Source organism: Aegilops tauschii, chromosome 7, assembly GCF_002575655.3.
Source record: "Aegilops tauschii subsp. strangulata cultivar AL8/78 chromosome 7, Aet v6.0, whole genome shotgun sequence".
NCBI lineage: Eukaryota > Viridiplantae > Streptophyta > Magnoliopsida > Poales > Poaceae > Aegilops > Aegilops tauschii.
Genome location: NC_053041.3, coordinates 198,769,520 through 198,841,608, shown reverse-complemented (window position 1 = coordinate 198,841,608; position 72,089 = coordinate 198,769,520). Strand labels below are relative to the sequence as shown.

Here is a 72,089-nt window from a genome sequence, read left to right as displayed (position 1 = left end):
TTTAACTGTGCTACCTGGTCTTTATTCCCGGAGCACCACTTTCGACGATGAGCTAAGCTTACGTCGATTTTCCTCGTCATATCATTTCGCCTTGAACAGCAAGCTTGATTTCGAGTTTGTGTCGTACCCCTGGTTCGAATAACTTTTCGCTTCATCATTCCTTTGACTTGATGTCATCGCCGATCGATTACCTCTTCATAAATTCTCGCTACAAATGTGACGTGAACATCATCAACATTCTGAGCTCTTCCAAGATATCTATCGAATTCTGGATGAGAAATACCATCCTTGCCCTCGATGATTTGTTTTATCATCGACCATTTTATTGCCTTCCATTCAACACAAATTTGTTCGTGTTTTGTGTTGTACCTTGATTTCCTTGCTATCTAGCTTATGATATGTCCTACCTTGGAGTATTACCATCTTTTATGTCAAGAATGCCGTAAGAATTTCACCACCTCGTATGACATCTTGGTATAGTGATACTTCTCCCCATCACCATTCTTTCTTGATCCCCGTGTTGTTTCTAAAAGGAATACCGACAAATGGTCTGTGATGTGTAAATTATAAACTTCTAGCAACCCAATTGCTTTGAAGTTATTGGTCTATAGTTTCATTCTACGTCTATGGCTTAATAAATCATCATTCGAACATTGATTGTGCTACCTAGCCCATATTTCGGGTGCACATTTCAACCAATGTTTAACTGTGTATATTTTCCTCGAGCATACATCATTAAGTCATTCGATCTAGCTAATGTTATCTCCTTGTTCACATAGTGGTGGAAATCCATCTTTTGGAAATCTCAATGGATTGTCGCTGAGTCAATCAGTCACCTCCTCACCTCTCCTTGATGTAATGATGAACCCTTGTTCGGAACTCGCTTCCATAGTTCATCTCCCGAGAATCTTCGATGTCGTTTCGACAATTTGTGTTGCACCTTTCTTCTCAGGCATCCTGAGTCTGAGTTATCCTGACACCAATCAAATCTGAATCTCGGTCAGATATGATGGTTGGAACATATTTCCAAGAGTTATAACATTGGCCTATTTATGACCCGGTAAGGTGATGACATGCCAAACACACCTGGCCGGAGGACCTATTGTTATAAGCTTTCCTTTCAGCAAGGTTATCTATTCTTCCATGAGGAAATTGTAAGACTTATTCTATAAGTTGTTCCTGATGGATCCTTTTTGTTTCAAAATTCTGATCTTCACCTGTTGACCATGTCAATGCTATCTCAAAGCATGTCTATGGTACTCCGAATTTTAATAAGAACATTTGAAGCACAATGCTAAACTTTCTTTATCAATTATCCTAACACCGTTGTCTGGGTAATGTCATGAAATTTCCCTCCCCTACCTAAAGAGTTTTCTACATTATATCCTGTCCTGGATATCATGTTCTGCTTACCCTTGGGAACAATATACCCTTGAAATATGTGTTTAAACACATTTTCCTTTCCATTGTTCTGTTTAACCTGATAATGATATTTTCCTTTCCATTCTTTTGTTTAACCCTTTTTGAGTTCTATATGATCTAAGCAGTAATATTCTCCTACTTATGTAAACACCTCGGTGTACAATTCTGTCAGCAAGACCCTGTTACTATTGTTGATGACATCCCGGTAGCCACCGATGGACGAGAACTTTGCCTAATGGTCCGCCTCGTTTCAACGAGCAGGAAAATGGTTCTCTACGTCCCTCGCCCTTGGTACCAACGTGTTGCCGACATAACTGACAGGGTATTCTCTGACATGCCTTGCTATCATGACCGTGCAAGATGTCACTGCTCCTATAAAAAAACCACATGGTGGGCCCATAACCCACAGTTCCACAGGATCGAAACCTGACTCTTCTATACAACCCTGTTTCTAATGGTTATTCCTCACACTTGGCTCCGTATTTAATTCGCGGGCCACCTTCCTAGTGATCTATTTTGGTATCAGACACAATACTTATTCCCGTTGCTCAGAACCCTTCAGGCATCGAACGATTGCTTGCCCGCTCGAAACTTCCCCATGATACCTCCTTACTTTGCTCTCGATATTGTCTTAAATTTCCATTCGAGAGTTACTTTCCGCCACCTTCCCCGATGTTATCAACCAGATAGTCAACCATTCAGAGGTCTGTTATTCTGAAGTTACCCCTTGTCCTTCGTAAGTACGATGGAGTCCTGAAGAAAGGATGCCAGCTTCATCATGATGACCTGAAGCAAGGAAATAAAGACATCAACGTAATGGATCAACCACTTCGAGAAGAGCAACCAAGATCGAGAACGCTCGTTAGAATTTCGTGACAAAATCCCTTTCCTGTCACTTCCCCTCTTAAATCTCGGGACGAGATTTCTTGTAGTAGAGGAGAATTGTGACGCCCGGATAATCATGCTACAGTAATCCTACGCTAATCGTGCCATGTCACTTCGATTACTGTTGCTAATCTCGCGTTAGTTCGAAACCGATTCTAATTCAAATCCAAAATCAAGAAAACAATAAAAGTTTTCAAATATTAAAATTAAAATGTTCAGAGTGAACCAAATATAACATAGATAATTACAGTGAAGAAACCACACCTTTATAAAAATGTTTAAATAATATGAGATGAATAAAACAGCACCAAAAACAATTATTTAAATACCTTTTGTAATTAATAAAATGTCAAACTAATTTATTGAGGACTCGACTTGTTGAGTATGGACTAAGTTGAAGTGCTAATTTATATACAAAGTATATATTTTACTAAAACTAAAATAAAAGGATACAAAACTATACAAGAAAAAGTAAAATAAATAAAAGTAAAAAAAGAGGAAGAGAAAAGCCCCTCCCCTCCCCTGGGCCACTTGGCCCAGTTGGCCTGCTGGCCCAGCAGCCCACCTCCATCCCTCCTGCTACCTCGCTACAGTGAGGGCAGGGGGCGTGGAGGCCATCCGTCGGCCGACCGACGCCGTGGAGGCCATCTGCCGGCTCCCCCTCACCTACAAGACCACGATGCCCCTCCCCCTCGAACCCTAGGATGCCCCTGCCTCTTCCCCTTTCCTCCTCGCGCCGCGCCTCGCTCTCCCTCGACGCGCCCGCTCGCCCGAAACCTCCGACGCCATGGCCGACCCCGTCCACGCGACCACCGTCGTCCCCGCGTGCTTGGAGCTTGACCAGGAGCTCCGTTCGCCTCCGCTGCATCGTCCACGAGCACCGTCCCGAGTTAGGACGCCTCCAAGCCTCGCCATCGTCTTCTTCTTCCCGTCTGCACCGCCACGGTCCTCGCCTCGATTCGTCGCCTCCCGAGCTCCCTCGGCCTCCCCGACCATGTCCCCGGCTCCATGGTGAGCTCCTCCCCTGTATCCCCCTTATCCCCCCTCGATTTAGTCGCCGTATGCCACTGTCCCTGCCGCGCCCGAAGTTTGCTGTGCGTGTGCGCTCGTCGTGCTCCGCCGTCGTCGCCCCCAACCGCCCCGCCTCCATCACTGAGCCGCCGCGGCCGCCTCTGCTTCGCCTCCGCCGCTCCGCGACCGGCTCCCCCGGGGCTCGGCCTCTGCCCCGCGGTGCCGCGCCCCGCACCTGGCTGTGCCCGCAGCCGCCTGGATCGCCGCCATCCTGCGCCCCGCCGGGGACCACCCTCGCCCCGCGGCCATCCCCTGTGCCCGGGCGGGCCTCGCCCCGTCACTGCCCGCATGCGCCACCGCGGCGCCTCCCGCCTTCGGCCGCCGCAGGCCCCGCCCCGCCGCACCTTGCTCGCCGGCGGCGCGCCTTGGCCGCGGCCACGCCTTGGGCGTGTGCTCGCGAGCCCTGGCGGGTTCATCCCGCCCCGCCACCCGTTACGCCCGCTCCGCCGGGCCCCTGTACCACTGACCAGTGGGTCCTCCCCCCTTGTGTCAATGACAGATGGGGCCCACGCCCTTGGAACGCAAAAAAATGATGATTTAAAAATAATAATAAAATATAATAATAATAAAAATAATAAATTAATTATTAAATATTAATAAATATATAAATAAAAATAAATAGTAAAAATAAATAAATAAATAAATAAGATAATTAATTAACTAATTTAATCATGTTAATATTAATTAATTAAAGTTAATTAATCCTAATGAATTAATCTATTTAACCTGTTAGTTTAATTAAACAGAATTAGTTTAATTAAACCCTAATTAACCTAACAGAGTATGACACGTGGGTCCCACTGTACCCACGCGACAGTTTGACCCAGTCAACCCCTGTTGACTGCTGACGTCAGCATGACATCATGCTGATGTCACAAATCCATTTTCGAATTAAGTTAAATAATTAATTAAATTCCAGAAATTAATAAAATCTTTAGAAAATCATATCTTTTAATCCGTAACTCGGATTAAAATATTTTCAACATGAAAGTGGCTCAGAACGACGAGACGAATCCGGATACGCAGTCCGTTCGTCCACCACACCTCCCTAACCTATCGAACTCACAACTTTCCCCCTCCGGTCCGTCTGTCCGAAAACGCAAAACATCGGGATTACCTTTCCGGATGTTCCCCCCTTCGCCGGTACCACCTACTGTCGCGTTAGGACACACCTAGCACTGCTCATTGTCTTGTCACGCATCGTCATGTTTATGTTTGCATTGTATTTACTGTTTCTTCCCCCTCTTCTCTCCGGTAGACTACGAGACCGACACTGCTGCTGCCCAGTTCGACTACGGAGTTGACGACCCCTCCTACTTGCCAGAGCAACTAGGCAAGCCCCCCCTTGATCACCAGATATCGCCTATTCTTCTCTATACTGCTTGCATTAGAGTAGTGTAGCATGTTACTGCTTTCCGTTAATCCTATCCTGATGCATAGCCTGTCATTGTTGCTACAGTTGTTACCCTTACCTGCTATCCTACTGCTTAGTATAGGATGCTAGTGTTCCATCAGTGGCCCTACACTCTTGTCCGTCTGCCATGCTATACTACTGGGCCGTGATCACTTTGGGAGGTGATCACGGGTATATACTATATACATTATATACATGACACATGTGGTGACTAAAGTCGGGTCGGCTCGAGGAGTACCCGCAAGTGATTCTGAAGAGGGGGCTGAAAGGACAGGTGGCTCCACCCCGGTAGAGGTGGGCCTGGGTTCCTGACGGCCCCCGACTATTACTTTGTGGCGGAGCGACAGGGCAGGTTGAGGCCGCCTAGGTGAGAGGTGGGCCTGGCCCTGGTCGGCGTCCGCGGTTACTTTGACATAACACGCTTAACGAGTTCTTGGTATTTGATCTAAGTCTGGCCATTTGGTCTATACGCACTAACCATCTACGCGGGAGTAGTTATGGGTATCCCGGCGTCGTGGTATCAGCCGAAGCCTTCGTGACGTCAGCGACTGAGTGCCGCGCGCCGGATTGGACTGGAACGCCACTAGGCTAGGTCTGCTTCCGGCCGCGTACGCAACGTGCAGGTGTGCATAGGGCGATGGGCCCAGACCCCTGCGCGCATAGGGTTAGACCGGCGTGCTGACCTCTCTGTTGTGCTTAGGTGGGGTTGCGACGTGTTGATCTTCCGAGGCCGGGCATGACCCAGAAAAGTGTGTCCGGCCAAATGGGATCGAGCGTGTTGGGTTATGTGGTGCACCCCTGCAGGGAAGTTTATCTATTCGAATAGCCGTGTCCCTCGGTAAAAGGACGACCTGGAGTTGTACCTTGACCTTATGACAACTAGAACTGGATACTTAATAAAACACACCCTTCCAAGTGCCAGATATAACCCGGTGATCGCTCTCTAATAGGGCGACGAGGAGGGGATCGCCGGGTAGGATTATGCTATACGATGCTACTTGGAGGACTTCAATCTACTCTCTTCTACATGCTGCAAGATGGAGGCTGCCAGAAGCGTAGTCTTCGACGGGATTAGCTATCCCCCTCTTATTCTGGCATTCTGTAGTTCAGTCCACTGATATGGCCCTTTACACATATACCCATGCATATGTAGTGTAGCTCCTTGCTTGCGAGTACTTTGGATGAGTACTCACGGTTGCTTTTCTCCCTCTTTTCCCCTTTCTATACCTGATTGTCGCAACCAGATGCTGGAGTCCAGGAGCTAGAGATCCCGAGGATGTTTCTACATGGAGTTCGGCTTCGAGGAGTAGTTAGGAGGTCCCAGCCAGGAGGCCTTGCCTCTTCGATCGTTGCTACTTTTGTGCTAGCCTTCTTAAGGCAAACTTGTTTAACTTATGTCTGTACTCAGATATTGTTGCTTCCGCTGACTCGTCTGTGATCGAGCACTTGTATTCGAGCCCTCGAGGCCCCTGGCTTGTATTATGATGCTTGTATGACTTATTTATGTTTTAGAGTTGTGTTGTGATATCTTCCCGTGAGTCCCTGATCTTGATCGTACACATTTGCGTGCATGATTAGTGTACGGTCAAATCGGGGGCGTCACAAGCGAGAACAAGAAACATCACACACGGTCGAAACATAATAACTGTGTGTTATCAAACAGAAAAAAGCTGCAGGCGGGTAGATATTTTTGGGAGGGAAGCCTCGTGGAGCCCAATGTACTGTGCGGATGTGCGTGACAGGGGCACCGGCATGGCACACGGTTAGTGTGAGTGAACTGTGTCTGTTGAGTCATTTGACTTGTCTAATGTTCATAAATTTGGTGAAAAATGACGCGGGAGAGGGCCAGAACATGAACACACTTGCATGTGGACCAAATATATGTATGAGAAGGGTGGTTTGATGTTCAAATACCAAATGCAACTTCGATGTGGCACCTATCTCGCAAAGCGCATGGTATTTGTTGCCCCCCTCGTGTCGGCAGGAAGGGAATCCTAAGCTCTGAATGCATGCCCCCACGGAGGTTCACCTAGCAAAGTGCGAAGTAGCAGCCCCCCCCCCCCACACACACACCCACTTTCAGTCGGCGGGCCAGAAAGGCATCTCACCAAGATGGATCGTAAAACGGACCAAGAATAATCCACCTTGGTCGTACAACCTCTCTCTTGTTGTTGGTCAAAGTAATGGTCGTCCGTGCGACCCCGAAGATGGGCTAGCTCACCAATAATCACGCAAGTAGCTAGCCCCCGAAGACAACCACTAACTCCGAGTGGCCCAAACATATGTATGGAGAGGTGTGTTTGAATACACAATGGAACAACTTTGATGTGGCACCGTGCTTTCGAACCAGAAATCCCCACACTGAGTGAGGGTTAGTTGATGATGCATATGTATGTCACACCACACTTCAAGCCGATGATGGGGATTCATGCATTCATGCGTGCATAGTATGCGCTCAAACTTAATTAGGTCTGAATCTCACTATGACCTATACTATGATAACATGAACCAAAAGAAGAATCCGCCATGGTAACCTATCTTGTTGTCGGTCAAGGTGATCATGGATGTCCACGCGGGCCCACGAATATATAGGCTTGTCGCCGATAACCACGCGACGGAGTGTACCGTTCGAAGACAACCACTACATGCATATGTATGGAGGTGATGCGTGCATGCATGTTGGAATACCATTTCACAACATTGATGTGGCGCGTGTGTCAAAAATCATACAGTCCCCACATAGAGCGAGATCGGTTCATGACGTGTCATGGTACAAGCGACTTCGACTCGATGGGAGGGATTCATGCGTACACATGCATGTGTGTGCTCAAACTATATCATGTCATCCCAGAGCATGACCTATATATATATACATACACCGTATTACAAAAAAAATCCCCTCCTAAGTCAAATTAACCTCTCTCATTGTCAGGCAAAGTAGTGATGGACCAAGCGGGCCCGCAGATGGAAAGCATCGATATCGTTGATAACCGCTTAAGTGGGTGCGAGAGGATAACCACCATCGCTTTGCATGTGGGCCAAACATATGTTTAATACCCAAAATGCACAACTTTGATGTGGCACATGCCTCGAAAACCATAAAGTCCCCACACAAAGAGAGGTTCATGAAGAGTAGTACATATGATGGTCCCCTTCCCCCTCTTCGACGCATACTATATGCTCCTACTGTAATACAACCCAAAAAGAATCCTCCTTGATGGTGAAATTAATTAACCTCTTCCGATGTAGGTCAAAGTGATGCATGCATCGACGATGGCCTCGTGGGCCCACAGATGGAAGCGTCACACGTGAGTGTCCTAGGATAACCACCGCCTGCATGCATGTGGCCCAAAGAGGTGTTGTATGATGTTTGAATAGCCAATTTCACAACTTTGATGTGGCACGTGCCTCGAAAACCGAAAAGTCCCGACACTGAGTGAGGTGTACTTGTTCACGGACGCGTACGTATAGTATATATGCTAGTCCCCTCCCACCTCTTTGACATGTACTATATACTCCCACCATAACACAAACCAAAAAGATTCTACCTTGCTGGTCAAATTAACCTCTCTGCCGGCTGTTCGTCAAAGTGATGGACGACGACCTCACGGGCCCAAAGAAAGCGTCACACGGGAGTATCGAGTGTCATGTAGGACAACCATCGACTGCATGTGGCCAAAACATGTATGTATGAAAGGGTTGTGTAATGTTTTAAATAACGAATTCACAACTCTAATGTGGCACCTGCCTCACAAAATGGCCAACCCACACGATGGCTCACGACTCGTAGTGTACTGCCAGATACCCGCCACCCCCCAGACGCGCGCGCGCGCACACACACACACAACGCAAATCCACCGCAACTACGATGCATGTTAAATTATCCCGCGGTGAACATATGTTACCAAAGGAGGGACGTTTTAATTTTGAAAAAAGAACAAAGATCATTAAGATGTTTTAGTACATTGATTGATTTTCTAGGGGTATAATGTACAAAAAACAAATTTGAGCTACATGCACACATGACAGTGCACCTAAATGGATTGCAAAAACACATGTGTCTCACTTGGTGCATGTTTACTCCCCGTGCACGAAATTTCAAACATTGAGAATCTTGATTTTTAAATTCTAGTACATCCAAAACTTACTTGAAATTCATGAAACTTATCGTGTTGTCATATGGACACCAATACAAAGTTTGCATTGTACTTTTTTGTCAAATTTGAGACCAGTTTTGATGTAATCTTTATCTTCTTACAAACGGGAGATTATTAATAATTGGGAACCAATATCCCAAATGGATTATTTATTCGAACCGTGAGCGTTAGACCAACACTTGATACGCGTCATGCTTCAGTTAAGCAATAAAGCGGCAACATTAATCATCCAAATAGAAAAACAATATACGTGCGCCACACTTTTTTTACTATTTGTATAGGTGATGTTTGACGATGTGGACAACGAGGATGAAGATGGCGAGAGAAGGTACAAGAGGCAAATCCCGAGGGAGCTTTATGCGGGAATGCATAATAGGCGTATTAGGACCTGGGACGGCGGCTATCGATGCCCATTTTGCAACCACAAGCTTCATCACGCGTATGAAAGTGTTCTGGCGCATGCAAGAGGACGAGCCGATGACTCCTTCAAGAAGAAGTATTCTTGCAGGGTGGCGCACGGCGCGCATGCCGAGTACCTGGAGAAGCTCCGTGATCATGCCGGCGGATGAGATGAGATGTGGGATCGAACTATGTACGCTTGAGTATGCTTAATGACGGTTGAACTATGTACTTATGGTTGAACTATGCTTATGTACGCTCATTATCTATGTCTGGGTATGTTTAATCTATGTTTACTTATGTCTAAATGTGGGATATGGATGCAATCAGTTCGGTTGATGGAATCTACCTTCGTCCTAGTTTATTGGTCCCCTTTGTAATTTCTGTTAAATTTTGACCAAAGATTTAACTGACAAAATGTTAGTGCAGGTCAGCAAAAATTATATCGTTGTATGCGTATTTGAACATAGTGTTCAATGATATAATTTTTGGTGACATGCATAAACATTTGTTAGTTAAAAATTTGGTCAAAATTTGGTACAAATTACAAAGGGTATCAATAAACCAGGACGGAGGTAGTACGTCAATCACAGACGGTTCCCAAAATTGGAACCATGTGCAATGACTTTCATTTTGCCTGTTACGTCAATCACACACGGTTTTCTCTAGCAAACCGTTGCCTCCGAAATTCTTTGTAGGACAGAAAACCCTCACCACCCAATTCAAAAAAGAAAAAAGAAAACCCTCACCATCCCCACGTAAAAAAAACCCTCACCCCGCCCGCCACCCCCTCCGGTCCCCATTCACACCTGCACAAGTTCCTCCGCGTCTATGCATGGCACCGCCTATCGCGGCGGCAACCACTTAGCTCGCCGCGTGCCGCCGCCGCCAGGCTGCCGGCAAACCTCACCGCATTTCGCCACTTCCGCTTGCTGCCGCCTATCGCCATCGACTTCGATGCTGCTCGCGGTCGACCCAGCTCCGCCCGGTTGGGGAATGCGCCGTACTGAGGTTTTTTCTCATGGACAACAAGGTAACTAATTTAATTAGATATTATCTCATCTCTTATCGCAGTTCATCTGCCTCCTTTAATCACCTGGCCGAAATCGCCATGAATTCATTTTTATTCGAGCAGATTTGAGGGTTTTCTTTCATTCATAGAGTGTATAGTGTGCGGACACATCAGGACTTTGCAGCCTCCGCCAGACATCCATGGAGTTCCATCTCACTGTACCAGATGACTTGAGGATGCGCGCGGTATGTTCAATCTCACCCTAAATCGGTTGGCATGGCCTACTTTCCTGAACATATACTAAATATTGTTAAATTTGGATAAAAGGTTCCACATGCACCATATATGTCAAAGGGGATTTTTTTCCTCTTCATTCTATATTAGGAAAATTAATGATGTATTATTCTTTCGATTACTCTCATATTTCCATGACATCATGTTTACCCTATCTGTTTAATTATAGATTTTTGTCCTTCGATTTCAACTGCTGTATAGTTCTTTCAATTTGGGCCCATATTTGCATGTTACCATATTTTCTTTAACAATCCTACCATTTTCTGCAGCGCGTCCCTTGCTATGCAACAGAATCTGGAGGGCACAATCTTTCCCTTTACATAAATCAAGACTGCAGGGATGTCATACTGAACACAAAGCATGGATTTACAATCGTTGCTACTGTAAGACTTGATGAACATGGTGACTCCTATTTTGGCACTGACCTTTGGAAAGAAATTTCTAAGTTTTATGTATTGAAAGCTGGCACTAAAATGGCACTGCACATAAAAGAGCCTGGTCATGAGATATATGCTAACTTCCCCGACGATATCATCCATCCAGACTTTGTTCGCAGTAAGTTTTCTTTTCAAGTATCTGCATGTTGACTTACCCAGCAATATCAAATGAATTGTGTAGTATTTAAGCAACCAATTGTTATTCCATTTTCTTACTCTATTCCTACCTACTAACTTCTAGTTACCAATACACTTTTCTATTGCCATGTTTTAGCTAAATATTCCCTGTACTCCCACTTCTATCATAAAGCGCTGCTGACAAGGAGACTCCGGAGGTGGAGAACGGGGCTGCCAACAAGCGGTGGCAGGGCGAGCAAGAACGCACGACTCTAGTAGACCTAGACTTCATCAGCAGCCTCCCCGATGATATGTTGACAGTCATCATCTCCCTCCTCCCAATCAAATATGGGGCACGAACAACCGTCCTTTCCCGGCGGTGGCGCCCCCTATGGAACTCTACCCCTCTTGACCTCATCGACACCCACAAGCTCTGCCATGGCTATCACAAAATCTTGGATGCGTTCTCCAAGATCCTCGGCAGTCACCCTGGCGCAACCAGAGGCCTTAGAATGGGCAAGTTCTGTCGTGGATTTGTCACGGCAGATGTCCTAGTGTGAGGACTTAGTCGTGAGGCCAACACATCTATGTGATAGCTTGAGAGGGGTTAATTGGAATCGAGAGACGCAACACAAGACAAGGGTTTAGACAGCTTCGGGCCCCGGGAAACATCATCCGGTAACAACCCTACATGTTGTTTGTGGCTAGGTCTCATTATGCTCATGATGGAGTCGCCGCATAAGCCGGCTCTCCTAGTTGTGTCTAGCCTTAGAAATTATTTTCTTACTTGTCCCTCTTGGGGTGCCCTGCCCCTCCTTATATAAGTTGAAGGGGCGGGTTACATATAGAGTCCAACTCGGATTGGGACTTAAACTATTCTGACTTCTCATCACGGGCTTCTCTTCATGGGCTTCTTAACGCCTCGGGCTTATTAACCCCAGGCGATTCTGTTACAATCTGACTTACCATCTGGCTTAACATCTGCCGGCTTACCATCCGACTTAACATCTGCCGGCTTACCATCTGGCTTAACATCTGCCGGCTTACCATCTGGCTTAACATCTGCCGGCTTAACATCTGCCAGCTTACCATCTGACTTAACATCTGCCGGCTTAACTGCTAGCTTAACATCTGCTGGGTCACCAATGAAACACCAAGTCCCAGCCGGGTCATATCTCCGGCCGGGTCGTACCGCGGGATATATCCCCGACAAGTTCCGTTCCAACGGCAAGGACCGAGCCAAGCTTGACGACTGGTTCTGATCCCCCGCCCTAGATCAGCTCGAGGAGCTCACTTTTGATGATGGGCATATGCGCTCACTTCCAACATCCGCTCTCCGCCTCGCGCCCACGCTGCACATCACCAAGTTCAGGAACTGCCATCCCCCCTTAATGACGTGCCCGCTCTTATTCTACCACGACTGAAGCACCTCGAGCTCATCGCCGTCTGCCTCCCAAATGGTGACATGGAGCGCCTGCTCCGTGGCTGTACTATAGTTAAGTACCTTCGTCTTCAGGCGATCAATGGGTTGAGTAGCTTCCACATCACCTCCATGACTCTCTGGACTATTTATGTGTGTTGCTGGTGCAGTAAGAAGACATCACAAGATGTGTACCATGGTATGGTCATTGAGGAAACACCTTCACTTCAGAGATTACTTGTAGTTGATCAAGAAGGTCCAACAAGAATCATTGTCATTTCTGCGCCGAAATTGATAGTGGTGGGCTACTCGTCTGACAAATACTCTGAACTTGTTATTGGATCCACACCCGTTCAGGTACAATAGCCGTGTTCTACCTCTCCTTCTAGAAATTAACATTATTTCTAATTTTTAAGATGTATGTTCATCTGTCATCCAGAAAATAATTCTGACAAGCTTAACCCCAAAACTACGCACAGTGAAGGTCTTGGCACTAGAATCTATCGGCCCCAACCTGGAGCAAGTTGTCAGTTTCCTGAGATGCTTTCCGTGCCTAGAGAAGCTATGTATCGAGGTGATGTTCCTTTACTGTTAAATGTTAACCATAAGGGAGTTCAATTTGACACCTTTTTCCAAGTTTACAATGACAATGTACTATGATTTTTGAAGGATTTTTTGGAGGATTTCAGTACATACATGTTTCCCCCCATATTGGTTGCTTGATCCATATGGTTACAATCCATAAGCGTTTCTCCTTTGGATTCGTCTGTACTAGTTTTCTTAGGAAACTTTTCATCCACTCCAACCTCTTGCGAAGAAGGCTACATTTTTCTAGATTGTAATCAAATGCCCATGTTAATAATGTCGGATCAAAGATGGCATGTTAGTGCATTTTACAAATCCTGCAAACCAAATAGGCTTGTAGTAGTGTTGAAAACTGCATGTAGGCACTAACACGTTTTCTTCTTTTGCAGATAAGATTAGGCCCGGTGGTGGATAATGTGATATAATATAACAATCGCGTAAAATGCCTAGATCCGCATCTCTCAGAAATTAATTTGAACTCCTACCGAGGGACCTTACCGGAGATTATATTCGCCAGGTTCTTTGTCGTCAGAGCAAGGGTGCTGAAGGTAATTGTAGCGACCAGACCTCAAACAGTCTGATCTCTGTGCATCAGTGTCATCCCTGGATCGGTAATGCTGACACGCACAGTACTTGAGGATTTATAACAGAGTAGCAATCACACACTTATTACATCGAATGTCTCAAAAGAGAACTTATTGCAATAAATATGGCTTAAGGCCATCTAATATGATAACAGCAGAAGGCTTGGAAGATAAAGTCCATCAACTCCAACGGCATCACTGAGTGAAAGACAACGACCTATGGCTCCTTACTCGTCGTCTGAAAAGTCTGCAACATGATACGTTGCAGCCCGAAAATGGGTCAGCACATGGAATATGCTGGCAAGGCAACACAAAAGAGTAATGAACAGAATAATGCTATCACTACATGCATATATGGCTAGTGGAGGCTGTATGGTTAATATGTTTTGCGAAAATCCAATTTTTCCCTACAACAAAGGAATAAATTTTATTTGACTACCATGGTGGTTGTTAAACATTGAGAAGGTTCACCCAACTCAATCCCAATTAAGCATCATAATTAAACCCAATCAAATTATATTAAGAGTGATGAGATCCACATGATAATCCAAGAACCAGATACTCAAGATGTCCATAACCGGGGACACGGCTAACCATGATTAGTTTGTACACTCTGCAGAGGTTTGCACACTTTTCCCCACAAGACTCGATCTCCTCCGTTGGATTTCTCGCACTACATAATGTTTGAGAAACGGATGACCGAGACACAGTCTTTCCGAAGAGGTCCCCTTAACCGATAGATAGGCCGGTACACCTACAATCCCCTACATCTGCTAGCCCATCATGGAAAGGTTTCCCACAACTTACTCAACTATGCCAGAGCCCATAATGGCATGTGGCTGCACATAGAAGTTTCTAACATGAATAATCTTATGATCCCTTTGAGCCTGGGTGGCAGTCCATAGGAGAATCACACGGTACCCCGGGATTTCCAAAAATACAGGCTACACTGGGTTCCCCAGGTGCCTCAATCCACCCAGATGTGTATTAAAGTTGCCACCTTAAGTTAACCATTAATTAACAATACTCACATCTGTCATGAATACACTCAAACCCAAACCACCTCTACGAGCATAGCATAGCAATATAAGCAACGTAGAAGTAACTCCCATAGGTTTGATAATAAACAGGTGAATAGGTACTACCTCATCTACTTCCCAAAACCCACATATTAATCAGATCCTAATCATGCAATTGTTTTAGGATTGATCTAATGCAATAAAAATAGGTAGTAAAGAGGTATGATCAAAGTGTTACTTTCCTTGCTGATGATCCGTGAAACCTAGAGACTCGTAGTAGCACGCTTCGCACTCTGGGTACTCTATCGCAAACAAACAAGCATACAATAAGCAATCAAGCAAAGATGCACGGATAAAACTCAAATAAGAAGATCTAACCAGAAAGTTCAACTTAAGAACTCCGGTTTGCAAAAAGAATCAAATCAAACGAAGCAACAAAACTCAAACTGCGAAAGAAACAAGCTTCGATTACTAATCTGGACTAAAGTCAAATTTTACAGTGGCAAAAACTTTTTTAAGTTGATTAAACAGAAAGAGGGCTTCGAGACGAAACTCTAGGCGCTTGAATCGCCTGATTCCGATAAACGAGCGAAAAGATAAACTAAAACGAAAATTGGATCAGAAATCGCGATCGAAAATATTCGCGAAAAATCTGAGAAAAAGAAAAACTGACGAACAGGCTAACGAACGAACGTTCGCTATCTGCGGCTAAACGGTGAAAATCGTTCGTTAAAACAAACGAATGAATGGGCGTTCGCTAAATAACTAAACCAGGAAAAAAATAAAACCGATCTATAAAAAAAATAAACCGTGGGTTCTTAAAAAAACGTACGGTTTTCTGAAGAAAACCGGCGACGGCGGTTGCTACCTCCGGCGAGGCTCCGGCGAGGCGGCGGCGGGTCCGACGGGGCTCCGGCGATGCGGCGGCGGAGGTGATGGTCGGTGGCAAGGCGGCGAGGGGCGGCGGCGTCGGGAGGCGGCGTCGGCGGCGAAGTCCGCGTCGGCGGCGGCGGCGGATTTGGCGGCGGCGGCGGCTTAGGGTTAGGGTTAGGCGCGGGTCAGCTCGGGTGGGCTGGGGGTCGCGGGCGGCGGCTTATAAGAGGGGGCCGGCTGGGGAGTCCTGGCCGGTTACGGCCCGGAGTTGGTTCGTTTTTTTTAATAATTCCGCACAGAAAAATGAAGAAAAGAAATATTAAATGGACTCCAAATATCCTGAAATAAATTTTCCCTGTCCTCTAAAAATCTACCGGACAAGGTGAACATTTATTTGGGACTCTAATGCAATTATGAAAAACGCATATTTTTCCTAATTCAAATAAAATAGCGATAAAACTCCGAATAAAAATTCTTATTTGATTTTAATATTAAATCTCCAATATTTATTTATTTTGAGGAAGTCATTTTATCCTCTCTCTTTTATTTTTATAAAATAAATATTCAAAGAGAAAATAATTAAAATCAAACGATCCTCTTTTCAAAATTCGACTAAACTCAAATATGAAAATAACGAAATCCCCAACTCTCTCCGTGGGTCCTTGAGTTGCGTAGAATTTCTAGGATCAAGCCAAAATGCAATAAAATATGATATGCAATGATGATCTAATGCATAACATTCCAAATTGAAAATTTGGGATGTTACAAACCTACCCCTCTTAAGATGAATCTCGCCCTCGAGATTCGGGTTGGCTAGAAAATAGGTGAGGGTGATCCTTCCGTAGGTCTTCCTCTCGTTCCCAGGTGGCTTCATCTTCGGTATGGTGGCTCCACTGGACCTTGCAAAACTTGATAACTTTACTGCGTGTAACTCGGCTGGTAAACTCGAGAATCTTGACTGTTTCTCCTCGTAGGTCAAATCGGTATCCAACTGAATCGCTTCTAGTGGCACTGTATCTCTCAGAGGGATATCAGCCATCTCTGCGTGGCACTTCTTTAACTGAGAAACGTGGAATACATTGTGAACTCCTGACAATCCTTCGGGCAATTCCAACTTGTAAGCAACTTCTCCCATACGTTCCAAAACTTTGTATGGTCCCACAAAACGTGGTGCTAACTTTCCCTTAACTCCAAAACGCTTCACTCCTCGGAGTGGTGATACACGAAGATACACTCTGTCTCCAACTTCGTAAACTATCTCCTTGCATTTAGAATCCGCATAGCTCTTCTGCCGGGACTGGGCTACCTTGAGTCTATCACGAATCAGCTTAACCTTCTCTTCAGACTCTTTAATCAAATCTGGTCCAAACGACTGTCGGTCTCCAACTTCATCCCACAACAAAAGTGTCCTGCACCTCCTTCCGTACAATGCTTCAAAAGGGACCATCTTCAAACTGGCTTGATAGCTGTTGTTGTAAGAGAACTCTGCGTAAGGCAAATTGTCATCCCAACTAGATCCGTAATCTAGCGCACAAGCTCTCAACATGTCCTCCAAAATCTGATTGACTCGCTCAGTCTGTCCATCTGTCTGCGGGTGAAAAGCTGTACTGAACTCTAGCCTGGTTCCCAAAGTTTCATGCAACTGATTCCAAAAGTTTGAGGTAAACTGGGTTCCTCTGTCTGATACAATGGTCCTCGGAACTCCATGCAAACATATGATCCTGGTCATGTATATCTTTGCCAACTTACCACTGGTGTAAGTGGTCTTCACTGGGATGAAATGAGCTACTTTCGTCAAACGATCGACTACAACCGATATCGAGTCATAGCCTGAACGAGTCCTAGGCAATCCCGTGATAAAATCCATGCCTAGCTTGTCCCACTTCCATTCGGGTATCGGCAATGGTTGTAGCAATCCTGCTGGCTTCTGATGCTCTGCCTTCACTCTCTGACATACATCACAAACTGCTACATACTCCACAATATCCTTCTTCATTCCGGTCCACCAGAAACTATCCTTCAAATCCAGGTACATTTTAGTATTTCCTGGGTGAATCGAATATGGCGAATCATGGGCCTCCTGCAAAATCAGCTTCCTGATCTCCTGATCATTTGGCACATAAACGCGGTCCTCAAACCATAAGGTATCATGCTCATCCTCACGAAATCCTTTAGCCTTTCCTTTGCTCATCCTTTCCTTTATCTCGGCAATCTCCTTGTCCGTATTCTGAGCTTCTCTGATCTTATCCATCAAAGTAGACTGAATCTCTAATGTTGCTACACACCACAACAAACATATCCAAAAACTCCATAAACACCTTGTTCATCATGTTCATAAAATAGGCAGGTGCATTAGTCAGGCCAAATGACATAATGGTATACTCACATAGCCCGTACCTCGTGGTAAAAGCTGTCTTAGGTATATCCTGCTCTCGAATCTTCAGCTGGTGATACCCTGATCGCAGATCAATCTTGGAAAACACTTTAGCTCCTTGCAGCTGATCAAACAAATCATTGATCATCGGCAGTGGGTACATGTTTTTGATCGTCACCTCATTCAATCCTCGATAATCAACAACCATCCTTAATGATCCATCCTTCTTCTCCACTAGAAGCACTGGTGATCCCCAAGGTGACGAACTTGGGCGAATATAACCTTTATCCAGTAACTCCTTAATCTGCTTCTTAATTTCCTCCAAATCCTTTGCGGGCATTATGTACGGTCTCTTAGATATTGGCCCTGTGCCTGGCAAAAGCTCAATCAAAAACTCAATATCTCTATCCGGTGGCATGCCTGGCAACTCTTCTGGAAATACATCCGGGAAATCCTTCACCACTGGTACTTCCTCCTGTACAACTCCTGATAAAAAATTTACTTGAGTCCTATTCAGCACATGCCGAGATATGTACTTGATCCTTCTTCCTTCTGGGGTGGTGAGCATAATCGACTTACTGGCGCAATCGATGTTTCCTCCATACATCGATAGCCAATCCATACCCAGAATCACATCCAAACCTTGCGACTCCAAAATTATCAGATCTGAGGGGAAAACATGCCTACCTATGGTCAATGGCATCTGAAAACATCCTTGGCTTGCCATATACTCTGCTCCTGGCGAGCTCACTAACATAGGTGTACTAAGAACTTTGGTGGGCAGTTTATACTTATCCACAAATCCCCTTGATATGTATGAATGCGATGCACCAGTATAAAAAAGAACGACTGCAGTAAATGACTTAACCAAAAACTTACCTATTACTGCATCTGGCTGGGCTTCAACCTCCTCCATGTTAACGTGGTTCACTTGTTCCCTATTAAAAGGGTTGGGCTTCTTCCCAGAGCTTCCATTGCCGTTTCCATTCTTAGATTTAGGACATTCATTGGCGTAATGTCCAGTCTTCTGGCACTTGTAGCAAAGTAACGTGGCTTAGATCTTTCTTGGCGGGCGTTGCTGGGTTGGAACGGTTCTGTCCGTTGCTTCTTCCATTACCATTCCCGTTCTTGGAGCCACTATGGTTGTGCGAACTTCCTCCAGTGTGATTGTGACCTCCATGGTTATGCTGAAGGGGTCCTCCCGAGTTCGGGGTAAAACGGGGTCTCTGCTGAGCTCCAGAATTATACTTCCCTTGTCCATACTTCCTCTTGCGGTTGTCAATCTGCTGCTGCTTCCCTTCAATCATGAGAGCTCTATCTACCAACTCCTGGTAGTTATTGAAATTTGCCACCATCAACTGCATGCTCAGCTCATCATTCAGTCCTTCCAGAAACTTCTCCTGCTTAGCTGCATCTGTAGCGACGTCATTTGGGGCATAACGTGCTAGCTTACTAAAGTTATCCACATACTAGCCAACTGTGCGTCCTCCTTGGCGTAAGTTGCGGAACTCGTGCTTCTTCATGGCCATAGCTCCTGTTGATACATGGGCAGTGTGAAAAGCCTGCTGGAACTGGTCCCATGTAACAGTGTCGATGGGGTAAGTGGCTGTGAAATTCTCCCACCATGATGCTGCGGGTCCATCAAGCTGATGTGCGGCAAAACGCACTCTCTCCGCATCTGTGCATCTTGCAGTGGTCAACTCCCTTTCAATCTTGCGGAGCCAATCATCTGCAACTATCGGCCCGGTGCTACTGGAGAACACCGGCGGATTCAGCCTTAGAAAATGGGCTAAGTGATCAACAGGTGGTGGTGGTGGGTTGTTGTTGTTGTTGTTCCCCTGATTCTGATTCTGGACTAGTATCTGCATCAATGCATTCTGCTGCTGGATCAACTGAGTGAGCTCCGGTGGGAAAGCAAATCCATTGTCGCGTCTCGGAGGCATCTGCTGGGTTTAGAAAAGATGAGAAAACAAAGTAGAATGGGGTAGGGGGAAAACACTACCCATATGCACATGAGACAAACACAATCATATCACTCAACCAATCAAGCAAGGGCATACAATCGGTCTAGAACTATCGTTACAAAAGTGCTCAGACTTTACTATATACATGGTGGAATACTACTACTGATATGGTGGTCAACTAGAAAAATCGATCGGTCGAAGACCCCATGATATCTGCTCCAGCTTCATCAACAAAGTCATCATCGCTATCGTCGGGGTCCGAGTCGGTGTCGTCGATGATGATGTAGTTCTCCGGGCAAGTGGAATCGTCGTCTTCTCCTCCTGGCGCGGGATCTCCCATGAATACTCCGATCTTCTTTATCAGGTCGTCATTCTTCTCCAATAGTTTTGCGATTTCCTCCTCATATCCATCGCGTGTAGACTTGAGTTCTTCCTCCAGCTCCGTGATCCTTGTCATCGCCTTCTTCAAATCTGTCATGCCTGCGCACATCTGGTTCTCCTGGCGTCGAATGTGCTGGTTTAACTCCTGGATGAAAGCTGCAATGGATCTATCCGTCCTGGTGCTGATCATCTCCCATTGCTCATCTTGGCACCCACAAATCTGGTAGATAGTATCCTTGAGATCCTTGTGGTAAACTTCTCCAATGCGTCCCATGGTGATGTGGGCTGCCATACTCTTTCCTAGACTCCAGGTTGGTGCATCAAAGGAAAACTCCATGGGCTCAGTGACTGGCGTAAATGTCCTTCCTGGGACTTGAACTTGAATCATCCAGCGCTCCTCTTCTAGTAAAGTGGCGTTGTAAGTCCCGGTGAAGCTTGGTATTCCGATGTTCAGGTACCTAGTGACTTCCTTCAAGTGGCGTCCAAAAGGTGTGTCTTCATCCGGTTGTGCAAACTTGTTCCTTGCGTCCGCCATCCTAAAGATTAGAAAATGGAGAGGAGTCAGAAATGAGAAGAGAGTAGTGATCTAGGGCTTTAGCTCAGTGGTCGTGTCCTACAGACAGCGTGTGCTCTGATACCATCTTGTAGCGACCAAACCTCAAACAGTCTGATCTTTGTGCATCAGTGTCATCCCTGGATCGGTAATGCTGAGACGCACAGTACTTGAGGATTTATAATAGAGTAGCAATCACACACTTATTACATCGAATGTCTCAAAAGAGAACTTATTACAATAAATATGGCTTAAGGCCATCTAATACGATAACAGCGGAAGGCTTGGAAGATAAAGTGAGTCCATCAACTCCAACGACATCACTGAGTGAAGGACAACGACCTATGGCTCCTTACTGTCGTCTGAAAAGTCTGCAACATGATACGTTGCAGCTCGAAAATGGATCAGGACATGGAATATGCTGGCAAGGCAACACAAAAGAGTAATGAACAGAATAATGCTATCACTACATGCATATATGGCTGGTGGAGGCTGTATGGTTAATATGTTTTGCGGAAAGCCAATTTTTCCCTACAACAAAGGAATAAATTTTATTTAACTATCATGGTGGTTGTTAAACATTGAGAAGGTTCACCCAACTCAATCCCAATTAAGCATCATAATTAAACCCAATCAAACTATATTAAGAGTGATGAGATCCACATGATAATCCAAGAACCAGATACTCAAGATGTCCATAACCGGGGACACGGCTAACCATGATTAGTTTGTACACTCTGCAGAGGTTTGCGCACTTTTTCCCACAAGACTCGATCTCCTCCGTTGGATTTCTCGCACTACATAATGTTTGAGAAACGGATGACCGAGACACAGTCTTTCCGAAGAGGTCCCCTTAACCGATAGATAGGCCGGTACACCTACAATCCCCTACATCTGCTAGCCCATCATGGAAAGGTTTCCCACAACTTACTCAACTATGCCAGAGCCCATAATGGCATGTGGCTGCACACGGAAGTTTCTAGCATGAATAATCTTATGATCCCTTTGAGCCTGGGTGGAAGTCCATAGGAGAATCACACGGTACCCCGGGATTTCCAAAAATACATGCAACACTGGGTTCCCCAGGTGCCTCAATCCACCCAGATGTGTATTAAAGTTGCCACCTTAAGATAACCATTAATTAACAATACTCACATCTGTCATGAATACACTCAAACCCAAACCATGTCTACGAGCATAGCATAGCAATATAAGCAACATAGAAGTAACTCCCATAGGTTTGATAATAAACAGGTGAATAGGTACTACCTCATCTACTTTCCAAAACCCACATATTAATTAGATCCTAATCATGCAATTGTTTGAGGATTGATCTAATGCAATAAAACTGGGTAGTAAAGAGGTATGATCAAAGTGTTACTTGCCTTGCTGATGATCCGTGAAACCTAGAGACTCGTAGTAGCACGCTTCGCACTCCGGGTACTCTATCGCAAACAAACAAGCATACAATAAGCAACTAGCAAAGATGCACGGGTAAAACTCAAATAAGAAGATCTAACCAGAAAGTTCAACTTAAGAACTCCGGTTTGCAAAAAGAATCAAATCAAACGAAGCATCAAAACTCAAACTGCGAAAGAAACAAGCTTCGATTACTAATCTGGACTAAAGTCAAATTTTACAGTAGCAAAAACTTGTATAAGTTGATTAAACAGAAAGAGGGCTTCAAGACGAAACTCTACGCGCTTGAATCGCCTGATTCTGATAAACGAGCGAAATGAGAAACTAAAACGAAAAATCGGATCAGAAATCGCGATCGAAAATAATCGCAAAAAATCCAAGAAAAAGAAAAACTGACGAACAGGCTAACGAACGAACGTTCGCTGTCTGCGGCTAAACGGTGAAAATCGTTCGTTAAAACGAACGAACCAACGGGCGTTCGCTAAATAACTAAACCGGGAAAAAAATAAAACTGATCTATAAAAAAATGAACCGCGGGTTCTTAAAAAAACCGTACGGCGAGGCGGCAGCGGGTCCGCCGGGGTGGCGGGGCGACGGCGGGGCTCTGGCGATGTGGCGGCGTCGGCGGCGAAGTCTGCGGCGGCGGCGGCGTCGGCGCAGCGGCGACGGCGGATCCGGCGGCGATGGCTGCTTAGGGTTAGGGTTAGGCGCGGGTGGGCTCGGGTGGGCTGGGGGTCGCGGGCGGCCGCTTATAAGAGGGGAACGGCTGGGGAGTCCTGGCCGATTACGGCCCGGAGTCGGTTCGGTTTTTTTAAATGATTCCGCGCAGAAAACCCAAGAAAAGAAATACTAAACGGACTCCAAAAATCCTGAAATAAATTTTCCCCGTCCTCTAAAAATCTACCGGACAAGGTGAACATTTATTTGGGACTCTAGTGCAATTTTGAAAAACGCATATTTTTCCTAATTCAAATAAAATAGCGATAAACCTCTGAATAAAAATTCTTATTTGATTTTAATATTAAATCTCCAATATTTATTTATTTTGAGGAAGTCATTTTATCCTCTCTCTTTTATTTTTATAAAAGAAATATTTGAAGAGAAAATAATTAAAATCAAACGATCCTCTTTTCAAAATTCGAGTAAACTCAAATATGAAAATAATGAAATTCGAGTTGCGTAGAATTTCTAGGATCAAGCCAAAATGCAATAAAATATGATATGCAATGATGATCTAATGCATAACATTCCAAATTAAAAATTTGGGATGTTACAGTTATGAGGTTTTCCCTACATTTATTTCGCAAAAATGAATGGTTTGTTGATCAGCGCCGGCTGGTGCGGCATAATGGAATAGGCTCCGAAAATGCTAAATTTCATTTTGAAACTTCAGATGACAGAGTAATCAGAAGTTATCGTGTCAACCCCATACATGACTTCTCAGTGGCTGACCCCCTTTGCAAAAAATTATGAGGTTCCGAAACCAGACTTACAAGTGGTAATATTAGTTTGAACCTCTCTGATATCCATGTTCAGCGGATCAACGCGGGCGTTTGCAGCTGATGAGCTGAATGTCATTTCTAATATCAGTTTGAACCTTGTAATCTTCGAATTTGAGCCATATAACTTTGGAATTTGAACCTTGTAATATTTCCAGCTTTTGTGGTACAATCGTTGAAATGGCATCGTATGAGACTCGTATATTGGTAGCACTATTTTGGCCTTAATATGCAATGGACTTAAATTTTATTAACCATTCTCGAATCTCTTTACCTTGTCGATCTCATAGCACACAATCTGTATATCTAACTCGACTGCGACCTTCGACATTATTGCACATAGTTGGTTTCTTCAACCGTGTGCCCTGTAGAGCGCAGAATTAATTATCGCACTCAAGTGTCCATCATCTCCCTTCTATGTAACTTTAACCTCATCACCCACGGGTATACTTATGACTGAAGTCATTCCACACACTTCATTTTTACAAACCTTTTTGCCAATAAACGCCCATGATTTATCCCTCTTCTAGCCGACGCGTGGCCAAACTAGCCGGGCGGAAGCTTGCGCGGTAAACTGTGCGGTAGCGCGGGAACAGGCTCATCGACGATACATTTGGCACCTTTTTGAGCCCACGCGTGGTCAAACGAAACGCGTGCGGTGCGGTGTTGTCAAGCATGCACTGGAATCCTCCGCTATGAACGCGGTGAAAAAACGTGACGATTACAGGCCAGTCGACCCCCATTTATTACAGTGGCCATTTAACCCTTGTGTCTCTTCAACCTTTCGATCACGCCCCACCATTGCAAGATGCACACCCACCACAACAAATTCTTAGAGGGTGTCCTACGCGGCTCCAATGGTGCTCTGAGCGGCTGCCGATGACGAGCAGTAGTTCACCATGCATGCCGTGGTGGATACCCGTAGAAGGTTCACGGAGCTCTCGGTCGTGTACACCAACAACCCGGTTTGGGTGGAGCACTCCATCCACATCATGGAGCTGTTGCTTGCCGAGGAGAAGTACAAGGTGGTCGGGTTCGACCTCGAGTACACCCGCGCTCGTGCCGGGTCTCGTCCCAAGGTCGCCGTCACCCAGATGTGCATGCGCAACCACGTCCTCGTCTACCACTACTGCCTGGCCACAAGGCCTTGCGAGCATTTCGCCAGGTTTGTCAACAGCCCCCACTACATGTTCGCTACGGTGGACATCACCAAATAAAGGTGCTCAAGAATTCGGGAATCACTTGCCAGAATCTTGTCGACATCCAGGACCAATACAAGATCTGGGGCAGCAACGAGCATGAGAAGGACTCAATGTTCACCTCGCTGAGGCCATCATCGACCCCTACTATAGAGACATGAAGGATTCCTGCAACAAGGACATGCGTGCCTGGCACTCGGCCTGGATGGAGAAACTCGACAAAGCTCACGTCGTGTACGCGAGCAAGGAGGCGTACACGAGCTACAACATGTACATGCGGATCGTTGACATGAGGAAGTGCCTCCTTCCCCAAAACGGCCAGGGATCCAGCCGAAAGCAGAGCAATGGCAAGCGTCGTTGCAATAATAAGTAGATGATTAGATCCTCGTTTCTCCTAGTTTACTATGCATGTAATTGCTTACCTTTGGTGTGTGGAAATGTTATGTGTGTAGTCACTTGTGTAATTGTATGCTTAATTTGGTTTTGCAATGCTGTCCTTTTAAGTATATATGTTGATGCTCTGTAAACAAAGCAAATCACATCGCACACGGACTAAACAATCGAACCCGTCGGTGATGATTTCATCAATCACTGACAATTGTATACCAGCAATCGTTTGCTCACAACACACACGGCTTGTTAACAGGAACCATCTTTGTTGTTATCGGTCTTCCCGCACATTTCCGATTACAGACCTGTTTGCCGCATATCACACACATCTTGTTAAGTTGAACCGTTTCTGTTCTCTTGGCTCAACGCAAATAGTTCATCCGAGTTAACTGTATGCCGTATATCGCACACACCTTCATCTGGCTTCCCGTTTCTGTTGTTCCGCCTCATCACAAGCAGTTTATCCGAGTGAACTGTATGCCGTATATCGCACATGCCTCCATCTGGCTGCCCGTTTCTTTTGTTCTGCCTCATCGCAAAGAGTTCATTGAACTGAATCGTATGCCTCTCAGCGCACACACAACTAAAATATGAACCGTGTTTGATGTATCCTTCATCGCAAACGTTTTGCATCTTTTTGACGGCTATTTTACATCACCGTTTGCGATTAATGCATCGCACACAGTTTCTTCAAAGGGTCTCTGATCGTAGTGTCGCATTAGCAGCATCCTGCAGTAGTGCCTCTTCGATAATATATGGTCCTTCCCATTTGGAGAGAAGTTTTCCTGTAAAGAATCTAAAACGAGAGTTGTATAAAAGAACATATTCACCCACTTTGAATTCCCGCTTTTGGATTCTTCTGTCATGCCATCTTTTAACTTTTTCTTTAAACAATTTGGCATTTTCATAAGCTTGGGTTCTCCATTCATCTAGTGAGCTAATATCAAATAACCTTTTTTCACCGGCAAGTTTGAAGTCATAGTTGAGTTCTTTAATTGCCCAATATGAATTATGTTCTAACTCAAGACGCAAATGACAAGCTTTTCGATAAACCATTTTATAAGGAGACATACCCATAGGATTTTTATAAGCTGTTATGTATGCCCAAAGTGCATCACCTAACTCCTTAGGCCAATTCTTTTGGGACATATTGATAGTCTTTTGTAATATTAATCTTATTTCTCTATTGATAAGTTCAACTTGACCACTAGATTGAGGATGATAGGGTGATGCAATTCTATGGTTAACATCATACTTAGCAATCATTTTGCGAAAAGCACCATGAATAAAGTGTGAACCACCATCAGTCATTAAATATCTAAGGACTCCAAACCTTGGGAAAATGACTTCCTTAAGCATTTTAATAGAGGTGTTGTGATCAGTACTACTAGTTGGAATAGCTTCTACCCACTTAGTAACATAATCAACAGCAACCAAAACATGTGTATACCTATTAGAGGAAGGAAAAGGTCCCATATAATCAAAACCGAAAACATCAAATGGTTCAACACCAAGTGAATAATTCATAGACATTTCTTGACGCTTACCGATGTTACCAATTCTTTCGCATTCATCACAAACAAGACAAACTTACGGGCATCCTTGAAGAGAGTAGGTCAATAAAAACCAGATTGCAATACCTTGTGAGCAGTTACATCTCCTGCATGATGCCCTCCATAAGCTTCGGAATGACATTTCCATTGGATTTGTTCCTGTTCATGCTCAGGTACACAACGTCTAATAATACCATCTACTCCTTCTTTATAAAGATGTGGGTCATCCCAAAAGTAATGTCTTAAATCATAGAAGAATTTTTTATTTTGTTGGTATGTGAAAGTAGGTGGTATATATTTAGCAACAATGTAATTAGCATAGTCAGCATACCAAGGAGTGTTATGAGAAACATTTATTGCAGCTAGTTGTTCATCAGGAAAACTATCATCAATAGGTAGTGGGTCACCAAGAACATTTTCTAACCTAGACAAGTTATCGACTACGGGGTTCTCAGCTCCTTTTCTATCAGTGATATGTAAATAAAATTCTTGTAGCAAGAGAACCCACCTAATGAGTCTAGGTTTAGGATCTTTCTTTTCCATAAGATATTTTATAGCAGCATGATCAGTGTGAATAATTACTTTGGACCAACACCATCAGCACTGGCCCACCTGCTTATGTGGAATTAAGAATCCGCTGGTAGTGCTAACTCCCTATGCGTCAAATTATTATTATAACTATGTTGGCAAATGTTAAAACCAATGTTGGGCCTTGCTGGAAGAGTTTTATTCAAAGACGAATTATTAAGGGGCCCCCATAAACCCCAAATGTTAGGAGCCCTGATCAAGGAACATAACACCGATATCACGGAAACTAGGACGGAAAGAGTGGAGAAATACACCAAGCAAAAGGCCGAGGCTTCCACCCTTTACCAAGTGTATAGATGCATTAATTAAATAAGTAAAATATGGTGATATCCAATGACATCCATGTCCCACATGGAACAAATTGCACCTGCAACTAGCAACACTATAAGAGGGGCTGGGCAAAGCGGTAACATGGCCAATCAATGATTTGCTAGGACACTGGAGGTTAGAGGCTTATCATGGCAATTGGGAGGCTGACAAACAAGTGGTACATAGCGAGACCAAACGATAGCATCAAGACAACTAGCAAAGCAAAGCTAGTAATGATATCCAAGGTAATGATCATCTTGCCTGGAATCCCGCTAGAAGGAGATCGAATCCATGAAGTAGTCAAACAAGCGTAGTCGAATGAATCCTCGCCACTCCGAAACGTTATCGAAACTAGCCAGAGAAACAAACCAGAAAGAACAAATGACACAGTAAAGAAACATCTCATGACAGTGGCATGATGCACAATCAAGTATGATGCATGTCCGGTTTAATGAGTCATGGCATGGCAAGAGTGCAGCAAACAGTACTACACATTAAATGAAGCTCAATATGCAGTGAGTTGCATATTGATGAAACTCCACGTTCGATTATTTAGTTCCATCTCGTTTATGTACTCGACAAGTTTAAATGTTGTTAATCATGGCAAGAGGGAAACGAAAACCCATTTGGTCTGAGAAAGGTCAACAGAGACAAAAGGAGAAGCGCAACTGCGAGCGGTTATGAGTTGTAGAAAAACGCCTAGATAAATCCAGTACGACCGCAACAGACTGCCGATGCAATGGAGATGATCCCATGATGAATGCAACAAACAATTATCACAACTAGTAACAATTATTACGTGAAAGAAACTAGAGAAGTGGTCTCGGGCTGTCATAGTGTGTCCCCATCGTCGGTTGTGACACCCCAACAATGAGTTGAGATCTCGATCCAACCTAGATGGTTGGTTGAATCAGCGAGAGGTTGTTTCGGCGTCGAGGATGCGCCAATGTTACCCTGATCGTCAGTGATGAGCGCCATGACACCACCTCGACTACCTAGAGGGGCATGTATGGGCCACCAATGATGGAGTCAAATCGAGCATATCTCATGTAGGGGGTCCCGAATAGGTAGCCTAGGAGCAATGGTAACATGGACACATGATTTACCCAGGTTCCGGCTCGCTCTAAGAGATAATACCCTAAGTCCTACTTTGACTGTATTGATTTTGAGGGAGTACAAGTTACAAGTTAATCTACCACAAGATCGTGTGTGTATGGGGTGTCCTCTACGGTCCCTACCCCTCGACTTATATAGGTATTGGGGTTGTCTAGGGTTTACACATAGGTCGGTTACATCTAGGGTAATCATGGGTAGACAACCTTTAAGTCTTGGAGTAGGCGTCAGGTCTTCCGAAACATCCCATCTTGGCATTGTGGGCTTCGACAACGCGACCCACCAATAAATCATCATGGGGATCATCGGTCCGGCCTCCTGGCCGAGAGATAACGCGGCAAGCATCCCCTTGTCCAGGACACCATCATGTGTGGCTCATTACTTAGCAAGATGTGCCTTCAGATATCGATCAAATCCTATTTGCTCTTTCCTATGGACGAACCATGATGTTCCTTGCTTATGGTGTCGATCTAAGTTGGCTTTGGAAGTCATTAACCTCTCCTTTGGGAGGCTTCAGTCTGTATTATGTGAGAAATGTTAGTTATAAATAAACACCCTCCTTTGGAGGGCTCAAGTTTGCCAAAAAAATAGTGACGATGTGGGAGTATCTGTCTGATGCATGTTGAGTATGGTTTTGCTGATGTTGTTAGGCTGATGCACCTATTTGTGTCATGACCATGAGTGCATTCAACACACGTGTCTACCTTTCTAAAACTTATGTTCTATTGTTCTCGCTTCCTTACTTCGTCTCCACCCAAATCTGTTCTTCTAGGATTGTGATTATGGTCTAGAGGGGAGGGGCTGCATAAAGAATTATAAGACTAACCTTTCAGGCTTTCTACTTATAGTTGCCTAGAGAAACCTAAAGTTGAAAGTCTACAAACAATAATAGAGAGCATGGAAGCAAAATTTTCAAGAAAAGAAGTAGATAGGGAAAAGGAATTACCATCTGAAACTAAATTACTCGTTGAGATCAAGACAAGACAAGTCGTCTTTAAGAGTGTCCCATCCTCTCTCACCTGGCGTGCTAAGGAAAATAAGAAAAAAGGTATAACATTTTCTCACACGCGAGTGTGCGAGTTCGATCTTTGAGTTGTTCATTTCGAGTTACGTCACAAATACGGTGTCTCTTTGCGTGTGTTGAAAAGCTTGGCTGGTCCAGTTTATTAGATCTTGTATTCTTGTGCTTTGCAAGGGCAACCATTGTCAATGACGTTTATTACGTGTTACGCTATGTACAAAGTTACACTTTCCAAAAAAGAAAAACACACACAACAACAGCTACACGTTATATCACGAGCGCATGTTTGCGAGTCCAGAAAATACATCTAAACAATAATTATTAAATATGGGTCATCTTTTAATAAATGATATCAGAATAAATTCAAATCAAACAATAAATATAATAAAGATAGAACCATGGAGAAGGTAAATATGGTCCAAAGAGTAGCACACAATGCTTTTTAGGACACAAGTCATAAGAAACAATATTTCTCACTGAAACTCAGACAACCTCCTAGAGAAACATTTCTTCCACCACAAAAATGGAGTAAAAAGAAAACAACATTTCTTGAGTACGGGGAAGAGGATTTGTGGCATGCAAGGGCGATCCCGTTTTTCTTTTGGCTTTCAATTTTGAATCTTATATATCTTTTGAACGAAAAGTTCAAATTATGATTTGTTTGCATATTCGTGTTTCTTGTGACGACGGCTTTGAAAGATCACTTTTGAATGCATTTTGACAAGTCTTTAAAACTTCACCAAGTTTCAATAGCTGAAACTTGGTATGAACGAATGACAAAATCATCAACTTTTTTTCCAGAAACTAAAACATAAACTTGGCGTGCCCTCGTGCGGAATACAACATTTTTGTGGATCGTGAAGCAATCGTGTGGCACGGTAAGTTTGTGCCCCTGCAAATTTCCGGTGTTCGAGTACATCTTCAAGACTCTTTGTGGCAACGCCGAGGAGGATTCCTTCCATGCCCTAGTTCCATTCTATAACACATGCCTCCTATGTGTTAGAGTTGTGTCGAATATTATGTATAAGGTAGGTTATAGTTGGACTTGTAGTTGTATTGTGTTTAGATAGGATATGGAGTCGTGTCCAAGTAGGACACTTGTATCCTAGGCCTCTCATATATAGCGGGGCTAGACACACGATGTAACCTATTCCAACATAATAGCACAGGCACGCAAGGGGGAGCCGGCGGCGTGTGCCGGCGCCCGGGTGGCCGGTGTGCGGTATTGTGACGGTGTCACGGGGAGGAGCGCCCGTAGTCAAGCCCCGGGGATGTAGCCATATCAATGAACGTCGTTAACAAATCTCGGTGTCGTGCTCGTGTGATTGCTTGATCCTTGGATGATCGATGAAGTGCCTTGGATTTATTTTAACAAGTGGTATCAGAGCTAGGTTGTTCGGAGGCGGCGAGAGTTGATCTAGAGGAAAAAGATGCATCGACATAAATCTGCGGAAGCGATCGTAATATGGGATGAATATCGTCGGCGAGTTACCATCGAGGCAGGATTGGTCATGCTGTGATCTTTGAGCAGTAATCAGATCGAGAGGCAGACATGAGGCGAAAGCATCGGCGGCAACAGACGTGCGGCGATTGATCTTGTTGATCCATCGGGCGAGCGTACAGGCGGCGCACCTGAAGCCAAGGCAAGCGACGCACGATGTGGGCTGGCCCACCGGGGCTAGCTGGTGCGTGTGGCAGCGTGCTACATGGCAGGGCTGCGGTGCAGGGCCGATCGACTTAGGAGATTTGTTTGGGGAAAAAAGGAGACCGAGTCTTCATGTATGACGCGGATAGGCGGGCAATCAGTCAGCGGAAAGCGTATCCATCAGAGCAATACTCGCGTACGGATTTGACACAAGAGCAGCACTAGCATCCCCAATTGCGGCCAATGCAGGGAGGAATCACGTGAAGACCAACTAGTTAACTAGTAGTACACATGTTGTGTACTTGGGCATCGCGTGGAAATCTCCGATAATTTTTCAAGGGTCCGTCATACAAAAAACCATGAAGCCAATGGGTGCTAGGTTTGAGATGAAGAAGTTCGATGGAACTGAACACCTTGGGTTATGACAGGTAGGGGTGGAAATTTTGTTGGCACAACATGGATGCTTGAAGGCGTTGCGGGAAGTCATGTCAGCTAAGATGGAATTATCATGTGATGAATGGAAATTCGCGGAAGACGATTTAGGAGCCTTGAGCGTGTCATACAGTCGGATAAGTTCGGCTGGGTCAGACTTGGACAGTCTGACGGATCGACGTGGGTCGGTTGGTATAGAAGACGGTGGTGGAATCGGCGACGACGACATAGGGGCGTGATGCTGATGGTGACCGACTTCTGGGCGTGGAAACACGTGGTGCACATGCCCGAGGCTTGTGCGGCTTCGACAAGACTATGGCGCGGGATTGATTCAAGGTGGTGTATACACGGAGCTTGAAGTCGATGAGGCGCAGGGGTGGACTGATCATCTACCATGGAGTCATGTTGAAGGTGGAGCTGGATTGAGGGGCTACGGCGTAAGTCGACGGGGTCGAAGCCTATTCAGCAGGTGGGAAAAAAGTGAGCAACACGTAATTCAGACTGGAGCCCAGTGGTCTGATGGAAGCGTGAAACTCGTCACCGGTCGGCGATGATCGGTGGTACTCTACAGTGGGGGTTGAGTGGTGTGGGTTCACGACCCTTGAGACTCGATCAGGACAGCGGAGGCTCGACGCGGTAAGAGCGGCGAGGCGTGCGGTGCGCACGTGACATGGAGACGGGCCAGGGCTCTGGTGGTCATACATGTGGTGAGACAACTGCGAATTTGACTCGGGACGACTACAAGCAACGGTAAAATTCCTTCAAGTTTGAGATAGATGGTCAAGAAAGGAGCGCTGATGTTGAGTTCAGGTAACTCTTATGTGTGATACCCAATATGTGAGTTGTTCACTTTTCACGCAGGTCAGTGATCAGTGTGTGATGGCGTTGGACGGATACTCTGGAAGTTGGGAGCACAAACTAGAGTAACAAGGAACTTAATTTTGCTCGAGTGTTGATTGTAGTCAAGAAAAGAAGGGACTACAAGTTGCAGGTGGAGTCGCATGGAGTCTTTGGAGTAGCAGCGGTACTCATGGGATAAGCTCAAGTCCAATGTACATGAAAGTTTGACACATTGACGAATTCAAGGTGGTGGAGAATATTCGCCAAGGTGGAGTTTGTTAGAGTTGTGTCGAATATTATGTACAAGGTAGGTTATAGTTGGATTTGTAGTTGTATTGTGTTTAGATAGGATATGGAGTCGTGTCCAAGTAGGACACTTGTATCCTAGGCCTCTCATATATAGCGGGGCTAGACACACGATGTAACCTATGCCAACATCATAGCACAGGCACGCAAGGGGGAGCCGGCGGCGTGTGCCGGCGCCCGGGTGGCCGGTGTGCGGTATTGTGACGGTGTCACGGGGAGGAGCGCCCATAGTCAAGCCCTGGAGATGTAGCCATATCGGTGAACCTCGTTAACAAATCTCGGTGTCGTGCTCGTGTGATTGCTTGATCCTCGTATAATTGATGAAGTGCCTCGGATTTATTTTAACACTATGGGGTCGCATGCGGGAGGAGTGTCCCATCCCTCCCAAGGAGCAAGTCCTCCACACTGGTGACGAATGGATATTACACTTGTTGGTGGGAAAATCTATAGGGAGGTTCGAGACATGATCATAATGCTCATTTGGCGTATGTGGAGCCTTCGTACAAACCTAGTCTATTGTAAAACAATTCCATCTCCAGAAGCCTCCAAGATGTTCTTAAGTAGCTACTTGTATTCATTTCACTCTGTACATCAAGTGAGCATTAACGAGGTTAACAAGAGGAAGACCCTATCGCCATGATGCCCTCTTGTCAGAAGACAATAGTCAAAGTACCCGAACCACTGTGCCCCCACCACCAACGAATTGGTGGCTCTTTCATCTGATGGGTCATTCTCTGAGGCCGACGACACAGCTGGAGCTGGTATAATACTCAGAAATGCAGATGGAGGCGCTGTCTTTGCGTCCCGTCGACACCTTTTTCATTGTAATGATTCGCTGATTGTAATGATGCGCTGGAATCGGAGATTCATGCATTGATGGGCGGCATGGCTTTAGCCCTACAATGGTCAGACCTCCTAAGTCATTGTTTTATAGGCTTTATTTGATTCTACACTGGCTAGATCACCATATGGTTACCTGGTTGATAAAATCAAGAAACTAATGGAGGATCGGGAGTTTGTTCATGTCAAAACAGCATGTTCAGGATAGGGTTGCGCACTGACTTGCTAACTTTGGTCGCACTGAGGTAGCATGACTTGTTGGCTACATCAGAGCCCTACTTTCATTGACACTTTTGTAATGGCACACTGTAATCCTATCACTATGGATTAAAATCCATTTTCACTCACAAAAAATAGTATCTTCACCTAGGGTTTAGTATCTTCATGTAGGGTTACATCATGCATGCGGTGCATGTGTACGCTTTACCGGGCTCAACCTGCGAGCCCGTCTGGCCCGGCCGGTTTTCATCCTGTATTCATGTACTTCGCGGCTGCGACATGGGCGTCTATCACACAATGTCATGCACTAATGCACACACTTAAACCTGCCAAAAAAGAACTGTTACCCGAAAAAAAACCCTGCATGCAGCCACAAGTACTTCACACTCGCGGCCGCTGCCATGGATCTCACACATAACCAACAAATACAACGAAGAGAGAAAGTGGTAAATATACATGGTCCAAAGAGTACCACACGCACCCGCAAGAAAAAACAAAGAGTACCACACAATACAAGCCCAGATTGTTCATGACAACGACAAGATGGATGATTAATTTATTGGGCCGGCGCGCATGCACGCACGCGCAGACGGACCAGCAGCGGGTTTGATCGGCCGGCGGCGACGAGCTAGTAGCGGCGGCGGCGGTTGGCCGGCTCCTTCTGCGCGTTGAAGTACATGGCGGCGACGGGGAGCCCCAGGTCATGGCGCTCTGCGAAGGCACGGGTGCTGAACCGCGCGCGCATGGCCGACGCTGCTGTGTCTCCGCCGGGAGCCGGCGCCAGCACACGCGCCTTCTGCTGGAACAGCACCAGCACGTAGCGGTGGATGCCCAACGGCGGCTTCGGACCCATGTAGGGCACCACCTCCTCCCCTGCACGCATGGATCATCATTATTATAATTAAAACGTAATTAGCATCTATAGCTCGCCATTAGCAAACAAATAGATATCTTCACCACATAGTACGTGCTGGAGTGTAGCTACACATAACGTAAGCATGGCGTTCCTTTAGGCTATTTTTTTCTTCTTTTTTGCAGTTTAGCAAGCAAAAGGCGGAGTAAAACTGGCCGATCTGCCGGCGGTTTGCTCCAGCAAAAGCGACCGATGCCATGCATGATCTGTTGTGTGTCCGTTGTGGCGAGGGTGACGGGGCTGCGCCGCTCAGGTCGACACGCGCCGTGGGCGGCACAGAGGGAGACTGGACGGAAGGCCCGCTACGTGTCCACCGCATGGGGCCTGCAGCGTGGACACGTGTTCCGCGCCGCGGCAGGACAGGTATCGTGCGCCGGCTGGCACGTACCGCTGCGAAGCTGATCGTTTTGGGTGGATTTTCCTCTTTAGTTAAAGCTTGTTGTGGGATCAGAAAATACTGGACAATGTGCATCAGCGAAAAAAAGAAGTACTGGGCACTCCAAAACATACAGTATATATTACTCCGCATGTAGTAATATTTTACCTTGAGAAGGATCTGATCCACCAGGTATGTTAACCACCAGCCTGTTCCGACAGAACATTGCCCAGAAGAAACGTCAGAATTAATCAGCTAGCTCATACACGCATTAGTACAAGATTGTAAATGTAGATGCTCAGGCAGCACAATTACCAAAAATGGTACAAGTAAAAGAAGCAAATAAATAAATTAGTTAATTACCAGTGAAGCCACTCCTTCATGGTTGGCTCGCTGGGGCTCGGTGCGTCCGGATCAGTCATGACCTGCAAATTAGAGCACGCCCGGTTTACAGTAACTTCAACTGAATCAGAGCGCATATGAAGTACTAATCACGCATAAAGCACCATGGCATGCACACACACATGCAACACGCATATGAAAATACTGACCAGGGTGAAGAGATCGCCGGCCCGGCCGGCTATCTGGATCGAGGGTGCCGCGTCGGCGATCGACGGCTTGATCTCGCAGCCGTTCGTCAGGTCCTTCGTCCCGAAGCGCACGGTCACCGGCATGGTGGGCACGAACATGTCCACCACGTCACCGATCACCCTCCCAACCACAAGGGGATCCACATGGGCTGCCATGGCCGGAGGACGGCGATGAGGTCGAGCAGCAACAGCAAAACTAGCCAGCTAGCTAGCTGGATCTCCCGAGAGCACCTGCTTGTCTGTGTTGTATGAGCAGTGTTTGTATGGAGGAGAAAGTGTGAGGGGGTGAGAGAGTATTTATAGGTGGAGGGAGGTGGTGGAAGCATGACATGGACATTTTGGTGCTGTTGCGATGATAAGCATGCGTGATGGTTAGTTGTCATTTCTCCCAAGTTAGAGATTGTGTGTGATGTTAGTGTGGGAAGGCCCCTCTGACATATGCCAGTTCTGACTTTGGTCACTGACATGTGGGCCTGGCTTACTGACGTGATCATATGTCAGTGATCAAAGTTAGAACCGATGGGTCCACAGGTTGGTGACTAAAATTAAAATTGACGTGTCATACATGATTTTAGTCTATTTTGCGTGTTGATTATTCGTACGTGGGTGAGAAATACCGCGTGCGTCGTATATGGCACCTAGTTTTGTGAGCATAAATATTTGCTTGGCATTGTGGTGTACAACTAACAGATACAAATGTTGGTGACTAAAGTGAAAATTGGCGTGCCGTAGATGATTTGGGTCTATTTGCGTGTTGGTTAACCGTAGCTTTGATTATATGGGCGTGGAATACCGCGTGCGTCGTATATGACCCCTAGTTTTGTGAGTGCAAGGGCTTTTCTCTCAAGCCACTCTACTCTTTTATTTCTTTCTGATTCCGGCGTTAGAGTTTACAAATGTGAATGACCTTTTCTAGAACAGCCACTAAACTGTATTCAAATAAAAAGAATAAAAGATAGAAATTGAAACAAACAAATTGAAAGTTACACAACCTTCAACTGTCAAGCCTCACTATGAGTAGATTTTTGAGAAGACGGTTCGCGAGGCTTTACAAACTCTTGATTCCTTCATAATATAGTGTGTGAAGGTTCTTAGGTGACTTCTAACCATCTAGGAGGCAAACACTCTTCAGAAGTACTCGCTTTGACTCATAATATAAGATGTTATTACATACAATATACTCATATATTGGATATAATAACATTTCACATTATGGGACAGAGGGAGTAACAAGCAAAGCAAAGTCACACTCAAAAGATTTTCAATCAAAGTATTCTCAACAACCCAAATGATCTCTCTCTCTCTCTCTCTCACACACACACACACAGACACACACACGCACACACACACACACACACACACACACACACACCCGCGCGCGCGTTCGCGGCCGCGCACACACGCACAGAGATACGTCTCAACACTTCTACAATTGAATGATTCATACTATATTGTTATCAATTACACACTTTGGGCATACTTTTTATCAATTTTTATTTGACTAACATATAAATAAAGTGCCCATGCTAGTTCCTGTATTTTGTTGTTTATGTAATTTCAGGAAAATCCACAGAAAAAGTCCAAGAGAAATGGAACAAAAATAATTCAGGAAGTTAAACATTAGAAGAGACCCAGGAGCCAAAGACCAGCACCGGTGGGGGGGGGGGCTCTTAGGTGCCTAGATGCCTGGTGTAGAAGCCCCTAGGCCCATTGTGTCTACAATGGGTGTCTACGGTGAGGAGGTAGCCCCCAGGGGCCTCGGTGTCCGATGGTTTTTATGTAACCCATTTACGTACCCTAATTATCAAGAAGTTTTTCGCCGTCGGCACATCGCGTTTCCAAGGAAATCTTTGTTTTAAGCCCTCGTCCAGAACTCTGCCGAAGGGGGAAGCCATCTTTATCATCACGAAACCTTGATCCTCATGCTCCAAGATGAGTTGTGAGTAGTCCACCCCCTGAACTACGGGTTCATGGGACTAGCCTTGTAATCTCTTCATCTTGATGTGTTTAGATATTCAATACAGTAGTCATATGAGCCGCCTTACATGATTATGGTTTATCAAAAAATATTTGTAGCGGTAATGTTGATCATGTCACTGCAAAATTTGCTCTATTTAGTGACAAAACCCTGGTGACGAAATAGGAAATGCCGCCTGATATCGTTATCTCTGGCAGCGCCCTCGACAACTTGGGCGACGTTCTGGCCTAAATTCGGCGACGCTTTTGGGCGTCACTTGGCATGCCCATTTTCTAGGATGATTTGTAGTGTCACAAAAAATGTTTGGTGTCACAAACAATGCTAGACGGGTTAAAAAATGGATAACAAAATGACTTGTTGGTGTTTAGAACATAGTACCTTATAAATTCGACCATGGCAGAGTTTATAACATAATAGAATCAAATTTTCAGGGTTTAGGGTTGAGATGCTCGTATCGAAATCCATTGATTGTTTTTCAGTGCGTGCTCTCAGTACTACAAAAGGTCATAATTTCTTAATACTACTTAATAGAACATACATGTTCGTCATCATCAAATCAGTACCAACAGTAGCATAAAACATGACCTACAGAGATGGATGATCATTGAGACAACACGACAGAGAGTCAGAACTACTTCTCATCTGGTTCAGCAGCAATGAAACTGAGGAAGAGAAAGGTCCTTGCACGTCCATGGTGTAGCACGAAGACAATCCCGTCTCCCATATCCATGTCGTACACGTCGACTACTTTGCTCCACCCATTAAGGACGATGCTTCCCCCTCCTTGTCCTGAACCCGAGTATGAAGTCAAACTGATGTTCACTCTAGGATGGAGAACAATTGTCAACTCTCCATTTGCACCCAGCTTCCTTGGCACAACACGTTGTGGAAGTATCTAGTGGCATAACACAATTTAAACACTTTAAGTAATGTACATAAGTACCTGGACTATCTGAAGATAATGAGAGTAGATACAATTCTAACCATGAATTTTTCGTGAATGTTGGCCTTTTTCAAAGTGTGTAGCAGGGGCACATATGAATGATATCTTGGTCCAACATTGTAACCTTCCGCGAGCATCTAAATTTGATCAACAAAGCCGATGAGAAACCACATCTCTTCCTAGCTTACTATGACCCCTTCAGTAACCTCCATGTTGTCTATAAAATATTTTGTTATGATATCCACTCTGTAATAAGCTATGAAAATATTTGTAAATAATATTTGTTAAATACAGCAGCCGGATGAAATGTTTTTTGATTTTCCAGAATACTTACAATGGTGAGTTATTGGATCAGTGCTCGAACTTACCCGGAGGTGACGTTTTGGTTTTCCACCTAGTCCGAGGGACATTTTCATACCTACTTCCAACTGGTACACTTTGACAAATTCTTTCCAACTACATCCCGTGAAAAAGGTCCTATCTTCTTCGTTCCTGGTCCTGCATAGAAAACACAAGCCCTCTCTATCTCCAGGTGGACATGCACAATGATCATGATAGATCTGTTTATACTCGGGTTCTTCAGAAGTTCGTCTCTTGCAAAGCAGCGGATGCACTAAGCAAAATTGAGAGATTGCTCAAAAATTCTAGGTTGTTTATGAAGACGGTACCATTTATGAGAGTGTTAAATACCATTTCCGACAATGCTTACTAGAATTTAGGACCATTGGATATCACAAATTAGGTTATAAATTTGTTAGTTTCAGAAAGAATTAAGAAAATATCAGTTTTGCAATACAAATATGGAATTCTCTATTTCATAATAATCATAAAAGAATTTTTTAGATTACAGGTAGGTTACTTCTGACATCTAAGGAGGGGAATGTAGCTATAAGTGGTACCAAGGGGGTACGATTGTCACTTTACCAAATTTAGTTAGGTCTACCTATTTTTAGATACTTTCCATTATAAGCATGATTTATGTTGAACTCGTGAGCTGATTTTTCTACTTATGAACCAATCATGAATCCATTAGCATTTATGTGTTAAAATCCACATGCAGAGAATCTTGACAACTTAACAAACACTTCAACGACATATACGTTTGATACACTTACAATCTAAGAAGCATACAGTAATTTCTTTTAATCCTTGCGGAAGCATGATGCGGAGGTTCTTGTCCTTCTGAACATAGGGAAGACCGCAAAGATCCTAGTGTCCAAACACTTATAGCACTGCATATCCAAACCCTCGATTATTTCATAAATAGCATCTGAAGGTGATTTGTAGTGGATTAAGGTGATTTGCATCGGATAAGGAGATGTACTTGAAGACTTACCTTCATTTGGTCTCATTGAACTCGACGGCCTAGGGTTTTTTTGGTACGGGAAGTCCTAAACCACGACAAGCATCAATGACAGGTGGCTACCCTCGTCGGCATGTTTGATTTTGGGGGAAAGATCGCAACAATCCTCGTCCGCGTAGATGAAGCTGCAGCAAAGTATGTCCGCGGTACACACCGACGATAGGCGGCGAGATACTGGATTGGGACTATACACGGGCGAGTGGGGGTTTTCAGTGAAGGAGATGGAAAGAGACGGCAAAGCTGATGGGACTATACACGAGCGTCTCTCTGGTTTGGTCCCACTTGTTAGCTGCAGCACATAAATATTAGGATAAAAATGCAACATACATTTTTTAATCAAGGGATAAGGAAAATACATGTAAAATAACAGATAATGTATGAAACACCTTTTTCTTTTTAAGTTTTGCAATTGAAATAAAATCAGAATGGAGTGGACTTGTGGGACATTTTCTTTAATGTCATGCATGGAAAATCAGTAAAATAACTAAAATACATTCCCAAAATTTTCAAAACAAGGACTTCGAAACTATTTTAAAGGATGTGACAGAACCTTTAAACATTTACAGAATGTTTACAATGACTCTACCAAATCGATTAAATCAACCTAGAGGTATAGCCACTTCCCAGTCGGTCACCTATCCTCGGACTGCTCCAGCCACAACAAGCTTAGCATTCAAGTTATTTTCAGAATGAGGTACCGAAAGGGAAGATGCACCTTGCTGATATGGGTTGTCAATTAGACCTATGCCACCTATGAGAATGCCAAATACATTCTTCAAAAATTGACCAAAATTCACATCACAATTTGGAAACATGTCATGAAGTAATGCCATAGACCTTATAGAATCCAGTAAACATGTCTCGAAAGACCAAAAAATCATTCTCAAAATTGTGAAAACAATGACTTGGATGTTAATTTAACAGACATGGCACAAAAGTTGACAAAAAATCATTCTCAAAACTTTCAAAACAAGTACTTTGGGGTGAATTTGACAGACATGACTTAAAAGTTGACTAAAGTCATATCACATTTTTTGGAAACATGTATAAAGTAACGCGATAGACCTTCTTCAGGCCAATTAACATGTCTCGAAAAGACAAAAAATCATTGTCAATTTTTTCAAAACAAGGACCTTGAGGTTAATTTAAGTGACAGGATGGATCACTATACATATTTAAGTGCGTATAGAACCGGTTCTATACACACTTGAATGTTTAAAGTGGTTCATCCCATCAATTAATTTAACCTCAAGGACACTTCCCATCCGATCGCCCATCCTCAGACTACTCCAGCCCAAGCATAATTAACTTGGAGTTATTTTAGGATGAGCTATCGGTAGGGAATCTGCTCCTTGCTGATATGGGATGCCTCTTTCCATCCTTTATGGCGTACCCGGCTGACCAAATGTCGCCGGCCCAATGCCACATCACTCGCGAATCTAGAAGCTTCACTCCCTCGTGTAGCTGCTTCCCGCATTTCCCCTATTTTTTGCTGCCTGCCCATCTATAGAACCTCCTCGTCCGACCAATTCCGACGGGCAAATGCTACACATATTAGCTCCCATCCATGGTTTGTCTAAAAATCACCACCTGCAACAATATCGACGGCAGATGAAATCACCTGATATCAAGTCGTCCATCTCCATGCACCGTCTGCCTTGTTCCCCATATGCCCCATTAGATCCTTGTCTGGAGAAACTCGAAGCCGCGTCAAGTGAGGTTGCATAAGAGGGGGCGTTGATGGAGGAGGACCTTGCAGCGATGGAGACTGAAGACGAGCATGAGGAGATGGAAATGGAGGACGACGAATATGAGTACGATGACCATGAGTCAGTGGTCAGCAATTTGCTTCTGGTGATTGCGGAGAAGCTGTCTCCAATGGTGGAGGAGGAGCTGCATCTCTCTGCCGCCTTGCAAGTGTCGTTTGAGACCCTCATCACTAATGAAACTGATCCTGAGATGGACTCCACCGTCCTTCGCCAGTCTTGCGAAATTGCCTTGCAGGACTTCCTCGGCCCACACGAAGCAAGGTGGCAGTTCTATGGCGACGAACACTGCTACTTGGGAGCTACGTTGGGATTTCCTCGAAGAGGAGAGGATGATGCAGTACAGTAGAGATAAGTATTTCCCTCAATTAAGAACCAAGGTTATCAATCCAGTAGGAGAACCACGCGAAACCTCATGAACAACACCTACACAGAAAAGAACAAATACTTGCAGCCAACGCGATCAAGGGGGTTGTTAATCCCCTCGGTGGTTAATAGCAAGGATCAAGTCTAATAATGGTAGATAGATAAAAAACACAAAATAAAAGAACGATAAATAAATTGCAGCAATGTATTTTTGGATTTTAATATATGATAAAGGTAGACCTCGGGGCCATAGTTTTCACTAGAGGCTTCTCTCTCGAACAAAAACATACGGTGGGTAAACAAATTACTGTAGGGAAATTGATAGAAAAGCGCATAGTTATGACGATATTGATCATGTATATAGGCATCACGCCCGAGACAAGTAGACCGACTCCTGCCTGCATCGACTACTATTACTCCAAACATCGACCGCTATGCAGCATGCATCTAGAGTATTAAGTTCATAAAGAACGGAGTAACGCCTTAAGCAAGATGACATGATGTAGACAAAGTAAACTCAATCAATATGAATAAACCCCATCATTTTCCGCTTAATAACAATACAAATAGGTGTCTTGTCCCTTTGTCACTGGGGTATAGATCACCGCAAGATTAAACCCATTACAAAGCACCTCTCCCATTGCAAGATAAATCAATCTAGTTGGCCAAACCAAATAGATAGATTGGAGAGAAATACAAAGCTATAGAAATCATGCATATAAGAATTCAGAAAAGACACAAATATTTCTCATGAATAATCTGATCATAAACCCACAATTCATCGGATCCCAACAAACACACCACAAAAGAAGATTACATCGAATAGATCTCCAAGAACATCGCGGAGAACATTGTATCGAAGATCAAAGAGCGAGAAGAATCCATCTAGCTACTAGCTATGGACCTGTAGGTCTGTCGTAAACTACTCACACATCATCGGAAGGACAACAAGGTTGATGTAGAAGCTCTCCGTGATCGATTCCCCCTCAGGCAGAGTACCGGAAAAGGCCTCCAGATGGGATCACGGAAGAGCATAAACCTGCGGTGCTGGAAAAAGTATTTTGGGTGGCCCTCTATTTGGTTCATAATTTTAGAGAATTTATAGAGCTGGAATTAGGTCAGATGGAGCCCCGAGGGACCCACATGGTACTAGGTCGCGACCCAGCAGGGCGCGCGCGCCCTAGTACCTTGCTGTCTACTCATTCGCCATCTAGTCTCCTCCTAAAGCTTCCAGGGTCTATTAGGTCCAGAAAAAATCATCAAAAAGTTTCGTGTCATTTGGACTTTGTTTGGTACCGATTTCCTGGAAAACCAATTACAGGAAAAAAAACAGCAACTAGCACTTGACACTAACTTAATAGGTTAGTCCCCAAAAATGATATTGCATATAAAACATCCAAGATTGATACTATAATATCATGGAATAAAAAAAAATATATAGATATGTTGGAGATGTATCAAGCACTGCACATATCAGTCCCGACCATTGTTCATCACCGAGCGAGCTCGCCGAGAAGAGGAAGTGATGACATTGAAATCTGGTAGTGCACCAAAGTTGTTGCGGACGCCGAGGACTAGTATTAGTGCAGGGACACGTTTTGAGTAAGGGATAAATTCCTCTGTAATGTATTTATCTTTCATCTTCAGATTCGTGCCCAAAAAGTTTTAGGAATGAATGTGTTATCTCTGCGAGTGCTTTAGACTGAAAATAGCTTGCAAATGCGTTGCTAATTCATCCAAAATTGATGTGCCGACCATAGTCGATCTGTTTGTTCTAAAGTAGGCATGTCCACAGACTGAAATAGAAACTGAACTTTATGACGAAAGAATTGATCTTCCCCTCCAGACTTTAACCTACTTTATTCAATCATATGTAGAGCACAAAGCCATATGATTTCTACAAATCAACAAGCAATTTGCAGCAAATGTGCTCCAAATATACCAAAGTTGTGTGGGGACAAAATTGTCATCTGTTTGTTTTGAAGTAGGCATGTCCACTTTCTGAAATTGCTGCTGAATTTTTTGACAAAACAATTGATCTTTAGGATTAGACTTTCACTTGATTTATTTAGTCATATGCAGAGCACATTGAAATATGATTTGTGCAAACCGACCAGAAATCGCAGTGAATGGTAGATGTATCTAACAAGTAGACATGGTGGATGTAACATGCATCTTACTTCTACTTGTGTACACTACACACATATCTTGGTTCATTCATGTACACGTTACGAAGCAAACCACACCCAAAGAGTTCACATTTTCTTCTCTGCATTTTGTACATGTTTGATACACTGATATTAATACCCCATACAAAAAAGATCAAATTTTGAATCATGATTAGGAAGAAAAGCACTTTTTCCATATAAAAGTTCCAACAATTAGCTGTTTTCATCAAGACAACATGTGTGAACTAGGGGTATGGAAGTAGTGCTACTAGGTGGTATAAAATGTCGTAGCAAATAAATCTTGAAATGGTTATGAGTACATGCAAATACGATGAAATACCACATCGAATGACATGTATAATTAAGTTGTTTCAATCAAGGAGAACATGTGTGCACTAGGTGTATGGAAGTAGTGTTAGTAGGAGGTAAAAAAGAGCGTAGCATCTTAATTTTCAAATGGTTATGAGTACATGGAAAATGAAAGGAACTACCACAATGAATGAGAAAGCACATATACAATAAGTTGTTTGAATTAAGGAGAACATGCGTGCATTAGGGGTATGGAAGTAGTGTTAGTAGGAGGTACAAAACGGCATACCATCTAGATTTTCAAATGGTTATGAGTACCTTGAAAGTGAAAGGAAATGCCAAAATGAATGAGAAAATATATCCACAATGAGTTGTTTGAATCAAGGAGAACATTTGAGCACTAGGGGTATGAAAGTACTGTTAGTAGCAGATTCAAAAAGGTGTATCATCTTGATTTCAAATTGTTATGAGTAGACGAAAATGAACAGGAATTACCACAATGAATGAGAAAACACATCTATAATAAGTTGTTTGAATCAAGGAGAGCATGTGTGCACTAGGGGTATGGAAGCAGTGTTAGTAGGAGGTGCAAAAGGGTGTAGCATCTAGATTTCCAAATGGGGAGTGAACAACCATCAGGACATGTCAAGTGGTAATGTCAGTTCAAATTTCACCTGGAAAAAGATGTATTATATGATCTAATCTAAATTATTTCTAGTTTGTCATGTACAAGGAAAATAATGGTTCATTGGTAACTTGATCACTACACCTTGGCATGACAAATAAACCTCTTCTAATGAAACAAATTGTACAAGCACGCAAATATAGCTCCACCTTCCTTTTTGTTCCCTCCGCCCTTTTGTTCCCTCTCTTTCTTTGTTCCTTCTAACTATTTTAAATGTCGTGCTCATTCTTCCCCCATCCATTGTATAAAGCTTCTTCCGAATTCACCAAATGAACCCACAACTTCATTCGCATGGTCCCTGTCGGTGTAAAATCCGGCAGACCTCGGGGTAGGGGATCCCGAGCTGTGGATCTCGGATCGGTGGTAACAGAAACAAGGGAGATGATGTTTACCCAGGTTCGGGCCCTCTTGATGGAGGTAAAACCCTATGTCATGCTCTTGTTTATATTGATGGAGATGTATCGAGTACTAGCTTGATCTACCTTGAGAGTGTAAGTTGTGTTCTAACCCTAGGGTTAGGTGAATGTTATTGTGATTCGGTCCCCTCTATAGGCTAAACCCTTTAGCTTATATACACGCTTGGTAGGGTATCTAGGGTTACATGGTCGTTATCACAGGGAATCGCGTGGAGGAAGCAGGAGATGTCTTGGAGTGTACGTCAAGTCTTCGGGCAGATGCAGTCTTGACCACGTCCAAGCGTGCAGCTTCCGGAGTCCATCCGATGGAGAGTGAGGCCCACATGCCCAGCTCAAGGACTATGGGCCGACTCGGTTGGCACCCCTTAGTCCAGACACCTTTAGTAGCCACCAAACTGGTCTTCTACGCTGAGGACGACTTTCTTGATGTAAATAACTTCGGATCCAAAGTCCTTGGCTTGACAGACGCGTTCCCCTTATGTGGAAATTCGAGATTCCTTTCCCTTAAAGGGTACTATGGACCACCCCTCAAAGAAGTAGCGTTCCCGACCATGGCCAAGCCGAACTCGCTCAACGCCCGCAGACACGAGGTTACTTAACCACGAAGGCCAGCCGCATAGGTGTGAAGCAAAGTGGCACCACCCATGACTAGTCAAGCAGTTACTGCTCACCCGAATCATGGCCCGAGGCATTCTTCTCATTGGCACGCCCCGTTAAAATGGAGATCGTGCTGATTTTCTTATGAATATCATTAAGATTTTGTTTCTCCCCGTACCCACAATGACATCTTTTGTAGGGAGTGGCGATTTCAATGGTGCGGCAGAGGGATTCTTGGGCTTTCACCAACCTATAAGAGTAAAAAGATAGCGACGAAAAGAAGTGTGCTCTCATTCCTCCTTGCTTGCTACCTCTCGAGCTCCAGTGCCTAGATCCAATCCCGCCCTCATCCTTCGCACACATGCTAGTCTCCAACCCTAGTAATGGCCGACACCAACTTCAAGGGGCACTCGACTGGTTCCTACCGTTATGCAAGGTACCATCCTGGAGCTGCGTAGCGCGAGGTAAATCCCCACTCAGGTCAACACCCGTGTGCTGGACCCCAATCAACGGGTACCCACTTCCAACCCAGGGGAGAGGGTGGTCTTCGTCCCCCACCTCGTTAGAGGTCTGGGGTTCCCACTGCACTCCTTTGTGCGTGGGGTCATGTTCTTCTACGGGCTGGATTTTACTCATCTAGCCTCAAACTCTATCCTCCACCATACCCCTTCATCACGGTCTGACAGGCTTTCCTCCGCATTGAACCACACTCCGGCCTATGGCTGAGGATCTTTGGCGTCAAGCCGAAGTCCCGAGGCTCCGAGCTCACGAAGTGCGGAGGCGCCATAATCAGAAAAACCAGATGGTCGGCTGGTTTAAAGGTAGCTTCATAGAGACCGTCAAGGAGTGGTAGCGTGAGTGGTTTTACATCATTGAGTCGCTTGCCACTGGCCAGGCCGAGGTCCTGGCATTTTTGGCTGAGACTCCAAGGAAGCTCATATCCTAGAAGAAGAAGGGCCTTGCCTGGGGAAACCCCGATGAGGTGGAGGCGCCGACCAAAAAGATCTAGCACTACAGGAATCAGCTATTTTGTCGTCTGCCACGGCGGACGGCAAAGGCATGAACGGCGGACGACAAAGACCTTTGCCGTCAGCCGCGGACGGCATAAGGCTCCGGCAAAGTAGGCTACGGTAAAGAGCTACTTTGCCGTCTGCTTCCTGGCGGCTGACGGCAAAGGCCCTTTGTCGTCTGCCGCGGACGGCAAAGAGAGCAGACGACAATAATTGCGCTGTCAGTCCGTTAAGTGGCTAACGGCAGGCCTTTGCCGTCCGCGGCAGACGGCAAACTTTCTAGTGTCTTTGCCGTCCGCCGTATGATGTCATCTACACGTCACTACATGGCAGGCCTTTGCCGTCTGCCACTGTAGGCAAACTGACCAAATGGGTCAGCTCCCAGGAAGCACAGCTGGATGCCACGTGTCTTCTTTGCCGTCTGCGGCAGACGCCAAAGAGCCCGTTGCAGTCGGTGGCAGACGGCAAGGAGCCTGCATATTGGCTCTTTTTTCTGTTTTTTATTAAATCCAACAATTTTCACAGCAAATATATATGACATATATAGATATATTTCACAAGGCAATTACAGAGCAAACATATAAGATATCCAACACATAACTTCATCATACGTGCATAGTTCCATCCAACCATACCAAGTTCCATGCATAGTTCCATCATACATAGCAAGTTCAACATAGAGGCATCCAACCATATATATTACAATAGTTTCATCCAACGATACATGCATAGTTCAACGATACAAAAGAAACAGAGAAAGGGATAAGGAGCACTCCATCTATGCAAGCTTTCGTCAAGTGAATGAAATCTGCAAAATGAAAAATAAGAAAGTTAGAAATAGGTGACTAGAATAAGAAGACTAGAACAAGAAGAGTAGAACAAGAAGAAGACTAGAACAAGAAGAGTAGAACAAGAAGAGTATGTCATTTATGAGCTAACTTACGTGAAATGGATCATATATGAGCTAACTAAGTTGAAATGGGTCGTTTATGAGCTAGCTAAGGTGAAATGGATCATTTATGAGCTAACTTAGTTGAAATGGGTCGTTTATGAGCTAACTAAGGTCAAATGGATCGTTTTTGAGGTAACTAAGGTGAAACGGATCGTTTTTTAGCTAACTTAGGTGAAATGGATCATTTATGAGCTAACTTAGTTGAAATGGATCGTTTTTGAGCTAACTTAGGTGAAATGGATCATTTATGAGCTAATTTAGTTGAAATGGATCTTTTTGAGCTAACTTAGGTGAAATGGATCATTTAAGAGCTAATTTAGGTGAAATGGATCATTTATGAGCTAATTTAGTTGAAATGGATCTTTTTGAGCTAATTTAGGTGAAATGGATCATTTAAGAGCTAATTTAGGTGAAATGGATTGTTTTTGAGCTAACTTGGTGAAATGGATCGTTTATGAGCTAAATTAGTTTAAATGGATCGTTTATGAGATAACCTAGGTAAGATGGGTCATTTTGGAGTTAACCTAGGTGAAATGGGTCATTTTAAAGCTAACGTAGGTAAAATGGATCATTTAGGAGCTAATCTAGGTAAAATGGGTCATTTTTGAGCTAACTTGGATGAACTGGATTATTTATAAGGTAACCAAGGTAAAATGGGTCATTTTAGAGCTAACTTAGGTAAAATGGATCGTTTATGAGCTAACTAAGCTAATTATGCAATTTTTGACATAAGTAAGCTAAGTACAGATCGTTTTAGAGCTAACTTAGGTAAAATGGATGGTTTTGGAGGTCAGTAAGCTTATTAAGTCATTTTGGAGGAGAAGAAGCTAAGTCTAGGTCATTATGGTAAGCATTGGAGGAAATAAAGCTAAGTCTAGGTCTTTATGCATGTGTTAAGCAAAACACTAGATAAACTTACCATGATCCAGGAGGTGTAGGAGCGGGCTGGCTCGTGTCGGTAGCTGGAGAAAGATCGTGCGATGCTTGTCTGGAGTTACGCTGCACCAATGATCATTTCCAATGTCTTGTTAGCATGATGACACTCAAATGTTAAGACTAGCAAGTAATGTCCATTCAAATTAAACTCACCGTGGTCCCAGGAGCAATCACTGGCATCGGCGGAGCGGTCTGACCGGTCTTCTCGCACACAGACTGCACATTTGGTTTTGACGACTCAGTCATACTAGTTAGTAATGAGACAAACACTACATGAATGTTTTGGCTAATCTGCAGAAGAAACTTACCACAAGGAGCTCGTACATGGCCCTTGCCTGCATGTCATTCCATGCCCTCTCCTCCTCCATCATCTTTGTCGTCCTCTCCTCCAACTCCCGCTGCCTCTCCGCCGCCTCCGCCAGAAGTTTCTCCGTTCTATCTCTCTCACTCTGTATAGCAGCCTGCAACACAACTCACATGACCCTTTGTAATCATTGATGGAAGCGCACACAATGTAATGGAGAAAGATAGCTGAGTACGTATTACTAACCTTGATGGCGAGTTGCACTGGCCGTTCACGAGGCCTTATCTCAGGAGCGGAGCTCGACTGGCGTGCCTTGATCTCCGGGAGAGTGCTAGGACAACGGATAAGTCCATCTCCAATGGCTATGGAGCCATGGGACCTCCCGCCACCAGATATCATCACCAGCTCTGGATCAATGGGACCCTGGCTCGGGTTAAAGTCCTCCCCTTTCCTCGCCTTCCCCTCATCTCTATATCTCATGAGCTTGTTGTGGGAGGAGATGTTGGTGAAGTTGTTTGCATCATCGAGGTCAGACTGAGAGAAAGCCTTGACTTTCTTGAAAGAGGCAGTGTGGGCCATGGCATACAGGTCGTACACCTCTGGCACCTTATCCGCCTTATTGTGGCGTGCCTGAAAGAGAGAAACAATGTAAATTAGTAATTAAAGGGCTCAAGCTAGCATGATGAATGAATTGCATGAATCATGAAGCAAACAACATACCCAGTTCCGCCTGAACTGATATAAGTTGGAGCTGCCTTGATGGTGTGGCACACCTTCCATTTGGGCACGTTTGTCCTTGGCCTCGTTGTGGAGGGCTAGCCATTCCTTTGAGCACCACTCATTGACCAACACCTCCCAATAATCCATCCGATCCGCACACCATCTCGGAGGCGCCTAAGTTAGCAAATAGAAACTTGAGGGCTACGGCTAAGAATTACTAAATGAAGGAACTTAAGTAGAAGGCCTTAAGAATTACCTTCATGTACTGCTCCTTACTCAGGAACTTATCGCGGCACGCCGGCTTGGTCTTCTTGATACCACGCAAGGCGTAGTAGTCTCGAACAGCCTGCACCCGAGCCTCGTGCCGTAAGTTCTGTAGTAGGCGCTTGCAGACGTTCTCGATAACATGTGCCGCGTCCTCCTCGTATCCCTCCTCACACCTGTAGAATGTCTGCAATCAAATGAGACAATATTGATTAGTACAATTGATAACTAGCTAGTTGAAGATTTTTAAATGTGTAAAGGAGAAATTACCCAGAACTTTCTGATCACCATGTCTGCCCTCGTGTCGCACACGACACCGTCGATAATCTCATCCGGCGGGGCCGGGGCAGCCACGTAGTGCTCCCAGCTCAATCTAAGCTCTGGAAGCCGACCCTCACCAGGCAACGTGACAAACCCCGGGAATTTTTGCCGGCAAAGAACTCCAAGGACGGAGTTGGGCCGGCGGACACTATGATGGTGGTCCCAACCCCTGCAGCATGACAAGGCCAACGCATTAGTTATTTGAAGAAACGTGAATGCAGAAAGTACAAAAATATTAAATGCACTTACGTACCTCTCCCCATTAGGGAAAATCAACCACCTCTGCTCGCGGGTCGCCGGCACGGACGGGAGCCGTGTAGCACCACGCTGGTAGACGGTGCCCCCCTCCTCCTCAATATCAGTCGGCTCCCCGCCATCATCAGCATGGCCACTCGGCTCCTCGGGCTGATCCGGCCAGGTACCCCATCCGGACGTGTGCTCCTCCGGGGTCTCGTGGGCCGAACTCTCGTGGGCCGAAGGCCAGTCGACCCGAGGCTCGTGGGCCCAAGACCCGTGGACCGGAGGCTCGTGGACCGGAGTCCGTGTAGCCTCCTCCTCGGACGAGTCCACCCTAGCAGTCACGTGCTCGGGTGAAACAGCTGGGGGTGGCGGCGAGGAAGGCGCCGTAGCAGTCACCCTACCTCCTCTCCCGCGACCACGTGCCCCACCTCCTCTCTTCCTACCTCGTCCCCTGCTGGGCACCGCGGTCGACGAACAAGGGCCCGGCGGTGTCGCCATACTGTCCAGCAACGCTCGGCGGAGAGGTGCGTCTGGAATGGAAGACCTCAGACCACGCGCCGACGAAGAAGGGGCCTTGGCGCGCTCCCGACCAGTGCCCACCATCTTTCAACACCTGCCATGACAAACAGTAAACGAAATTAGTACAACATAAAAAAAGACCGACATGAATAATAATATGTGTATCACTTAAGTGTATCATCATCAAGTACAACATAAAAAAATTTAATACCTGACACTACTAATAATCTCGATCAGTATCATCAATAAATGCATAATCATCATCATCACTATAATCAATGACGGGCTCATAGGGTTCAGTGGCATCAACATGTGGAAGGCCACCTTGACGTAATCGGTCAAGCAATGACAGGTCATCCGCAGCAGTAACCTCTTCTTGTTCCGGCTCTTCTTGTTCCTCCTCTGGGGTGATGTCGGATTCACTGTCGCTATCTACTTCAATGTTTTGGGGTGAAGTATAGCGGTTCTTGAAACGCTTTTTGGAAAGACGTGTTTCTTGGAAGAATTCTCCTTCATATGTGTCTGGGTTAATGTGAGGTTCATAATCCTCTTCCTTTGGGGGAGATAGTCTAGCACGTGGCGGCACTTCATAAACGACATCCCAACCTTTCAGATTTGGATTAGTTTGGCAGGCCCACGGTAGATAGAATACTTGGGTCGCCTGTTGAGCCATAATATAGACATCAGGATCATCTAAATGGGTGCTTTAGTTGATTTCAACTAGCCCTATATGTTCATGAGTCCTTCTAGTCTCCTTCGGCTGAAACCAATAACATTTGAAGAATACGACATTCGGTGGGTTTTCACCATAGAATAGAAGTTCATAAATTGCTTCAACTCTCCCATAATACTCGGTACCTCCTTCGCCGATAGCAGATACACAACAATTTGTAGACTTTCGGTCGGCCATAGATAGCTCTTTGCCATAGGTACGAAAGCGATACCCGTTGATGTCGTATTTGTCAAATGAACGGACCTTATAGTCAAAACCATTAGCGACTTGTCTCAATTCGGCGTCCATAGACTCTGAATTAGCCTACAAGTTTAATATGAAAGGATTGTTTCATTACGCACAAATTAGCGAATGAAATGAAATTGTCTAATAGAAATTACCATTTGTTTGAACCAAGAGATGAAACCGGGATAGCCGCCTCCTTGCTTTGCGAGAAGCTCATACTCTTCGACAGAATCCTTTTGGATCACCGCTCCATATGAGAATAAGGCGACGTATCGACTGTATGAAATATCCAGGAATAAGAGCAGTTCAAAGGAAATAGAAGTTGCGAAACTATGTACCGAGAACTTACTCGATGTACGGCCGCACTTCTATCAGGTTGTTGAAGATATACAACGAAATGGTCCGCCATTGTTCGTTATCCAAAGATACTGGATTTGAAACACTGGCTGGTGCGAGATTCCCTTTGAATAGGCTGAGGTTGGATCCACCCTTTTTAGGGTCGTCAGCATTGTACCGAGGCTTCGGATTATGCAAATGACGATTTTTGGCTTCGTAGTGTGCTGTCACGAAGTTTGCCGCCTCCTCAGTGATGAATGCCTCAGCCATCGATGCTTCAATTCTACGTTTATTTTTACATTTTTGTCGAAGCATCTTCTGCATCCTCTCAGTTGGGTAGCACCAACGATTTTGCATGGGCCCCCCCAATCTTGCCTCGGTCGGGAGATGCAAAATCAAATGTTGCATTGGATTAAAGAAGCCTGGTGGAAAGATCTTCTCTAACTTGCAGATCAACTCCGGCGCCAACTCTTCCATTTCTTCTAGCACGCCAGGCGATAGTTCTTTCGCACAAAGAACACGGAAGAAATAGCTGAGTTCTGCGAGTACTAGCCATTCATCCTCAGGGATGAAGCCACGCAACATCACCGGCATTACCCGCTCAATCCATATGTGCCAATCATGACTCTTGAGACCAAATATCTTCAATTTATCAAGACTAGCTCCCCTCTTTAGATTCGCTGCATACCCATCGGGGAACATCAACTGCATTTTCACCCACAAGATAATTTCCCTCATAGCTGGCCTTCCAAGATTGAACCATGCCTTTGGCTTCGTCCAGTTCTGCTTTCCTTTTGGTTCTTTCATGTTTTGTAATGGCCTATCACATAGCGCCTCCAGATCGACTCTAGCCTTAGTATTATCCTTTGACTTCCCATCTATGCCGAACAATGTACCAAAAAGTGCCTCGGCGATATTCTTCTCAGTGTGCATCACGTCGATGTTGTGTGGGCAAAGGAGGTCTTTGAAGTAAGGCAGATCCCATAAGCATGTTTTGTGAGTCCAGGCGTGCTTAGAATTATACCCCTTGAAGTACCCTGGACGCTCTGGATCTGGCTCGAGAGCGTTTAACTGATCCAGGGTCTGTTGGCCTGTCAATGCAGGTGGTGCAGAGTTTTTGACAACTCTACCTCTAATGAAGTTCTTCTTGTCTTTCCTAAACTTATGGCGAGGATTCAGGAACTGTCTATGCATGTCGAAGCAAGAAAACTTGCGACCGGCCTGAAGGCAACGAAACTCAAGAGCTCCCTTGCATGTGGGGCACGGGAACCTTCCATGCACACACCAGCCAACGAATAGCGCATACGCCGGCAAGTCATGCGTCGAGTACATGTACCAGACACGCATTATGAAGTTCCGTTTGCTATAGGCGTCGTATGTCTTGAACCCATTATCCCAGGCTTCTTGCAATTCGTCCTTAAGCGGCTGCATGTACACATTCATATTTTTCCCCGGATAGTTGGGCCCTGGAATTATCAACGTCAGGAAAATGTTCTTTCTTTGCATAATCTGTCCGGGGGGGGGGAGATTGAGTGGAAAGACAAATACGGGCCAACAACTGTATTGGGCTGCCATCATACCAAACACACTGAACCCATCCGTGCTGATGCCGACTCGAGGATGCCTCGGATCTGCCGCTTTGTCACCATGTAATTCATCAAACTTTTTCCACGCAACACCATCCGATGTGTGTACAATCATCAGATTCCCATCTGCATCTAGTTCGGTTCTTTTGCCCGTTTTGTGCCATGTCATCTGTCTAGCCGTCTCTTCGACCATGAAAAGACGTTGAAGTCTTGGTACGATTGGCATATACCGAAGAACACTAACGGGGATTTTGGTCTGTGTCTTCTCACCCATACCGTTGTCTACCACAACATACCTGGAAGACTTGCAAATGGGACAATAGTTCAAGTCCGCACAGTCAAGCCTAAACAAGACACATCCTTTCTCACAGGCATGTATCTTATCATAGGGCATCTTCAGTGCACGGAGGATTTTGTCCGACTGGTACAGGTTTGCAGGCATTACATGGCCTTTGGGTAGAAAGCGTCCAAATACTGTCATCATTGCATCGTAGCATTCTCTGCCCAAGTTGAACTGAGCCTTCAGAGCCATTACTTGCGAGATGGCATCCAACTGACAAAGCTCAGTGTGCTCATGGAGCGGACGTTTTGAAGACTCCAACATTTCATTGAAGGCCTTTGCAGATTCCTCCATCTCCTCGTCCGAATCCCGAGCATCATCGAAGTCTTGCACCATGTTTTCCATCCCGGTACCATGCTCGTCGGTGCGACGATGATCCACCTCAGCTCGGTCACGTTGGGCAGACTCACCATGAAATGTCCACACCGTATAATCGGGCGTAAAACCACTCTTCTGCAGGTGTTTGCCCATTTCAGCCTCTGTCCTCTTTTCCCAATTGCCGCACCATAAACAGGGGCACCAGGTTTTCCTCTGGCCATTTGCAAATGTGGCTCGCACAAACCCCTTGGTTTTTGTGAACCATTCAGTGCTCCATTTGTTCTGACCAGTGTGACCGGTGTACATCCACGCACGATCACTCGTCTTGACTTTCAGAGCTACTAGACACACAACAAATATATATATATATATAATTCACCATGTATATATTCACCAGTTGATCTACTTTGTCAATTTTATTACGTCCATGCAACCTACACTCTAATAGGTAATGATAGGTCCTAATCCCACCCGAGTATGTTTAGATTGGGTTCATTTTCCCATGCTATGCTCCGGATCCTACGCAAAATTTCGGCAGCACCTCCCCGCTGTTCTCCTGATACACGTCTCTGCAATAAACAGAGAGGATGTGTACCCGGAGAACAACAGGGGAGGCACTGACGAAACTTATGCGTCGGATCCGGAGCAAAGCATATGGGAAAACGAACCCAATCTAAACATACTCGGGCTGTCCATGGAATGCGTTGGACAATTCGAAAGAATCAAGGTTATAAATATGCAAATGCATGCATATTTATAACTATGACGCTTTCGAACGGGAGACACATATTGGTTACGCATACTGATGATTCAAGACACATATATAGCTAGCTATCAAGTTTCATCGGAATAGATCAAATAATTAATGGGGGAGGAGGACATGTCATTTGTGCTCACCCACGAACGAAGGGGCAGAGCTCGTCAAACGCACGGCGAGGTCGTCGAACACCAAACCTCGCAGCGATGAAACAACTGCACATTTAAAACTACCCGATCAACACAATTATATATGATGTTTTTCATAACAAAATCGAAAAATATATGACCTAACTAATAATTCACAAATATATGACCCCGTCGGCCTCTGGAAGGCCAAAGAACACCTTTTCGGGAGGTGTCGGGGGTCGGGGTGTCGTGTCGGTGTCGGGGTGTCGTGTCGGGGTCGGGGTCGGGGTCTCGGGGTCGGGGTGTCGGGTCGGGGTCGGGGTGCCGTGTCGGTGTCGGGGTCGGGGTGTCGGGGTCGGGGTCGGGGTTGGGGTGTCGGGGTCGGGGTCTAGGGGTCGGGGTGTCGTGTCGGGGTGCCGGGTCAGGGTCGGGGTGCCGTGTCGGGTCGGGTTTTTCCCCTCTTTTTTCCTTTTCTTCTTCTTCCTCTTCTTCCTTTTCTTCCTTTTTTTCCTTCTTCTTCTTCTTCTTCTTCTTCTTCTTCTTCTTCTTCTTCTTCTTCTTCTTCTTCTTCTTCTTCTTCTTCTTCTTCTTCTTCTTCTTCTTCCTCCTCCTTTCCTTTTTTCTCTTCTTCTTCTCCTCTCCTCTTTCTTCTTCTTCTTCTTCTTCTTCTTCTTCTTCTTCTTCTTCTTCTTCTTCTTCTTCTTCTTCTTCTTCTTCTTCTTCTTCTTCTTCTTCTTCTTCTTCTTCTTCTTCTTCTTCTTCTTCTTCTTCTTCTTCTTCCTCTTCTTCTTTTTTCTTCTCCTCCTCCTCTTCTTCTTCTTCTTCCTTTCCTTTTTCCTCTTCTTCTTCTCCTCCTCTCCTCTTTTTCTTCTTCTTCTTCTTCTTTCCTCAAACTAAACTAAACCTAAAACTAAACCTAAATCTAAAACTAAAACTAAATCTAAAACTAAATCTAAACTAAACATAAACCTAAAAAAAACAAAAAAAGGAAAAAACTAAATCTAAACCTAAAACTAAACTAAAACTAAAACTAAAACTAAATCTAAACTAAACATAAACCTAAAACTAAAAAAACAGAAAAAATGGAAAAAAGAGGAGGTAGAGCTCACCTGGGGCAGGGCCGGTGGAGGAGGTGGCCGGTGGAGGAGCGGGGGCGGGGCGGTGGAGGAGGTGGCCGGTGGAGGAGGGGGGCGGGGCGGCCTCGGGCGGCGGCGCCGGGCCCGGGGCGGTGGGGCGCGGGGGGGCCGGGGCGGAGGGGGGCGACGGGGCGGTCGGGCGGCGGGGCCCCGGGGTGGCGGGGGGCCGGGGCGGTGTGGCGCGGGGGGGGGGGGGCCGGGGCGGCGGGGGCGACGGGGCGGGGGGCCGGTGGGACGCCGGGTGGTGGGGCGACGGCGCCGGGCGGCAGTGGCGATGGGGCGGGGGGCCGGTGGGGCGGCGGGGTGGTGGGGCGACCGGGCGGCGGCGAGTGGTGGGGGCGGCGGCGCGCGTGTGAAGAGCAGGGAGAGAAACAGGGCGGGGTGGGGCGCGGCCGTTAGGTATGTTAAATCTTTGCCGTCCGCTTTTTTGCTCTTTGCCGTCTGCTAGCAGACGGCAAAGAGGGGGGCCGTTAAGTTTTTTTTAAGCAGCTCGTCAATGGGCCCCCCTCCCTCTTTGCCGTCTGCTAGCTGACGGCAAAGAATCTTTGCCGTCAGCTAGCGGATGGCAAAGAACTGGCTGATGGCAAAGAAAGTCTTTGCCATCAGCCAGTTCTTTGTCGTCAGCTTTTGGGTAGCTGATGGAAAGAGCTTCTTTGCCGTCTGCTAGCAGACGGCAAAGAGCTGGCAGATGGCAAAGTAGCTGATTCCAGTAGTGTAGTGGTGGTTGCTAGTACTTGAGCGTGTGTTGATTTTTCCCTTGAAGAGGAAAGGGTGATGCAGCAAAGTAGAGATAAGTATTTCCCTTAGTTAGGAACCAAGGTATCAATCTAGTAGGAGGAACACACAAGTCTCCAATAAATGCACCTGCACAAACTAACAAACACTTGCACAAAATGCGAAAAAGGGGTTGTCAATCCCTTCACGGTCACTAGCAAGAGTGAGATCTAATAGAGTTAGGTGTAAAAGATAGGTAAAAGTGTAAAATAAGGTGAAGATAAATAAATTGTAGCAGGGTATTTTTGGGTTTTTGATTTTATAGGTCTGAAAATAATATGATAAAAATAGACCCGGAGGCCATAGGTTTCACTAGAGGCTTCTCTCTTGAAGAAAGCATACAGTGGGTAAATAAATTACTGTTGAGCAATTGATAGAAAAGTGCATTGTTATGTCGATATATAAGGCAATGATCATGAATATAGGCATCACATCCGTGACAAGTAGACCGACTCCGGCCTGCATCTACTACTATTACTCCACACATGCATCGACCACTATCAAACATGCATCTAGTGTATTAAGTTAACAAGAACGGAGTAATGCCTGAAGCAAGATGACATGATGTAGAGGGATAGATACGAACAATATGGTAAAACCCCATCTTTTTGTACTTAATGGGAACAATACAATACGTGCCTCGCTACCCCTACTGTCACTAGGTGAGGATACCGCAAGATTGAACCCATCACAAAACACCTCTCCCATTGCAAGATAGATCAATCTAGTTGGCCGAACAAAATCAATAGATCTGAGAGAAATACAAAGCTATCTTAATCATGCATAAAAAGAGTTCAGAGAAGACTCAAATAATATTCATAGATAATCTGATCATAAACTCACAACTCATCGGATCTCAACAAACACACCGAAAAGAAAATTACATCGAATAGATCTCCAAGAACATCAAGGAGAACAATGTATTGAAGATCAAAGAGATAGAAGAAGCCATCTAGCTACGAGCTATGGACCCTTAGGTCCGTGGTAAACTACTCACACATCATCGGAAGGGCGGTAAGGTTGGTGTAGAGGCCCTCTATGATCGAATCCCCCTCCGGCAGAGTGCCAGAAAAGGCCCCAAGATGGGATCTCACGAGAATAGAAGCTTGCGGCGGCGGAAGAGTATTTTTGGTGTGCCCCCTTGTGTACGGAGAATATTTGGGTATTTATAAAGCTGGAATTAAGGTTAGGGGCGCTATGAAGGGCCCAAAAGCTTGTAGGGCGCCCCCTAGTGAGCTTGTGGCCCACTCGTGGCTCTCCCGGCCTTGTCCCAAAGCTTCATGGTTGTCTTCTGGTCCAAGAAAAATCCTCAGAAAGTTCCGTTCCGTTTGGTATTGATTTTCTCTAAAAGAAAAAACACGGAAAAAGGCAGCAACTGTCATTGTGCATTGGGTTAATAGGTTAATCCCAAAAATGATATAAAATAGCATATTAATGCATAGAAAACATACAAGATGGATAATATAATAGCATGGAACTATAAAAAATTATAGATACGTTGAAGACGTATCAGGCATTCCCAAGCTTAATTCCTGCTCGTCCTCGAGTAGGTAAATGATAAAAACCGAATTTTTGATGTGGAATGCTACCTAGCATGTTTATCAAGTAATCTTTCGTATTGTGGTATGAATATTCAGATCCATAAGATTCCAAAAAAAAGTTTAATATTTACATAAAAACAATAATTCTTCAAGCATACTAATAAAGCAATCATGGCTTTTCAAAATATCATGGCTAAAGAAAGTTATTCCTACAAAATCATATAGTCTTGTCATGCTCTATCTTCATCACACAAAGTATTTATCATGTAGAACCCCGATGACAAGCCAAGCAATTGTTTCATAGTTTTGATGTTCTAAAGATTTTTCAACTTTCGCGCTATACATGAGCGTGAGCCATGGATATAGTACTATGGGTGCAATAGAAGGTGGTAGTAGACAAAAACGAGAAATAAATTCTTACACTAACTAGGAAAATTAATAGGCTATGAAGATGCCCATCAATTGATATTGGTGCAAGTTAGTAGGGATTGCCATGCAATAGATGCACTAGAGCTATAAGTGTATGAAAGCTCAAAATAAAACTAAGTGGGTGTGCATCCAACTTGCTAGCTCACGAAGACCTAGGGCAATTTGAGGAAGCCCATCATTGGAATATACAAGCCAAGTTCTATAATGAAAAACTCCCACTAGTAATATATGATAGTGACAATATAGGAGACTCTCTATATGAATAACGTGGTGCTATTTTGAAGCACAAGTGTGGAAAAGAATAGTAACATTGTCCCTTCTCTCTTTTTCTCTCATTTTTTTTCTTTTGGGATCCTTGGCCTCTTTTTTTATTTGGGCTCTTTGGCCTCTTTTTATTTAAAGTCCGGAGTCTCATCCCAACTTGTTGGGGAATCATAGCCTCCATCATCCTTTCCTCACATGGGACAATGCTCTAGTAATGATGATCATCATACTTTTATTTACTTACAACTCAAGAATTACAACTCGATACTAGAACAAAGATATGACTCTATATGAATGCCTCCGGCGGTGTATCGGGATGTGCAATGATCTAGCGTGACATTTATAAAAAATATGAATGGTGGCCAAGCCAAAAATACTATACCAACTATATGATCATGCAAAGCAATATGACAATGACGGTATGTGTCATAATAAACGGAATGGTGGTAGTTTCATGGCAATATATCTCGGAATTGCTATGGAAGTGCCATAATAGGTAGGTATGGTGGCTGTTTTGAGGAAGGGTATAAGGTGGTTTAATGTACCGGCGAAAGTTGCGCGGTACTAGAGTGGCTAGTAAAGGTGGAAGGGTCATGCGTATAATCCATGGACTCAACATTAGTCATAAAGAACTCACATACTTGTTGAAAAAGTTTATTAGCCATCAAAACAAAGTACTAATATGCATTCTCCTAGGGGGATAGATTGGTAGGAAAAGACCATCACTCGTCCCCGACCGCCACTCATAAGGAAGACAACCAAAAATAAATCATGCTCCAACTTCATCACAAAACGTATGACCATACGTGCATGCTTCGGGAATCACAAACCTTAACACAAGTATTTATATCAACCCACAATTACCAACTAGCATGACTCTAATATCACCATCTTTATATATCAAAACAATTGCAAGGAATCAAACTTCTCATATATTCGATGATCTACATGAAAGTTTTTATTATATCCCTCTTGAATACCCATCATATTAAGACTAAATTCATAATCTAAGCAAATTGCTAGACTATTTATAAGATTCTCAAATTAATATAAGTGAAGCATGAGAGTTCACCAATTTTTTCAAAATAAAACCACCACCGTGCTCTAAAAAGATATAAGTGAAGCACTAGAGCAACTGTCCAGCTCAAAAGATATAAGTGAAACACATAGAATATTCTAATAAATTCACGATTAATGTGTGTCCCTCTCAAAAGGTGTGTCAGGAAGGATGATTGTGGTAAACTAAAAAGCAAAGACTTATATAATACAAGATGCTCCAAGCAAAACACATATCGTGTGGTGAATAAAAATATAGCCTCGTGTAATTTTACCGATGGATTGAAGACAAAAGAGGGGATGCCATCCGGGGCACCCCCAAGCTTAGATGCTTTATTATCCTTGAATATTACCTTGGGGTGACTTGGGAATCCTAAAGCTTAGGTCTTGCCACTCCTTATTCCGTATTCCATCAAAACTTTACTCAAAACATGAAAACTTCACAACACAAAACTCAACAGAAAACTCGTGAGATCCGTTAGTGAAACAAAGCAAATAACCACTTTTAGGTACTATTGTAAAATAATTCCAATTTTATATTGGTGTTATATCTACTATATTATAAATTCTTCATGGTTCATACCCCCAATACTACCCATAGATTCATCAAAATAAGCAAACAACACAATGAAAACAGAATCTGTCAAAAACAGAACAGTCTGTAGTAATCTGGACCTTAGCCAAACTTCTGTAACTCCAAGAATTCTGAAAAATTAGGAAAACATAGGAAATTTGTATATCAATCTCGTGTAAAAATTCAGATTTTTATCACGCTTGAGTGAATTTTAACAATTCTTCTACTGGACGCAAAAGTTTCTGTTTTTCAGCAAAATCAAATCAACTATCACCATAGATCATCCCGAAGGTCGTACTTGGCTCAAACACTAATTAAGAACCTAAAACACAATTATTACAGAATTAATATTGTGTAAACACATACAAATAGAAAATAAAATATCGGGGTGCCTCCCAACAAGCGCTTTTCTTTAAAGCCTTTTAGCTAGGCATTGATAATTTTAATGATGCTCACATGAAAGATAGCAATTGAAACACGAAGAGAGCATCATGTAGCATGTGGAAAACACGTTTAAGTATAACATACTTACTATGCATATGCATTTTATAATCAAACAAATTATCAAGACAAGCAAAAACTAGCATATGCAAGGAAGAAGAAAGAAGTAATAACAATCTCAACATAATGAGAGGTAATTTAGTAACATGAAAATTTCTTCAACCATATTTTCCTCTCTAATAATAATTACTTGCAGGATCATAATCAAATTCAACAATATAGCTATCACATAAAATTTTCTCTTCATGATCCACATGCATACAAAGTTGACACTCTTGCAAAATAGTGGGATTAGCATAAAATAAAGTCATTACTTCTCCAAGCCCACTTTTATAAAAATATCATAAGATTGATCAATCTCCAAAGTTGTGGGATCATTATTTCCTAAAGTTAACACTCTTCCACACTCACTTTCAATATTATTGCAAACATTATTATCAATATCATATTCATCATGAGGCTGAAACAAAATTTTAAGATAATAAGATGCATCACCCCAATCATGATCATTATATTAAGTAGTGGAGATAGCAAAATTAGCATCCCCGAGCTTGGGGTTTTGCGTATTATTAACGTAATTGACATTAATAGAATTATAATAACATCATGACAATCATGCTTTTCATTCAAGGAGCTATCGTGAATCACTTCATAAATTTCTTCTTTTAACACTTCATCACGAATTTCAGATTCACGAATTTCAAGCAAAACTAAATAAAGATAATCTAGTGCACTCAACTCACTAGAAATTGGTTCATCATAATTGGGTCTTTTAAAAAGATTGGCAAGTGGATGAGGAACTATGAACTTTTTGCTTTCTGATTTGGAATAAACATGCAATTATACCAAGCAAACGAGCAAACATACCAAGTAAGACATAAAGGCAGACAAAAAAGGCAAATAAAACAGCAAATATTTTTGTGTTTATCTGAAAACGTTTTAGTAGTGGGGGAGAGGAAAACGAGAGGAAAACTGCGATTATAATGTCATGAAAGAGATGATAGTTTATGATAGGTACTTGGTAGGCTTGATGTAGAACCTTCCCAGCAACGGCGCCAGAAATTCTTCCTGCTACTTCTTGAGCTTGCGTTGATTTTTCCCTTGAAGAGGAAATGGTGATGCAGCAAAGCAGAGATAAGTATTTCCCTCAGTTAAGAACCAAGTTATAAATCCAGTTAGGAGGAACACACAAGACTCCAATAGATGCACCTGCACAAACAAACAAACACTTGCACACAATGCGAAAAAGGGGTTGTCAATCCCTTCACGATCACTAGCAAGATTGAGATCTAATAGAGGTAGGTATAAAAGATAAGTAAAAGTGTAAAATAAACTAAAGATAAATAAATTGTAGCAAGGTATTTTTGGGTTTTAGATTTTATAGACCCGAAAATAATATGGCAAAAATAGACCCAGGGGCCATAGATTTCACTAGTCTTCTATCTTGAAGAAAGCATACGGTGGGTAAACAAATTACTGTTGAGCAATTGATAGAAAATACATAGTTATGACGATATATAAGGCAATGATCATGAATATAGGCATCACACCCCTGACAAGTGGACCAACTCCTGCCTGCATCTACTACTATTACTCCACACATCGACCGCTATCGAGCTTGCATCTAGTGTATTAAGTTAACAAGAACGGAGTAACACCTTAAGCAAGATGACATGATGTAGAGGTATAGATACAAACAATATGGTAAAAACCCATCTTTTTATCCTTAATGGCAACAATACAATACGTGCCTCGCTACCCCTACTGTCACTGGGTGAGGACACCGCAAGATTGAACCCATCACAAAGCCCCTCTCCCATTGCAAGATAGATCAATCTAGTTGGCCAAACCAAATCAATAGATCCGAGAAAAATACAAAGGTATCTTAATCATGCATAGAAGAGTTAAAAGAAGACTCAAATAATATTCGTAGATAATCCGATCATAAACCCACAATTCATCGGATCTCAACAAACACATCGCAAAGCAAGATTACATCGAATAGATCTCCAAGAACATTGAGGAGAACATTGTATTGAAGATCAAAGGGAGAGAAGAAGCCATCTACTAGCTATGGACCCTTAGGTCCATGGTAAGCTACTCACGCATCATCGGAAGGGAAGCAAGTTTGGTGTAGAGGCCCTCCGTGATCAAATCCCCCTTCGACAAAGTACCACAAAAGGCCCCAAGATGGGATCTCACAAGAACAGAAGCTTGCGGTGGCGGAAAAGTATTTTTTGTGTGCCCCCTGTTGTACGAGGAATATTTGGGTATTTATAGAGGTAGAATTAGGGTTAAGGGGGCTACGAGGGGCCCACAAGCTTGTAGGGCGCCCCCTGGGACATGTCCTGTGAGCTTGTGGCCAACTCGTGGCTCTCCTGGCCTCCTCCCGAAGCTTCGTGGTTGTCTTCTAGTCCAAGAAAAATCCTAGACAAGTTTTGTTCCGTTTGGAATCCGTTTGGTATTGATTTTTTGTGAAATACAAAACAAGGAAAAAACAGCAACTAGCAATGGGCACTAGGTTAATAGGTTAGTCCCAAAAATGATATAAAATAGCATATTAATGCATATAAAACTTCCAGGATGGATAATATAATACAATGGAATAATAAAAAATTATAGATACTTTGGAGACTTATCAGTGGTCCGATTAGAAAAACCTCCAACTAGTGGACTTGGTAAACGTCATGCTCCACCACCGCATCATCCCACTCTAACTTCAGGCCACCCTGATGTGGGAGCACAAGCCCGAGGGTGTAGTGCCCGTCCACCACTTCTTCTGCTCCACCTTAGCCAGAATGTGGACACGACTGTTTAAGCCGTCCGAGGATGAATTCCCTTCGGATGAGAGACACCTTGGCTTTGAAGCCGGCTATGACGCCCCCAAGGTAATCTTTTAATGCATAGTTCTATATTCTGTGTTATAGACCTCGACTAATAAACTGGTCTCATACTTGTAGAAGTGGATCTCCAAGGCGCAGCGGATGGTGTGCCCGATGCCGCTACCCGAGGGGGAGAGGACCCCTCTTCTCACGAGCCTCCTGTTGAGGCGCCACACGTAGTGATCCCCAAAGGGTAAAAGCTTTAGAAGGGCAAGGCGGGTCTTCGGACCCGGGAGACCTCAGTCACCCGATCCGAGGAGACACACCCTCCTCCACTCATGAGGATGACCTGGAGGAGGACACATGGGAAGGAAACCCTTCCCTTAAGGAGAAGAGGATTGCATCCGAGGATGCCGAGGCCAAAGTGCGGCCGAAGGGCCAGAAGAGGCGTGCAAGGCATCTGCCGAGCCCGCCAGCAGGCCCGCCCCACCGGAGAAGATCACCTTCTCCGACGATTCGGAGGATGACCTCCTCGAGCTTGGGAGGGAGAAGCCAGCGTCCCAGAGGTACGTCGTCATAATCATACTTGGTTGTCAAGAACTCCTTTCTTCAAGATGGAACTCATATAGGTTATTCTCTGCATTCCGCCGAGGGTGCGCCTAAGCGACGGCAATTCAAGCAGGCAGACGCCTGCCAGCGGGACACCTAATCCCGCCACTCCTCCTCTAGATCTCGAGGGGCTCGGGGAGGCGACATCCGGACCGCCCCACCTAGCTAACACCACGGGTGCCGAGATACCTGTTGTCATGGCTGAGGTTCAAACCTCGGCCCAACAAGGCCAAAGGGACGAGGTCCCCGAGGTCATCAAAGAAGGGCTGGGCCAGACATCGGCCCAGCCGATGCCGACTCCGGTGCCAACGCCATAGCCGAAGGCCTTTGTGCCCCGCACTTTGATGCTGGGTTTCGAGGTTCTACCGCCCTTCCTCCCACTTTAGGGCATGCTGCCCTGGGATGGACCAAAGAGTTGGAGGTAGCCTTAACGGGCTCCTCCATCAAGGAAGAGCACCACACGCTGATCGGTGTGGTGCTGCAAGGCTTCCGATCTGTAGAGGCTGGGATGCGTGAGGTCTTCAAGGGCCTCGTCACGAGCTTCGAGGTAATTTTCTTTGTGTTTTATATTAAGAGTAACCTCCATGCTTAGGATTGTTTGCAAATCTATGCTTTTGCCTGAACACATTTTCATCTATATCACTGCATAATACTTAGATAGCGTAGACAGTGAGTTGTCCCCGGGCCTAAGGCTAGTTTTAAGAAACTCACCTTGGGGTCAAAGCAGAGGTATCATGAGGGAATAAATGAGTATCCCCCAGGACTCTGGCGGGCATTAAAAATGTGTGTCTGGAGTATTTATGTTGGGAACCAGGGCTAAGTAATAATTGTATGTTTACAGACTTCGACCTCGGCTCTGAGATCCGCCTCCAAGAATATTGCGGAGATGAACCCGAAGCTCAAGAGGTCTGAAGAGGACCTCGATCTAATGAACAAGCAGATCGACAAATCTCAGGTAAGTTATAAATCTGAGATGCTGTCAAATATACTTTGAGTAAGGATAGCTTTGTTGAAATATAAAACTAATGCCGAGCTGTTTGAATGACAGCTGCTATGGACATGCTTGAGGGCATCAAGGCCGAGCTGTCGATAGCTCGGCAGGAGGCCCAACAGTAGAAGGTTGCAGCCGCCAAGAATCAGAGGGACCTAGCCGCTGAAAAGATGGCTAGGGACAAGGACTAGGCGCGGGTCCTAGAGGTTGAGGAAACCCCGAAGGGTGTGTACAAGGCACGCAATGCCCTTCAGGCCAAGGAGGAGAAGGCAAGCGAAGAGCTCAAGAAGCTTCACCTAGCGCACGCCGAGATCCAGACCATGGCCCGGGCCGACTATAAAGAGCTCCAGCAAGTGGAGCAGATTGCCGCGTGTAAGCCATTTTTACTTCAGTGTGTGTTTCGCAACAAGGGGTTCGTCGAGCTTACCGAGCTGTGGTGCTTCGCAGAGGTCTTCGTAGATCTCCTGAAGAGCGCCTTGGACACCGGCCACCACTTCGGCAAGCGAGAGGGCCACGAGGCGGATAAGGCGTTCTGGCAACAATTCCAGGCATCGCCACGTCCGAAGCTGCTAAATCATCAGATGAAATAGCTGGTGGAGCTTCTCCGTATGGCAAGGCGAGCACTCCGGGTTCTCTGCATCAATCTATGGCCCGCAGAGGTGCTGCCAACTAGCTTCTTTGGGCTCCTAGCTCTGCGGCAAGAAGCTGTCTCACAAGTGGTTCGCTGGCAGTGGTCTGCGTGCCTGGAGGGGCTCACCGAGCGTACACCTGCGTGAAGACGGATTTTTGGCTTGTCTAAGCAGCGGTCGTGGCCGCGGGACCACCCAAAGAGAAGGACCGGACCACAGAGCAGTTTTTTACCGAGGTAGTGGAAGGGGCCCGGATTACCGAGGCCAAGTTTCCTAAGGACACTTTGTATCTTTAGATAGTACCTCAGAATGCCGAAGTGTGGTGGGATGTACAAAACTTCCTTTTGTTTTAATGAATGCGGCTTTATATTCCATCATGTGGTTGTGTTACTTTCTTCTTTTTGTGTTTTTTGACTCCTGTTTGACCGTGTTAAACTAAAAGTGTCTAGTTGTCGGCTTTGATCCCTCTGTACAGTATACAGAGGGTGTTACTTTAGGCAATCGTGACCTTTAGCCGATGTTACGATTCCCGAAGGCCGTCCGTGCACATAGGAACTAGGTAATCAGACTATAATGGCATTAAGACTTTCGCTTAGTCATATGAGTTGACTATGGGGGCCGATGATGAGCCCTCGGTGTGTGGTGTGGTCGGTTATATAGCCGGGGTTTATGCCACTGACCACTTCGGCTAATGCTAAAAAGAGTCTCTTCTTTAAAACAGGTGACCGCTAATGACACATCGCTTGATGCGGTCATCGGACGGTCGACCAGTTCGCACTTACCAGGACAGTCAGTTTTCGGCTTTCTCCACTAAGGCGCTCTGCCATGTGAGCTGGCAGCAGTATCGCAGTCGTTCTCCCTTTACACCCTTAGCCGAATTGATCGGAAACATAAGAGGTGAGCATAGGAGCCGGGCAACCCTATTGACCAAGCTCTCGATGGTGGCCCTCCACTCATCCATCTTGTCAGTTGTTGGTGGAAAGTTCAACAGGAGTTGGGCTCACGTCATTGCTTCCTCGGCCGTGCTGGGCATGGCCAGTGAGGCAGACCGCGACATCGCTCGACTCCTGGTAGAACCAGTAGGAGCGTCACCCCGTTCTTGCCACCATGGACCAGTCGCCAAAGCGCTCTGGTGGTGAGTGGGCCATGCTTGGGAATCGATGGCCCCGTTCGGTGCCCCGCCTTGTTTTGGGCAAGGAGTGCGCCTTGTAGCCGCGCCCGTGGTGGGCACGACCGGAGGATCGCGGCTTGCACCGGAGTGGGTGTGGCTGTTGCGACTGCGTCCGCTAGTGCGGCAGGGAGGTAGGGACTGGGCGTTCCCTCCACCAACAGCTTCTGGGCCAAGCTCGCCAGGACGCTGCTGCTGCTGCTGCCAATCCCCGGTGTTCCCTACTCCAGCTTCGGCCGTGGGGGACAAAATGACGGCGCCGCCTGCACTAATCGTGTCGCCTGCAGCACCCGCCTCACCAAACGCCACTATGGCGCCTATGGCGTCCGCGGCTGTGTGTGAGGGGGCCTTCGAAGTGGAGGGGTGAGCCGTCGCGTTGTGTTTTTTCTTGGGCGCCATGGACGGAGAAGATGATGAAGAAGAAGACGATGATGAAGCTCGACGCGCTGTTCACAACTTCGGGTCCGCGCAAGCGATTCCCCCCTACCTGGCATGCCAAAGATGTCGTGGATAAACACGATCACCTATGGGGCCATGAGCCCCTTGTGGTTCGGCAAGGGGGGGGGGGATCACGTTGCACAAAGAGCAGAAGCCATGATGCAGCACGGTGATGGGGCTCAGGTCATTTTTACCTAGGTCTGGGCCGCTGTTAAGCGTAATACCCTACTCCTGCTTTGGTGGATTGGATTGGAAGAAATGCAATAACAGGCAGCACTCAAGCCCGACAAGGTGGCCTCGGGGAGAGTTTCTACGCGCGTACAAGTGTGAGGGGTCCGGATCCCTCTCTAGGTTGCCTTGGGCCTCCTTTTATAGCTCAAGGGGTAACCACAGTGGCAAAACAGACATTATCTTGTGATTAGATAGCTAATAGTGATATCATACCTAACTCTGGCACTTAGGACAAAGGGATAATTAGATTTAAGCCCCTAGTTGTGTCCCACTCGACTGTTTTACCCCTAATTTCCAAAACTCACCGGTTCTGTCCAAGGCACTTCGCTCCTCTTATGCTTTTTCCATTTGACAATTTGACCGGCAGTTTGAAAACTTCATAACTAACTCATACTAAATCAGAAAAATGCAAATAAGATACAAAATGTTCAGAAAAACATCCCCTATAAGTCAGTGTCATTTGCATTCATGACAAAAGTGTTGGAAAGTGCTCATACGAATTTTAGCTCTTGTGATACCACCATCAATAGTAAAATATAAAAAATTCAAAAAATTCAAAAAGAATTGGTGGCAAAGAATGACAGATGTTTCGTGTGCTTGCCAAGTTTCATCATGGAATGACATGCATGGAAGTTGTGGCAAAAAAACAATCAACACTCCAAAATAGATTGTTTTTTTGCCAAGTCTGCCAGGAATGTCGTTCCCTGATGAAACTTGGCAAGCACTAAAACATTTGTCATTCTTTGCCACCAAATTATTTTTTGAATTTTTCAGATTTTACTATTCATGGTGGTATCATAAGAGCTAAAACTTGGATGGGCACTTTCCAACACTTTTGTCATGAGTGCAAATGACACTGACATATAGGTGATGTTTCTCTGAACACTTTGGTATCTTATTTGCATTTTTCTGATTTAGTATGAATTAGTTATGAAGCTTTCAAACTGATGGTCAAACGGTCAAAGGGCAAAAGCACAAGAGGAGCGAAGTGACTTGGACAGAACCGGTGACTTTTGGAAATGAGGGGTAAAACACCCGAGTGGGACACTACTAGGGGCATAAATCTAATTATCCATAGGAAAAAAGGCCATAAATGCTACCTTAGGTGGCGTGCGGGGTTGCATCCCCGACAATCTTATATCACCGCTTAGCCAGCTTTGCTTATCATTTTGACACACCCTTAGACGGGTGTCAAATGGGCACGAATTGTCTTCCATCAAAATGCAACGTGATTAGTGAGAGCCACTTAGCTGCCTAGGGGCTCAACACCGCATTGACAGGTGACTGGCGTTATGATACAGTGGGGCGGTGGTAATTATCCCGCGCCTGCCGGGGGCAGGGTTTGTCGGGCCTTCTTGGAGGGGTGCACGCCACGGCCTCCGGTTGCCCTGGAGGCGCGGCTGGCGCAGTTGGCTTTGCTATCGGCTCGTGGTATCGACCTTGCCTCTTGGAATCTTGACTTGTAAGTTTAGCTTGGTCTTCTTGATACGCTCTTTGATCTCATGAAGAGCGGTTCCTTCAGCTTGGCTTTGTATTACATGTTGGTGCTGGATATATGATTGTCAGCACGCCTGTGTATGGGTCCGGTCAACAAATGCAAATGTTTGTTGCACCAACAGACGGCGAACCCAACTTGTAGCCTCATTCATTCCCCTCCCGCCGCCTCTTCTCCGGTCAGCGTCTCCTGATAGCCATGGCTTACCATGCCCCCGCCGGAGCGGCGCAAAGCCCGGATAGCAGTCTCCCTACGTCCGGAATCCGGACTAGCCGGAGCCAAAGGAGGAGGTGCTGGAGGCGGAGAAGAACGCAGAGCTGGAGGACAAGAACGATGACACGGGCGAAGCGGAGCCAGAATAGGAGGACGACGATGCGGGCGAAGTGGAGCCAGAGGAGGAAAACTATGACGCGGGCTAGGCGGAACTGGAGGAGGAGGACGATGACGCGATCGAGGCAGAGCCGGCGCCACTGGCTGCATGCTTCGCCATGGCGGAGTTGACCCAAGCGGAGGGGGTGGTGGAACAGCAGGCCATCCTCGAGTCCATTTAGTCAGAGCCCGAGGTGGAGGCCAACCGCCGCTTCCACCGCCAGTGGGAGTGGGGGATCAACAAGATGTTTGCCAAACTGGAGGAGGAGAAGGAGGAGCTGGAGTTGCAGCATGCGGCCGCCTACCCATCTCTGTTGATGAGTAGTGTGGTGTAGCTTAGGTTATGTACTTAGTACTAGTTACTACTAATTCATGGTATGTATGGATTTGAGATATCTACTACTACTCCTCAATTTAAACTGCTTTTAAGATAAATGAATGAATAAAAGCTTGGCAAGCACCTTTTGTTTGTTAAAAAAACATAATTCTAATACTCCTTCCTTACTTGTTTAAAGGGCTCATCAAAAAAATTAAATTTCCATTATACCCAGACTTAAAGGGCTTTGAGT

At 45.0% G+C, this 72,089-nt stretch overlaps 1 protein-coding gene across 1 annotated transcript; it reads right to left on the bottom strand.

Moving 5' to 3' along the window:
* Window positions 1-34,661: 34,661 nt before the first annotated feature.
* Window positions 34,662-36,482, bottom strand: LOC109738722 (protein MOTHER of FT and TFL1 homolog 1). The gene is made up of 4 exons (XM_020297806.4): window positions 36,175-36,482; window positions 35,987-36,048; window positions 35,792-35,832; window positions 34,662-35,207 (listed from the first exon to the last, which is right to left on the bottom strand). Exons 1-4 carry the CDS (start codon window positions 36,367-36,369, stop codon window positions 34,963-34,965), a joined length of 543 nt encoding a protein of 180 aa, XP_020153395.1. The 5' UTR covers window positions 36,370-36,482; the 3' UTR covers window positions 34,662-34,962.
* Window positions 36,483-72,089: the final 35,607 nt, after the last annotated feature.

Bases quoted from the DNA above. Each gene is read 5' to 3' on its own strand.
- LOC109738722 (XM_020297806.4), bottom strand. From the start codon at position 36,369: ATGGCAGCCCATGTGGATCCCCTTGTGGTTGGGAGGGTGATCGGTGAC. The intron at 36,049-36,174 runs GTCAGTATTTTC...TCTAATTTGCAG, and splicing joins CCGGCGATCTCTTCACCCTG to GTCATGACTGATCCGGACGC. The intron at 35,208-35,791 runs GTAAAATATTAC...CCATGCGTGCAG, and splicing joins TGGATCAGATCCTTCTCAAG to GGGAGGAGGTGGTGCCCTAC.